The sequence below is a fragment of the Pipistrellus kuhlii genome, unplaced genomic scaffold (assembly GCF_014108245.1).
Source record: "Pipistrellus kuhlii isolate mPipKuh1 unplaced genomic scaffold, mPipKuh1.p scaffold_m20_p_9, whole genome shotgun sequence".
In the NCBI taxonomy this organism is placed as follows: Eukaryota; Metazoa; Chordata; class Mammalia; order Chiroptera; family Vespertilionidae; genus Pipistrellus; species Pipistrellus kuhlii.
The window spans coordinates 9,425,024-9,493,182 of record NW_023425595.1 but is presented as its reverse complement, the minus strand read 5'-3'; the positions used below and the strand labels follow the sequence as shown (position 1 = coordinate 9,493,182).

The window sequence follows — 68,159 nt, the reverse complement described above, 5'->3', positions numbered from 1 at the left end:
AGGAACAGTCACTGCCTTTTCAGCAAGGAAAGCACTAAGTTAGGAGTCAGAAGACAAAGGCCCTGACCTGGGTCTGCCGTTTCTGGCCTCCGGCCTTGGCAAGTGACTGTCCTCAAGGCCTCCATTTCTCATCTGTGATAAGAGCTTCAACAATGCTCTCTGATGCCCATTCTCGCTTCACCATGAGTATTGGCAGAGCAGAGGCTCCCAAACCAGGGGCCTTCAAACTTGATTTGTTGCTCCACTTATTTATGCATTGGTTGGTGGATTCTTATGTGTGCCCTGACCAGGGATTAAACCTGCCACCATGGCATATGGGAAAGATGCTCTAACCAGCTGAGCTCCCTGGCCAGGACCCAGTGTCTTGGCTTTGATCTGAACCTGCTCTGCGTCATCAGGGATAGCGTTAACTGAGAGAGAAGTTCTCCATCTGTGTGGGGGATGTGGCAAAGGGGTGTAAGCATCCCAGCTTTGGACTGGAGGATGGTTGTGGAATGTCAACAGGCCTCCCCAGAGACCCAAAGCATCCCTGCGTCACTGCACAGCTCAAGCTCAAGCAATGAGTACATCCCCAGGAAACCTAACAACACTGGGCGTATGGCCCTGCCTGAAGCAAGAACTAGGAAAGATTAGCATCTATCGAGCCTTGTGCAGGCTCCAAGAGGCGGGGTTGGCTAACTAAAAATATTAACAACTGTTTCTCAGGCTTTGGGTGATGCGGCTTTTTTTCTTCACAGATCACGATTTCCTGCTGTCCTCCTCCCAGCGGAAAATTTCAGGGTTGTGCTTTGCCAAGAACTTATTCAGATTGGGTGGGTGGCTGGCTTAATGTCAAGGGAAAGTGGGGGGACACGGGGCTGCTTCTGACATTGTGAGTACTGGGAAGCTGGAGAACGAGAGGCATTTTAGTTCTGGCTTCCTCGTTCACTGGTGAAGGGACTCAGGACAGACCAAAAAAAAAAGCCTGACCCTCTGGGAGCTCGATGGGAGTGACTACCCCAGCACTAAGCAACCCACAGGGCGGAGGCTGCCAGCTACCTGACGACCTTCCTGGGCAGGTCACTTCTGAAATGCTTCAATAGGCACTTTGTGGAGTACCTTTCTCTAGATTCTGAACAAGCTCTATAAGTGGAGCTTGGGAAACAAGTTGGTGGTGGCCTGTAAGTCCTTGACCTGCTTCTCCTAGCCAACTCTAATCTCTATCGGGCAACCCAAAGAGAAAAAAGATCCAGACACCCAGCACCTAGAAAACATAGCCTTTATGTAGAGTCTGCTAGGGAAAGACGAGTGTCAGGTGCCTGTCTCCACCTCCACCACTTCCGCCCAGGGGCTGAAGCCCACATCCTTATGGATGAGCAGCAGGCTGGGGGCGGGGCCTGGTTCCTCTGGCACCACAAAGCACTTATCCTGGCTCTCAGAAATGGTGACCTCGAAGACGTGCTGGGTTGGGGAGACATTCTGCTCGTTGCGTGTGTCCAGTACTTCTGGCTCAGTCTGTACTAAGACCACGGTGGGCTCAGCAGCAGCCGGAGGCGCAGAGGGTGGGCTGGAGGATGCCCCGGGCTGGTGGCTGAGCTGGTGCCGCTTGAGGCTTTGGGGGAGGGTGTAGCCCATGCCACAGGTGGGGCAGCGGTAGGGCTTGTCAGCCAGGTGGGACTTGAGGTGGCGCCTCAGTTTGGTGGCCAGTGTGTACGCGCGGCCACACTGGGGGCACGGGAAGGGCCTCTCTCCCGAGTGCAGGCGCTCGTGAGCACGCAGCGTGTGTGGGTCTCGGAGGGCCTTCCCACACACGGGGCACAAGTGGGCCTCCCCGGTGTGGGAGATGAGATGGCGCCTCAGTTCAGGAAGCTGGGGGAAAGCGTCAGCACAGTGCGGGCAGCGATAAGGGCGCTCCCCCGTGTGCAGTCGCAGGTGCCCGCGTAGGTTGCCCCGCTGGCGGAATGCCCGGCCACAATGTGGGCACAGGAAGGGCTTTTCCCCCGTGTGGAGTCGCATGTGGTTCCGCAGAGAGCCCTGGTTGGCCAGGGGCCGACCACATACGGGGCACGGGCATGAGGCAGAGGCAGGTGGCACCTGGTGTGTCTTATGATGCAGTCTCAGGGATGGCCGGCGGGCGAAGGCCTTGCCACACTGGTCACAAGCAAAGGGCCGGGCACCCGAATGTACCACCTGGTGCTCTCTGAGGTCTCGCCGGGTGCCGTAGGCCTTGTCACACTGTGGGCAGGGGAAGGGCCGGACCCCGCGGTGGCCCAGCATGTGGGCTTTGAAGCTCTCCTCTGAGCTGTAGCTCTTGCCACACTCCGTACAAAGGAAGGGCTTGTGGCCCGTGTGTACAAAGCCATGCTTCTTCAGGTGGCACAGTTGCAGGAACGTCTTGCCACATTCCCCACACCGGTACTGTCGCCCCCTTTTCGGGGAGCTTCCCATCGGGACAGGAGGGCTCCCCAAGTGTGCAGAGAAGCTGGGGTGCTGCTCTCCGTTCTGCTGGGCCCTGGGCTCTGAGGTCTTTGCTCCGAGTGGACACTGATCACTGGGGCTGTGTAACTTCCTGACCAGGTGAACATGCTGCTGGGTGCCACCGGCAGATGAGGAAGTGGCCTCCCTGCTCTCTAGGCCCCGCTGGGGAGCAGAGCTGCTCTGAGGTTCAGCTGGCATCTGTGTCTGGGGCGGGCCCTCCTCGTCCGTGCTCCCATCCTGAGGCAATGGACCACGTGATAGGCTCTCCTTGGAAAGCTGGTCCTGGGTTTGGGGCTTAAGCACAGCACTCACCATACTCTCCGCCTGGATGCTGGGGGGTGACTGGTACCCAAGATCTGCAAAGTAAGAGTGGAGTGATGGGGTCAATAGAGACTGTAGCAGATGGTGACAGTGGTATCACCAGGAAATTATAGAAATGTGTCTTTTCCTATTCAGCCCTGGACTCCAGTGGGAGCAATGACATTAATCGTTTCCCTGGCGCATGAGCCCATACTCCACTTATCTTCCTGTCCAGTCGCAGGTGCTTACTGGGGAAACCAGTGACCCAAACACCTGGATAATCCCTTGAGTAAGGCCATCTCAGAGTCCCCTTGTTCTGCCTCTGAGGACATGAACTTACCACGGTAAGCTGAGACCACTGCTTCCTCACCTTAGCTCATTTGAAAATAAAGCAACCAATCCCCACCCCAGATAGAAGAACCGTAATGAACTGAAAGCTGTCTTCATCAACATGATCTTACTATTCCCAGAAACCTATTCAGGAAGATAAAAATCGCAAATATTTTTAAGGTTGATTCCAAGGAAAAGACTCATCACTTCAATAAAAAGCATCAAATGACAGTTTATACCCCAAGACTCTGAACCTCTTGCCTGAAAATTCTAGCTTTCCTGTGTCCATGAATCCTGAACTACTATTATGTGATGCTCCTTAACCAATCCAAATCAAGCCCTGCTCTTATCCCACACTGAAAAAGTGACCTTAATACCAGACTTCAAATTTTCAATAAATATCCAGGCTTTGCCCTACCCCTTCAGAAAAGCTGCTAGGGCTCTGGAGTGTGCTACTTTGCCTTCTTCACCCATAAGCCCCATTTTTGTCTTATCAATAGTAGTTTGGTGATAATTTGGGAAGTGAGCATTTATTTGACACATACCTGCGCAAGGTTCTCCTGCATCCTCCCCAGGAGAGGCTGCTTCCTGCTGGACAGCAGATTCCACTTCTGTCACCTCAGCCGCAGCTGCCTCTTCTTCTAGCCCAGACTGGGTGGGACTGAGGCCCTTGGAGGGAGACCGGGGCCACAGTAGCAGCTCAAAGCCTGGCAGCACGACCCGGTACACCTGCAGGTGGAGCCTCTCACTGGTCCACACTGGGGCCACGTTTCCCTCGCCCTCCAGCCTGCCCCGCTGCACCAAACTGCAAAGCAGAGCAAGAAAGAACTCAAGAGACTCTCTTCACATGGCCCTCCCAGTAAGCCCAGTTCTTGGTCAGCCTGAGTCCTAAGGACCCCATGCCTTTGCTCACTGCAAAAGATCAGTGTGTGGGGAATGACAGCCAGCTTCCGGTTCCATCCCATGCCCCAACAGAAAGCCTCAAAAGAACAACCTGACTACATAGTATTCTCCTGTAACTTACCTGGTCCAGCCTGAACTCTGCTCACAAGCACACACGTCTCCCCACAGGCCAAGTGACACGTCCTGAAATAAACCAATACAAGTCCTTCTCCCATGTGTTTGAGGGGGCCAGAGCGGAAGAAACAACAAAAAACAAAACAGACATAAGCTCTCCTAAGATCTAAGAGAAAGGCCCTGGAAGGTTAATGGTTTCTGGGTCTGCCTATACTAGACTGTGTTGTCTGACTTTTCATTCAGCAAAATGCCGAAAAGACTGTCCCCACACCTCCCTCCCAGGGTGTGGAGAATTACTAAACTGAACACATTACTGCCTTCTAGTAGGTACCAAACAGAAAAAGTAGTAAGAGGAATAGCAACTCTCCTTTTTAGTGCTTTTTATGCAATAAAACCCTTTACCCGTGTCATTTCATTGATTGCTCCAAATAATCCTGCAGGATTGAAATAAAGGAAACAGCCATTCCTTTGTTTTACATAAATTAAATGAAACATGCTATTTAACTAACTTGTGTACTACGACTAGGATATGATCCCCTGGCTCTTTAATTCCAAGACCTTGGCTCTTGACTTTCATCAAGAGTGACGCTATTTTAATCCAGCTCTTAACAACTTTTTGCACCTCGATTCCTAAACTACGGCAGATGAGGGGAAGAGACAGTTCTGGAGGGAAGGACAAAACCATCTCTTCTCTCCGGAAATGCCCTGCTTCTTCTAACAAGCCGGAGAGCTGTCCAGAAGCTGTCTGAACCGCTCCCAAATGTTCAATGACAAAGAAGAGACACCCTAGCTCTGCATACCTTCTCCTGCCTTGGTTGCACTCCCTCGTCCTTCTGCTCCGAGACAGACTCCTCTCCCAGCGGCCCCCAGAGCACTCCTGGCTGCAGAGGCTTCCCGACACACCAGACCCCCAAGCGCTGTTTCTCCACGAGTGAGGGGCCCAGGGCTAACCCCTGGGGGAGGGTCTTTAAAGCATGGACGGCTCGGGTGGGCCAGGCCGCACAGCCTTCTGCAGAAGGGCTCCATCCTGCGCCCGGATCCCGGCGCCGCTCGGGGTCTGCAAGGAGGTAGGAAGGCAATGAGGGAGTGACCCAAGAGGTCGTGAGTTAGGCGTGGCGGGGCGAAAACCGCACGTCCGGCCTGAGGGGTCCAGAAGGGCTCCTTGGAAGCCCCTGAGAGATCTGAGAGGGTTCGGGGACTCTGAAGAAACCCTCCCGAGACTGAGAGCACCAGAGGAGGCTCCCGGGCTCCGGAGGGAAAGGGTCGGGGCAGAGAATAGACCGGAGAATGTCAAGTGTATCTAGGCCAAGGCCCAGGGTCAGCGATCTCGCAGGCCTCTCACCGAACGGCAGCCTCTCCCGCTCCAAGAGCAGCTCCGCCGCCGCCTCCATCCCCGGGCAGAAAAGAAAACCCTTCCACCGGAAGTGAGCATCGCCTTCTCAGCTCCTCCCGGAAACAGCTATGCATTGCCCAATTTACTCTCAGGAAAGCATCGTACACGTCGGACTTCATTGGTGCACAGCACCGGGAGTGTGGCAGCACTGGTGAAGCACAACCCAGTCGGAAAACAATCCGCTTTAGGGCTCCGGGGGCCGCCGGAGGCTCGAGTGCCAGAGAAAGAGGAACGAATCGCCCCAGCCGCCTCCTTCTGGGAGGGAGGCTTCGGACAGTGATGCTGTCCTGATCCCCGGCGGGCGCGGACCGGAAGTGGGCTCCGCGGAAGGCCAAGTTTGGCCCGGGGACGGGTCGGAAGTGGGCTGGAGGTGTGGCGGAAGTGGCTGGGGAGCAAGGAGCCCGGGAGGAGGCGGTTCCCGTTTTTTGCAGCGGAGCCGGATGTTTGCCGAGCTCTGACAGGCGTGGCAAAAGGAGCGGAGCCCGACCGACCGCGGTGAGCTGATGGGCGCGGGTCTCCCCGGGCGGTGATGGGGGAAGGGAAGGGCCTGGCCTGGCTGTCTGAAGGGCTGCGATCCCGACGGGGAGGATCCGAGGAAGGGAGGAGGGTGCAGTGGGACCTGGGGGCCTGGCCTTCCTGCTGCGGGGATTCTGCCCCGCTCACGGGTCTGCAGAGAGAGGACTGGGCTTCCTTCGCTGCCTTCCTCCTGCCCTCCCTAGTGCAGAGTCCGGCTCAGATTGCTGTTTTCGAGCCAGCCCATGGGAGGGAAAGGCTCCCTGCTCCGATCCCGCGAAACGCGAAGAGAAAGAAATTTGGGGGAAGTGTTTCACCCTGCCACCTATTAGGCCTGGCGTTCATCTCTGTTTCATAATCGGTGCACCCAATCCGGATTTTGTAAACCATGGGGCTCTATGCAAACGTGAATGTACTGGAAAGCCTTGCTGATGTAGGATTTGCGTTTTCACAGTTTGGAGCTTCTAGGAAGACGATCCTAAGGCCAGAGAAAGCGATTTTAAGTTGTTACCTCTGTTCTTTTCGGAGGAGATTAGGGGAGAGGCCTTGTTTTGTGGTGTTTGTTTGTTTTTGTTTTGTGGAACTTCTCTCAACCTTGAGAATCGCATGAATGAAGTACAGTCACTTAGGGAAACATTGAGGGATTGACCTGCACAATGAGACCACCTTAGACAGATGTGGATTAAAACCTTGACTCTGTTGTGTGACTGTTGGCATTTGCTTCGTTTCCTGGAGCTCACTGTCCTCACACTGAAAATGGGCCCAGTGGTACAATGCCTCTTAGATGCTGTTGTAAAGTTAATAGATAATTTGTGTCCAGTTCATGGTGCCATACGGCCCTCAACAAATGTTGCTTCCCTTCTCCACTTAGGAGGTGAATTAATTCAATATGTCATTCAACAAATGACTGAGTAGCTACCTGTGGCAGGTGTAATTCTTAATAGGTCAGAGTTCTTAAACAGAGATTCTTAGAAGGCATGCGAACCACTTAAAATTTCATAGATTTCATGCAAGTGCTGATTTGTCTTAGGGGGAAAGACCACAACTTGTGTCAGAATTTCAGAGGTTCATATGAACCAGGTGGTCACGGTTCTACTCCTGGTCAGGGCACATGCCTGGGTTGCAGGCTCCATGCCTAGTGTGGGACATGCAGGAGACAGCCGATCAACAATTTTCTCTCATCATGCATGTTTCTATCTCTCTCTCCCTCTCCTTTTTTCTCTGAAATCGATTTAAAAAGATATTTTAAATAAATAAATAATCCTGAGAGGTCCAGACTTCCCAAAGCTTAAAACCTCTAGGTAAAAACTGCCTAAACTGCCAAAAGTGAGTCCTGAGATTTTATAAAGGTAGATTTTTACCTACCGAGAAGGGAAAACGTAACCTCCAAGTGAGGAGTATTTTGCAGAGTGGAGCGGGGCTTGTAGGTGCCTGGAGTCTTAGGCAGCCAGGATACTTCGCTTCCACTAAATGTTAGAATTTCCCCTCATTAGCTTTGCTCTCCCTCCCTCTGAGTGGGAGCTAAACTTCCAGGCTCACAGGGAGCAACAACTGTGGGTTGGAGGGTGGTGAGAGAGGCCAGTTGGGAGGTGGGAACAACTGTGACTAGTTATTCTGGAAGAGGAGGTTATGGGGGAGCAGGGGTCAGGTCTAGGAAAACGGACAAAATAGAGGAGTTACTGGAAAAGAGGTGGACTTCCAGTTCTCCTTTTAAACTTTAGAGGATGACCGCCTCCCTCACACATACTTCAGCTACCAGCTGTTCCTTCTAATCCTGTTGTTCACTTCAGCACAGTATTTTAGGACCCTGAAGAATTATATTTGTGGAAGGAGCCTTCACTTGTACAGATGAGGACATTTAGGACCAGACAGGAAAAGGACTGCCCAAGCATCTTTGCAACTCATTGGTTTAGGCAGGACTGTGATCCAGTTCTCCCAAACACCTCATCCCCTGCCTTTTTCATTGCATGAAGCACCCACTGTGTGCAGAAAGACTTCTCTGGGTGGCTGTGGGCAGAGCTGAAGGGCCACTTGGTGCCGGGGCAATGACAGAAAGAAGGGAAGGAGAGAAGGCTCAAGACTGGAGAGGGTTACTTTGAGCTGCATTCTGTCCCTAATATCCAGCTGTGGGGTGAGAGGGCCTTGGCACAGCCTCCTGGTTGAATGTAGGGAGGAGTATGTAGATGAATCAGGGGATGAATACTCAAGACTAAGGTTTGCCTGCCTTAGAAGGTTGAAGGGGACTAGGGAATCCGGAGTGAGGGGCACAGCAGCACTCCCTGGGAAAAACGCATTCCCAAACAGGAGAGAGTCTTCTTTTATGTTCTTGGGAAGGGACTTACATTTGGCGGTATCAGCAGTAGTGAATAAGGGTAGCAAAAGAGACCTAAAGAGAAGAGGAAAAAGGTGGGGGGACGGGGTTTATTGTTTTTTGGCTGCTCAGCTTTGGCTCAGGAGTTCGAAACAGCTTTTGCCACTGAATCGGGATAGTTGCCCTGGTAACAGGATGGTTGTTGCTAGTTACACAGAACCAGTTTACCATCCAGAGTCCTTGGCTGTGACTTGTACGGGAGGTTGTCATGCCACCTCCGAGTCCAGAGTGTTCAGGGTCTGAATCCCCGGTGGCAATTCTCTCTTCCTTCCTGTCTGTTCCTGGGTCTCGTCTGCACTCCTTATCTGCCCTGATGGTTCTCTGACCATATATGTCATTTTTTAGACTCCAGGAATGCAGCAAGCTTAGAGCAGCCTCTCTGAGGCTAGACTGACTGGGTTGAATTGAAATTGCACTCCTTGCCCATGTGGTGAGCTTGTGATGAGAGAGGGGTGTGCTTCCCGTCAGGGCTGAGGGCAGAAAGTGCTGCCTCCAGGCTGCGTGCGTGCGGTCACTTCCTTACAGCCAAACCCCAGACCCGAGCAAGCCCGGTTTCCGAATGGCTCTTCTTCCCTGTCTGCTCTAGCTGCTGTTCTCTTTCTCACCTCTTGTATCTCAGCATTCTGATGTCATGAACTTCCCCCTTTCCCATCTGTGCCCTCCAGCCCTTGGGACAGGCTGTTGACCTTAGCCATCTCGAAGTTAGCGCCTGGAGCTCCCGCAGATTAGAGTGGGCTTGGGAGCCTCCAGGAACCTGCTATGAGTGGCAGGCAGATTCCATCCTCTGCTCCTGGCTCCCTGGGCAGACCCAGCAGAGGCCTATTTTCTGGGTCCCTGTGGTCTTTGGCCACCTCCTCTTCCCCAACTCAGAGGTCAGAGATAGAGTAGCCAGGGGTTTGGAGCACCCATACGCTCCTTAGATTTTTATACCATCTCTGCCCATCACTGCTAGGGTCCGGAAGCATTCTGTGCTCCATGACCCCTTAGGAGAGGGGCTCGGACCTCTGCCCCCTGCAGCTGGGACTATAGGACTGAACCAGCGGGGCAGTAGGCAGTGCAGAGCCTGGCACGATTCTTCCCCATCCAGCTGGAGGACCTGAAGGCAGGCACTGAGCTGTGCCATCCTCTGCCCAGCTGCCTTTTCTGGCAACATGTCAGAAAACTGTGGCGCCAGAAGGACCAGGAACTACATGGAACTCTTGGCAAGGATGAGAAGTGTTCAGGGACAGGGACAAGGGAGCTTAGGGGAGGAAAGAATGGGGTAGGACGCCCTAACCGATTTAACTCAGTGGATAGAGCGTCGGCCTGCGGACTGAAGGGTCCCAGGTTCGGTTCCAGTCAAGGGCAGGTGCAGGAGGCAGCTAGCTGATTGATGTTTCTCTCTCATCGATGTTTCTAACTCTCTATCCCTCTCCCTTCCTCTCTGTAAACAATCAATAAAATAAAAAATAAAAACAACAGGGAAGGAGGCTAGCTATAGCAATTGCAGGTATAAAGAGAGTGTTGCTGACCCTCTTTACACCTGTAACTGCCTTCTCCCAGGTTTCTCTTCAGGTTCTGTGGGGTGAGGCTGTCGGGACAGGCTCAGCTATGGACCCACTTTCAGAACTGCAGGATGACCTGACCTTGGATGACACCAGCCAGGCTCTGAACCAGCTGAAGCTAGCCTCCATTGATGAGAAGAACTGGCCTTCGGATGAAATGCCCGACTTTCCCAAGTCAGGTGGGCACCACTGGATCTCGGGCATCTACAGGCACCTTAGATGGGGAGACACCTTCCTACTGGCGGGAGATTCTGGGAGGGCAGATGGGGGCAAGCTGACCAACCCCAGGGTGGGGCTAGGAGCACAAGCCTTCCTGGGGAGAGGGCCCAAGAGCACGGGTCTCAGGGTGAACACTGGGCCAGCCCCCCAGGCTCTCCCCTCACTTTGCCATATTCTTCAGATGACTCCAAAAGCAGCTCCCCGGAGCCTGTCACACACCTGAAGTGGGATGACCCTTACTATGACATTGCCCGGCACCAGATTGTGGAGGTGGCAGGTAAGCACACCCAATTTTGCATCTTTTTCCTCATAGCCTGCAGCCCCTTACACTACAGGGTAATGCCAATTCTGTGGTCTGACCCCTGACCCTGGATCTCCTGAGCATCATTCTTTAAACTCACTGACTTGATTGTGGTGGCCACTTGGTCTGTTCCCCTGCAACCACTTCCTAAACTGTGACCCCACTGTCTCCACTGGCGGATGGTGTGTAGGAGGCAGTGTGGCCTAGTGGCTTTGAAGTTTGAAAGCCCTGGTTTGATTTCTAGCTTTGCTCTCTGAACTCATTTCTTCCTGGCAGCGTTTGTTGAGAGAATTGCAATAGTGAATGTATGCCGGGGCCTAGCCCAGAGTACATAGTTAGCCCTGAATAAGTGGTCATTTACCTCCCTTTCCTTTGCCCTCATGCCAGCTTTTCTACTCCCTCAGTGACTGGAGAGCAGGCAGGTGCCAGTTCTTCCTACCTCGAAGGAAATCAGAAGTTGGGCCACATGACCCCGCAGCATCAGGTTCCCAGCAGCTGTCTTACCCTATTAGAATGGGTGCAGAGTATCCCCCAGTCTGGCCCCCATGTGCTCCCACCCTCCTGTTCATAATGCAGTACCCAGAAGCCTGGGACAAGAGAGGCAGGGCCAGGAGAGGCAGCAGGGATGTCGATGCCCTGGTTTCTGCCCTCAGGGTCCTACTGCTAAATAGAGGAAATTAATTCCAAGATTCTTTATCTTTTCCCTAATGGTTGTTGGTCCTCAGTGAGGCCAGGCAGCTATAAGCAAGAGTGACAGCTGGCCCTGCTCTGAGTCACTGGAATGGGCAGGGGAGCAGGGGCACATGGTCTCTGGACCCAGTGTCAGGCAGTGCGGTCTGGCTGTGGGGACTGAAGGCATCTGGCCTCTCCTCAGTGCTGGGCTCGGAGGTCATCCCTAATGTCAAAGGTATTCCCATGACATCTGTGTTCCTGGACCCCGCCCAGGTCTGGGTTGGGGGACTTGGCTACGGCCTCTCTCACCCCAACAAAAGCAGGGTGAGAGTTCTTTCCTGATCTGATCCTGACCTGGACACAGGACAGACTCCTGAAAGTTCAGAACTGTCTTTCCTTTCTACCAGAGAGGCACCTGATTGGGGCAGGGGGGCGGGAGTAGGGGTGGGGGACTCTGCCTGATGTGAAGGAGTCTCTATCCTGACATCCTCCTGGCCTATGTGGCCAGGTCACAAGGAGAGCAGGCTGCTCCTCTCCCCAGGGGTGACCCCTGTTGCCCTGCCGGCAGAGCTGCAACATGTTTCTATTTCCCCAGGGTGTGATGAGCCTGAGGGGGCCCAGCCAGGTAGGTGTGTTCCTGGCTCTCCCTGCTTGGCGCCTCTGGGCTGTGGCCTCTGGACTGTGAATCAGGAAGGGTTCCTGGGACAGCTTAATTGCAGCCCCACTCTAGGGAGCTGGCAGTGGGCGGTGCCTGGGAGCCGGAAATAGCAAAGAATTATGGGTGGCAGCTGTGTGGCAATACATCCGGAACCTAAGGGAAAGGAGCCTCAGGGACAGCAGGGTCCACAGAGGTAGCGAGGGAGGTGGCTGGCTCTGAGCAATGGCCTGGCCTGCATGCTGGCTCCTGAAGCCTGAGCTGAGTGCTGCAGGCGCAGCGTCCCTCGGGTGGGGTTGTCCCCCGAGCCAGCCTGTGCCTCTCTGACTGCTGAGTGGAGTTTGGATTGGCACTGCCAGAGTGAGACCTGTTTGATGTGACCATGTTGACATCCTGGCGGGCCCGCTTCCTGGCATTAGAAACCAGAGAAAGAGCCCACGTTGCAATGGAGGCTGGGTTATGCCCCCGCCTCCTCTGCAGCCTCTGTTAGCGCTAGCGGCTGCTGTCATGCTCCACTGTCACATTGAACTCAGTCCACACAGGTTCTTGCCAGTGGTGTGCTGATAGAGGTGGCCCTCCTGAAAGGGGGGGGGGAAGGTTATTATTTGTACCACTTGAAATTTCTACCATGAGAGATTTCAAGCTACCAACACGATGTCAACTGGCTTGCAATATTCCTGACAGTTTAACAATATAACAGCTATATGAGCCGGCTCCAGCACTTTGCCCAGCCCCCACCTCCCACCTCTTTGGCCTGCCCTGCAGGTTGTGGGCGGGGCAGGTGGCTGGCCTGGCTGCCGGGCAGTTCCCAGAATGGCTGCTGGAGGAGCTGCTGTTGCTGATTAACACCCAGGCTGCCCTGGGAGAATTCATGATCGGTATCTGGGGAATGCAGAGGCTTCGTTCTCAGGCGGCTGGTCTTTTCCTGGTGCTTTCCACAGCTGTGTGCCTCCTGACTGAGCCCTCCCCCAGCTCCGGGAGCACTAGTGCTGCCTCAGCTCCTGTCCCTTCAGTCTCCAGGGCAGAAGTCTACTCTCTTCTCGGACCAGGAGGGGAGTCCTGGGCCTTGTTACCTATGTTCTTAGGGCAGCAGTCACCCTGCCTGCTGGCAAATGCCTGGGTCACCGAAGGACTTGGGCACGCAGGAAGGGTGGGGGCGAGACCCTCAGGTTGCCCATACCTCATTCCTCACCTGTCTGGGCGCCTTACCTCACTCCTCTCCTTTTGTCCCCCACCCCCATCCCGACTTCGCTCAGCCTTCCTTTTTTGAACATCTGCTCCGGATTGAGCCTCCTAGTCAGCACTGAGGATTCGTTGAAGGAAAATACACACTCCTTTCTACAAGGAGTGCCCAGGCCAGTGAAGTGGTTCTTCAAGCTGGTCTTTGAGAATGTGAAAAGTGTAGACCTACTGCCCTAGCGAACACATGCATGTGCTTGTCATATTTTTTCATATGACATCATGGCATTGGTGGATGCCCATCGGGGGAGCCACGGTTGAGGATCCAGTTTCCCACGTACAAGGTGCTGGGCCTGCTGAGCAATGGAGCACAGGCTCTGGCCCTTCACCCTAATTGCTGCTTAATCAGTTACTAGCTCTTCAAATTCCAAAGCCCAGTGAGCTCAGACTTTCTTTCCTGCCTAAGTCCTCAAGTCTGCCAGCCAATGAGCACTGCCTTACTGTTGGGGGCAGGCATAGGAAGAATCTCTTGGAATCCCCATGCTCCTCCCTGGGTTTTACCCCACATCCGGGACATTTCCTGTTTAGAGGGGAGTAGGCAAATGATGTCCCTCCCTTCACAGGCTCTTAGTAGGAGGCCCAGGGGTTCCTAAAGCTCTAGATTAGGGGTGTCGAACTCAATCAGAGAAGGGGCCAAAATCTAAAATCCAGCCTAAATCTCGGGCCGAATGGTTTACTGAACAGTCATAAACTGTCATTGTGATGGAAACGCAGCGGAGTGCAGTGATGACAGTGTGGTGCGGGCCACATTGCAAGGCCTGGCGGGACGGATTTGGCCCGCGGGCCTTGTGTTTGACACATGTGCTCTAGATTGTACATGAGGCTGGGCTGGCCAGTTTAATCCTATGACCCAGTCTGTTCTTCCATTTACTCTCAGATCCCATCGGAAGTGAATCACAGTATACCCCTGAGACTGCCCCTTCCCCCCTGGCCTGGAAGGAATCCAACACCAGGATCTAGGCTAGGGTATGAGAGAGCAAGTGATATCCGGTTCATCAAAATAGACCTGCTGCCAGATGAACTGCACCCTCTCCCCCTCACACAGGCTTGCAGAGGTTTCTCTGGTTTTAAGTCTGGAGAAATCCTGCCCCAGACTATGGGAAACTTACTGCCTCAAGCAGTCTGATGACCTAGAGGTCATGAACAAACCCAGAAATAGAACCATGCATACTGTGTAATTCTGACTGATGTCTTTGTGCGGACTACCAGCATTTATTGAATACCTGCCACATGCTTCGCTCTGGTCTGGCGTGAAAGATTAAAAGATGGAGCTGTCACAAACCAATAGAGGAGACAGGCACATAAACAATTATTTAGAAGAGTCAGGGCATCATGGATAATGGTTCATGTTTGGAGCCATGAAAAGGGACAGCTGAGCTGCCTAGGGGAAGGAGGAGAAGACACAGGCTTCTGGAGGAGATTATGCCTTGGATGAGTCTTAAATTAAAATTCAGAGGACTTAGCCTAGAGGAGGGGAGCAAAATTGTCCAGAGAAAGGTCCGTCCAGCATGAGAAACAGCCTACTGTGCACAAGGCTGCAAGCACTTTGTCTCAGAAGAGTGCCCAGTGTGAGCCTGGAGAGGCAGGAGCCAAGCCTGAATAATCCTGTGAGCCATTCCAAGGAATGTGGCCAGCAGGGACTAGGCCGGCTTTGCCCATATTCCAGAAGCCTCTCTCAGCCTCTCCATAGATGCTGGCCCCAGCCCTAGAGAATAGAGTCAGAGCCTTGACAATCACTTACAGCCAACTCCTGAGTGAAGTCACTGACCAAGAAGGACCATCAAGGTCATGGCTTATTAAATATGGAGAAAACCCTCAGCAAGGCCTGGGGGATCCTTAATCCTCAGAGGGAGATGGCGGACAGACTCAATGCGCTTCGTGGGTTGTGTCAGTGGTCTTTCTATTTGCCTCTGAAACAATCAGGGTGAAGCAAATGTGGCTTGGTGCTCTGAAGAAGCATGAGGGCAGAGCTGAAGGGAAGGAAGGGACCAGGTCTTGTCCCCATGGGTCTTTGCTTGGGGTTCCTGATCCATGCTGACCTGGAAGGACATCTCACTTTTGGGGAGGAAAAACATATGTCTCAGGAGCTCCCTGGTTTCATGATGGTCAGACCTTCAAATTATGACTAGTTGTGGACAAACATCCCAGACACATTACATCCAAATGAACATTTTCCCACAGCATTACAAACTCCTCTCAACTTCATGTTCTTTGGAATATCCTTAATGACAAAGGATATGATTTTTAGAAATGTCCAGGATTTAGACTCTAAATTTTAGAGGCAAGTGTGGTTAATAATTCTAATAAAATCAGAAAGTGTTGTTAGTGGGAGAAAATGAGACTACTGTTGGCCTGGCCGGGTTTCTCAGTGGTTTCTCAGCAGACTGAAGGGTCAAGGATTTGATTCTGATCAAGGACGCAATCCCTGGCCCTTGGGGCCTGTGCAGAAGGCAACCAGTCAATGTCTCACATCAATGTTTTTCTCTCTCTCTTTTCCTCTCCCATTCTCTCTAAAAATCAATGGAAAGAGTATCCTTAGGAGCGGATTAACAAAGAAAAAAGAGAGAGAGACTATTGTATAATATAATCAGGCTGATTTCCTCGGTGAGGTTTTCCAAATACACACTGCTTAAAGCGGATGCCTCTGAAATAAGTGTGACTTTGAAGGTGGCTCCTTGGCAAGACAGTTGCTTTGAGACAGGGTGTGATATAAATTAGCCATTCCTAATTGTACAATTTGGTGGTATTTAGTAGTCACAATCTTGTGTATCTCCATCTCCATGTACTCCAGAATTTCAACCATGCCCACACAAGCCCCGTACTCATAATCAAGTCAGTCTCTGTTCTTGCCCCCTCCCAATCATGACAACCACTAATTTGCTCTCTATAGATTTACTTATTCTAGATAACTCATAAATGGAATCATATAGTGTGTAGCTCTTGGTGACTGGCTTCTCTCACTTAGCATATGTTTTCAAGGTTCATTCACAGTGTAGCATGCATCAGTACTTCATTCCTTTTTATAGCTGACCAGTATTCCATTGCATGGACATACCACCTTTTCTTTACCGATTCAATCTGTTGATGGACATTTGGCTTGATTCCACCAGGTGTGATTTTTTTTTTTTTGAAAGTCATGTTATTTCGTTATACCCAGCCCAGTATCCCTGAGAGCAACCTGTCCCTCTTCCCTCAGCGACACCCCCTCCAGTGCAGGCACCTGCCCACAGTGCATCTGCATGGCCCTCTCTGGCCGCTGTCTTAAATGGTACCGGTCTCCAGGCCTGGCACCTGTCAGCCCTCAGCCTGCTCCTCTTGGTTCATCTTTCACCCACCATGCTCTATCTTCTCCAATCTAGGAGATGACAAGTATGGGCGGAAGATCATTGTGTTTAGTGCCTGCCGAATGCCTCCCAGCCACCAGCTGGACCACAGCAAGCTCTTGGGGTGAGTACCTGTATGGAAGGTGATGGGACCTGTGCCCAGATCCCCAGCGTGGCCTGGTGTTGTTTTCCTTACTATCCCTCCCTGTGTGGGGTGCCAGGCCACCTCCCCCCTGCCTCCCTCTTCTCCTGAAGAGGAAGAAGAGGGAGGAGTCAGACCTGGTTTTTAGTCCTGGGAAGTGTGACCTTGGCAAGTGTCTTCATCTTTTTAAGTCTCTTTTTCTTCACTTTTCCTAGGGAATATTCATACAGCCCTCCTTTCTTGCAGGAGCGGGATACTGTGTGTGAAAATGATTGGAAAAGTAAAATCCTGTCCAAATGTGAGGGCTAATCTGGTTATCTCCAATGTGGTTGTAGTTCCCCATGTATATGCATAAGTAGTGCTGTTATTTGGTGCCATTGGCGTCTGTACCTGCCTGGATACTGTTGCCTTTATGTATAAAACAGCTCTGGTTAGTCTGAAATCTCCTGATGCAAGGCAGGAGGCTGATTGAAAGTGGGAGTTTGAATGTGGCGGCCGCGGGGAGGTTCCTGCCGGGACTCCGGGAGCTGTGTCTGCTGGCACCAGGCACAGCCATGAAGAAGCAGGAAAGATATCTGCTTCCGTGGAGCTCACGGTTCTATTGAAAATGGGCAATTCCAGAATTGATCGGCCATACCATTGTCACTGTAGTACTGCCTGCTTCATTGCCCTGGTTCAGCTTCCTTCTCAACTGGTTCGTTACGGAGCCAGTGGCAACGGGGGGCGTTTCCACTCGCTCTGTGTGCGTTTAGTGTGGTTTTAGCTGGGGGGGGGGGGGGGGGGGGAACGACTGAGGCTGCAGAAGCCACAGTGAAAGTCAGCCTACGCTGCAGTGCCATTGAGGAGCCAGGGGCAGCTTACATCATCCTTAGAACCAGAGCGTTTATTTTCCTTCTTCGAACAAAAAATGTGTTTGCTGTAGTTTTACCATATAAGGTATTTTAAAAACATGAAAAAAATAACAGAGAGTTTGACAAGCCCTGTCCCAATAAACATTCATTACTGAGCCACAGCTGCCAGCCCGGGGCCCACAGCATGGGCGGGACTCCACGGAGGAAGAGCCCTACTGCGCTCCTGATGCTCCTCAGTGTGTGTTCAGCTACCATCTTGCACTTCTTTTTTTTTCTTTTTAATATAATTTTATTGATTTCAGAAAGGAAGGGAGAGGGAGAGAGAGATAGAAACATCAATGATGGAAGAGAATCATTAATCAGCTGCCTCTTGCATGCCCCCTACTGGGGATCGAGTCCACAACCATGATACATGTCCTTGACCGGAATCAAACCTGGGACCTTTCAGTCCTACGACCAAGCCTCTATCCACTGAGCCAAACCGGTTAGGGCCATGTTGCACTTCTTCCTGACGAGTTGAAAGTGCTCCCTGAAATTGGAAATGTCTTCACTGCCCATATCAACTCCTTGCAGTTCTGAATGGTTCTGGGTATGGTGAGGGGTCAGGATAGTCCAGGGGTACAGTAGCTGAAGGGGAAGGGCTTGAGTGCTGAGTCTCTAGCCCCAGTGAGCCACGGCCAGACCCTAGTCTCCAGCCCTGTGTGCCATCTTCCTCTCTGGCCTCCTGAACTCTTCCTTCCACCAGCTCCTCAGTCAGGCAGGCAGAGCCTGGTCCAGGCCCACCACGTGGCCCAGCCAAGAGTAGGCCAAGGAGCTCAGCCTGAAGGTGACTGAGTCATGGATCCCTCCACCCGCCCCACCCCTAGTTTTATCACATCTGACAGGCAGTTGAGAGACTCTTGGCCAGATAATAGTCCGAATGGGAGGAAGTCAGAGGATGGGGATGGGAAAGCACCTGGTTTTCAGGAGAGAGAGAGCCTGGTGAGTGAGGCGGCACCCACTCTGGGGCTTTCCCTGGCTTCAGGAAGCCCTCTGCCATCCTGATAGCAGATCTCCCCTCCCCCACCTGACCTGGTCACAGTCCCTCTGGGAGCAGAGAGGCACGTCCATCAAGGATCAGGCCTGTCCTCTCACCCAGGTCTGGGGGTTGAAGCAGAAAGAGCCTGCGGCTGGATGCAGAAGCCCGATTAGACTTCCTCTCTGCCTCTTCCTAGCTGTGTACTTGGGGGTGGGTGTCTTCTGAGCCCCATAGAATAAGAAGTGTGCCCACCTCACAGGGCTGTTGTGGGCATTGGGTAAAATTCATACATTAAATGCTATTGTATCCATTTTTAAAGAAAAATATGCACAACTATATAAAAAAGTTGCCCATAAACCTCATCACCCAGAGAGAAAACCACTGTTAATATTTTAGTGCATTTGCTTCCTATTTTTGCCTATAACATATACAAGGCTCTATAATCGGTTTTGTATCTTATGTAATGCTTTTATCTTTTGAGCATTAAACATTCATCAAAGACATCCGTTAAAAGTTTTTATTGACATATGATATGTATACAGAAAAGTGAACCAATTATGTGTACCACCTGATAAATTTGGAAAAACTGAACCCACCCGTGTCAGCCCCACCCACCAACCTCCCTTCGCTCTTCCAGTCACCACCATAAAGAGCTACCACTGTTCAAACATCTCACTTCACAGATTGGTTTTGTCTGCGGGAGCAGCCTGTGAGGTATTCTATTTATAGACGTCCTGTGATTTTTTTTAACCGATTCTCTGTTGTTGCATAGCTAGCTTGCTGCTCATTTGTTGCTGTTTTTCCATTATAAAACGGGCTACAATGAATAGCCTTCTACAAAAATGTTTCTGTTCATCTCTGCTTCTCTTTTCTTTTTTAAAATATATTTTCTTGATTTTTTTTACAGAGAGGAAGGAGAGAGATAGTTAGAAACATCAATGAGAGAGAAACATCGACCAGCTGCCTCCTGCATACCCCACCAGGGATGTGCCCGCAACCAATGTACATGCCCTTGACTGGAATCAAACCTGGGACCTTTCAGTCCGCAGACCGACACTCTATCCACTGAGCCAAACCGGTTTCGGCATCTGCTTCTTTTCTTAGGGTCAAAGGGTAGGAACATTTTATAGCTTCTGATAGATACCATTTTATTGCCCTCCTAGAGGTAATAAAATCCATCAAAGGATGAGTGTATTTTCAATATAAGTATTGCTATTTTTAGTTGCAAAGTGCCATATTTTATCCCTGACTGGTTTGGCTCAGTGGATAGAGTGTCGGCCTGCGAACTGAAGTGTCCCAGGTTCGATTCCAGACAAGGGCGTGTACCATGGTTGCAGGCCACATCCCCAGCAGATGTGCAGGAGGCAGCTGATCGATGTCTCTCTCTCATCAATGTTTCTAACTCTATCCCTCTCCCTTCCTCTCTGTAAAATATCAATAAAATATATTTTAAATGCCATATTTTTATGTATCTAAGGGGTAAAGTATTATGTAATAATAGTGATTGGAATCAGAGTAACAATTCATCCCTAGCTACTTCACATGCCTGCCTGTGCTGGCAGAGCCTAGCACCCATGGACCATTGTGTTTCCTGCCTCCCAGCCTCTAGTAGTGATCCTGCTGAGGCCTGGGACTGGCCAACCAGAAAGAGTGCATTCCACTGGATTCCTTCATTTCTGGATTCCTTGGTCATTTTCTTTATACTTCTCCACCTTAGGGGGGCTCCACACTACGTGTGTTTCTTTGGAGTAGTAGGTATGCTATGAGCATAGGGAGCCTGCGATGTGGCTATTTGGTCCACGAAAAGCCCAGTGATTGGAGGGAGCAGGGAAGGGGATCCCCTCTCAGAGGCAGTGTGTCACAGCCTGTGCTGAGGATTCAAGTAGAAGCGGAAAGCTGCACTGTGGTCCAGAACACAGGCTTGCCCTAGCTCAGTGGTCAGCAAACTGAGGCTCGCGAGCCACATGCGGCTCTTTGGCCCCTTGAGTGTTCTGATGCCACTTCTTCAAAATAGACTCGCCCAGGCCGAAACCCTACTTCTGCTCATGGGTCACGAAGTTTCAGTCGCACTGTAGGTGGGCACCTAAACGTGGAATTTTGTGGAAGAGCCACACTCAAGGGGTCCAAGAGCCGCAGTTTGCCGACCACTGCCCTAGTTGGTTTGGCTCAGCAGGCAGAGCATTGGCCTGTGGACTGAGGGTCCCTGGTACAATTCCAGTCAAGGGCACATGCCTGGGGTGCAGGCTTGATCCCTAGTAGGGTGCATGCAGGAGGCAGCTGATCAATGATTCTTTCTCATCATTGATGTTTCTCTCTCTCTCTCTCCTTCTCCCTTCCTGTCTGAAACCAATAAAAATTAACTTAAAAAAAAAAGAATGCAGGCCAAAACTGGTTTGGCTCAGTGGATAGAGGGTCACCCTGTGGACTGAGGGTCCCAGGTTCGATTCCAGTCAGGGGCATGTGCCTTGGTTGCCAAGCACCCCAGTGGGGGTGTGTGTGTGTGTGTGTGTGTGTGTGTGTGTGCAAGAGGCGGCTGATTGATGATTCTCTCTCATCTATGTTTCTGACTCTCTGTCCCTCTCTCTTCCTCTCTGTAAAAAATCAATAAAATATAAATTTTTAAAAAAGAAAAAAATTTGCAGGTTTTGGAGTTAGATAATTTGCCTGCAGGCTGCAGCATAAACTGTGTGATCTTGGGTATGCCCTTGACCTCTCTAAGCCTCATTGCCCTCACCTGTAAGAAGGAGATACTATCAGCATTGATTGTTTTAAGGAAGGCATGAGATAATAAGTGCTTGGCAGATGCTAAAAGCTTAATATTGATAAATAGTGAGTATCATTATTGATTTGACAATCCTGGGAGGGAAATGTTATTCCCATGTTCACTGCTATTATGTGAGAGAGCTCCAGTTAGAGTCTTGGTCTCCAGACTTTTGGTCAGTGCTCAAAACTGAGAGCTGTTGTTATTATTGCCCCGCCCAGCCCCAGCCCTACCCCAACCCCTCCACCCTAGCATGGCAACTGCTTATGCAGCCAGATGGACAGTGCGGGGCAAAGGGTCGTGGGGAGGGAGTTTGATATTAGCAGATTCCATGGCACCAGGTTCTGGCTTAAGGGGCCCCACCTGTGTACAGGGCGGGCCTGAGCAGGTCTTTTCGCTTGAAGGTACCTGAAGCACACCCTGGACCAGTACGTGGAGAGTGACTACACACTGCTGTACCTGCACCACGGCCTGACCAGCGACAACAAGCCCTCCTTCAGCTGGCTCCGCGATGCCTACCGGGAGTTTGACCGAAAGTGGGTTGGGGCCCAGGGGTGGGGTCCAGGGCCTGGAGCAGGTGGCTCTGGGCTTGGGCAGGAGCTTGTTCCATGCCGGGGGAAGTCAGGTGCTCACACCTGGGTACATGCAAAGAATCTGAAGTTGGAACAGCCTGAGCTCAAATCCGTTTCTCTACCTACTCGTTCTGTGACCTTTCATGTTACTTAATCTCTCTGAGCCTCCTTTTCCTAATCTGTAAAATGGGGCAGCAATGATACTTTGCAAGCTCGCTATAAGGAGTGAAATCAGAAGATGTACATTAAAAACATACTCTGTGTCTCCCCCGCCACGCCCACTCCTGAATTCCCACTCTGCCTCCACAGGTACAAGAAGAACATCAAGGCCCTGTACATCGTGCACCCCACCATGTTCATCAAGACCCTGCTCATCCTCTTCAAGCCCTTCATTAGGTGAGCAGGCCGAGGGCGGGGTGGTGGTCTCCCCGTGCTTCCCCCTGAACTCTGAAGCAGATGCCAGAGGAGGCCAAGCATCGTGGGGACACAGCGTTTGGGGCTGGGCCTCAGTCTGGACTGGCTGTGCTGCTGAGGGGACAGTGGAGGCCTGCCGGAGCCAGTGCTCTCCCCAACCCATGCCCTTTCCTCCCTCGGCAGCTTCAAGTTTGGGCAGAAGATCTTCTATGTGAATTACCTGAGTGAGCTGAGCGAGCACGTGAAGCTGGAGCAACTAGGGATCCCTCGCCAAGTGCTCAAGTGAGGCCGGGCAGGGACTGTGTGTGCCCCCTGGATGGCATCTGTGTACATGTGTGTCATGTTTGTGGGGTGGGATGTGCCAGCCAAGGGGAGAGGAAGCCTTGAGAATCCCAGGATAATTAGAGGAAGCAAATGTAATGACTGAGAGACAGCACATGAGGAGAGAGAGTATGGGTTCAGATTCTGTTTCTGTTACTTAAAGTGACTGGATTTATCTATTTTTATTGATTTCAGAGAGAAAGGGAGAGGGAGCAATATAGAAACAGCAATGAGAGAGTATCATTGATTGGCTGCCTCCTGCATGGACCCCACTAGGGATTGAGCCTGCAAGCTGGGCATGTGCTCTGACTGGGAATCGAACAGTGACCTCCTAGTTCATAGGTTGCCGCTCAACCATTGAGCCATGCCGTCTGGGCCGGGTCAGATCTCTCTAAAGTCTTCACTTTCTCCTGTGTAAAGCTGGGTGGTTGTGTGGATCAAATGAACTAGCCCATGTAAAAGGGCTCAGGAAGTGCCTGACAAATGGGGGTTATCGTAGTGACCACAGAGCCAGGCAGAGGGCCTGACTGTCCCATCTGCTCCCCAGGTATGATGACTTCCTGAAGTCCACACAGAAGAGCCCTGCAACAGCCCCCAAGCCCATGCCCCCTCGGCCCCCGCTGCCCAACCAGCAGTTTGGGGTCTCCCTGCAGCAGTGAGTATGGGAACGGGGGCACCTGGCACCTGGAGCCCAGGACAGGCTGAAGACCTTGCTCACTGCCCTTGTGCCCTCAGCCTCCAGGAGAAGAACCCAGAGCAGGAGCCCATTCCTCTCGTGGTCCGCGAGACTATTGCTCACCTGCAGGCCAACGGTGAGTGCCAGGGCCCACCTGCCCCTACGACCTGCTCAGGGACCCCCAGCCCCTTCAGGAAGCTGGCAGACAGGGCTGGGAGTTCCCATGTGCACCAGCCCTTGCACTGACTGACTGGAACCCCAAGACCGAATGGTGGGGAGTTACATTTACCCCAGAACTCTGAGACTCACCAGGCCCCCCGTTTCCCAGCTCTCACCACGGAAGGGATTTTCCGGAGGTCTGCCAACACCCAAGTAGTACGAGAGGTACAGCAGAAGTACAACATGGGTGAGTGGCCCTGGGGTGTCGAGCTCACGTGTGGGCGCTGGGGTGGAGGGTGGAGGAGTTGTGGGCAGGTGTGTGACTGTTAGGGGCTTCTCTGCCTTTTGCCTTTCACTGCCCTATAAACAAGGGTCCCAGGTTCTGTTTCTGTCAAAGGTTCGAGAGCCACATGCTGCTCTTTGGCTCCTTGAGTGTGGCTCTTCCTCAAAATACCAAGGCCTGGGCAAGTCCATTTTGAAGAAGTGGCGTTAGAAGAAGTTTAAGTTTGAAAAATCTGGCTCTCAAAAGAAATTTCAGTCGTCGTACTGTTGGTATTTGGCTCTGTTGACTAATGAGTTTGCCGACCACTGTCCTATGGCATCTGCTAAGATAACATGATGCCACTCCCACGTGGCTGTTCCAGGCCTGCTCCCTCATGGGTCAGGCTCTGGGTCCTGGGTTCAGGGTCATTTGGAGACAAGGAATGACTGTGGTATGTGCTGGGGGTCCCACTCCACCCAAATGCATCCCCTTGTCATAAAGGAAGAGGTGAAGACAGTGCTAGAGGCTCTCCGGGAGGACCCTGAGGGCGGTCGGGCAGTGGGGCCTCCTGGGCCTCCGGATGGGCTGCTGGCCTCCCGGCTCCGCCCAGCTCCCCTCACCCTCCTCCCCACCCACCTTTAGGGCTGCCTGTGGACTTCGATCAGTACAACGACTTGCACCTGCCAGCGGTCATCCTCAAGACCTTCCTCCGGGAGCTTCCTGAGCCCCTGCTCACCTTTGACCTCTACCCTCACGTGGTGGGCTTCCTCAGTGAGTGCTCTCTCCCACTCCAGGTCTGAGCTGCTTCTGCTGGGTCTGTGCTGGACTCGGAGCAGGCGCGTTTGGTTGGGGTCTCCCCTCTAGTCTCGTGTGAGGGCTTCCTGAGCCAGCCAGCCTTGGGCCCCTGTAACCCCGGCCCCCATTCTTCATAGACATTGACGAGAGCCAGAGAGTGGAGGTGACGCTGCAGGTTCTTCAGACGTTGCCCGAGGAGAACTACCAGGTGCTTCGTTTCCTTACTGCCTTCCTGGTGCAGGTGAGTCTGCCTCTCGCCTGAAGGGAGGAGGGAGGAGCACGGGCCCCTGCTGCTCTGGTAGCTGGTTGTAGGGCATGGGAGCTGGGTCTGTGGCCCTGCTGCAGCCCTCTGACTTCCCTCCACAGGTTTCCGCTCAGTGTGACCAAAACAAGATGACCAACACTAACCTGGCTGTCGTCTTTGGCCCTAACCTGCTGTGGGCCAAGGATGCTGCCATCACTCTCAAGGCCATTAATCCCATCAACACCTTTACCAAGTTCCTCCTGGACCATCAAGGGGAGTTGTTCCCTACCCCTGACTCCTAGGGGCTCTGAGCCCAGCCCCTGCCCACCAGCCCCCTTCTCTGATAGCCCTTCCTCTGGGAGCCCATTCGGACTCTTCCTCCTGGCATCAGCATTAGAGGAGCCGAGGGCTCCTGCCCAGGAAGGGGTCATGAGGCCCGAGGAGAAAGAAGCTGGAGCCAGCCCACTGGACAGCTCCTCCTCCCCTTCTTTCCAGTCCACCTCGCCGGCCCTGGAGGCCTTGCTGTTACCATGAGACATTCTGTCCGCCTTATACTTCTGCCTCCTTGTGTCCCTGGTTCCTGTGGGGCTGTGCAGAGCTGGCCCTGGCTCTTCCAGTGGGAGGACTGGCTCCAGCAATCCTTTCCTCCTTTCTCCTGCCTCTTTGCCTGACAACTGCAGATGCCAAAATCACGGTCAGCTGGGACGGTAGCTGGGCTGGCCCGCCCCCTCCTGATTGCCGGGGAATGAAAGGCTGAGCTGGCTTAGGCAGGCCCTCTGAGGCTCCCCTCTGTCTGGGTGAAGGCCTGGGTACAAGCCCCTTGCTCTGTCCTCCCCTCAGCATGGGTACTTCCACAGCTAAGGAATTCAGCCTGGAACCTGCTTTCTGTTTCTGCCTTCTCTTTCACACATCCTGGTCAGCTCTTCCCAAGTGGTACTGCCCCCAGAATGTTCTAACCCCCTGCTTCTGCCTGGACGCAGCTTGGATAACATGGCTGAGTTCTAGCATCCATTTGAGACAGACAGTACCCCCACCCTGAGAGACCCCCGGTGCCTAAGCAGGGGAGCAGGCTCCGCCTCTGTGCCTTGTCTAAGGACAGACTAGGCCAAAGGCTCTTGCAGTCGTGTGTGTTGTGGAGTCACACTGGTCTCTGTGGTGTCTCCTTCCTCCTCCTGGGCAGAGATTTTGCTAGTTAGTTCTAGCAACCTTCCCCAGGCAGTAGGGGTCCCAGGACCCTGTTGTCTTTCAGACAACCTGGACTCCAGTGATGATGGCCGTCCTGCATTCCAACTGTCCTTTAGAATTACACTCCTTCATGGAGAACACTGAGAATCCACCCCCACCCCTCCGCAGTCTTTTTGATTTCTGGCAGTAGGGAAAATCCTGAACAGTGACCCTGTCCCCACAGCCATGGCCAGAGCCTAGAGCCTGTATGATGGGGGTCCTCACTGACCAGCCCAATTCCTTTTGGCTGCTCTCCCAGGGCACTGGTGTGTCAGGATCCTGGTACCTGGCTGGCTGCTGGTTCTGTTAGTGTCTCTAGCCTGGGCACAGGCCTCAGCTTTCTGCCCTACTTTGTGTGTCAGGTGTTCTCAGGCCCTTTTCCTGGGAGCCTACGGATCTATTTGGTCTTTCCCTTCCCCTACCCGACTGGTTAGTAGGGACTGGGGGAAGGGCTTGTACTGTGAATCAAGTGTACACATTCACACTTTATGAATTCCTTGGCATCAATCATGTATTTCACCTCTGCACTTTTTGTATTTCAATAAAAATGGAGATGGAAACTGCCCATCTGACTATTAAAGAAGTGGACATGGAGTTTCTGAACTGGGTGGGAAGCGTGTGGCAGCAGAAGAGTAGATGGGGCCTCAGGAAGTCCCGCCCAGTCCATCTGGTCCCCTTCCTCCTCTGGTTCACTTGTGGTGGGTATGAGGCCAGCTTTCTGGGTTTGAGTCCGTCTTCCAGGCTGAGAATTGTGAACAGTCACCTTCCAGTGTCAGCACCTGCAGCATTCCAACTAGCCACCATGTGAGTAACCTCTGACTGAGGACTCTTCTGTCCCCTATATGGTGTGGGCTTTGGTGGACAACAGCCTGGGTTTTAGACTTAGGGTTTGAATCTTCATTCTATCACTTGCCACAGCTCTCACTGGTGATAGTTGTAAAATTGGCCCCACAACTGAGACCATTCCTTCATCTGAGGACCAGAAATAATGTGTGCAGTACAGTGCCCCGTAGTAACTAAATGACCATCATTTCCCAGTGAACAAGGCGCCACTCCCAACCTGTGCAGCAGCTGGGACTGTAGCCCTCACCGGACCACCCCCCTCTCCCCTCAGAGCCTCGCTTCCACCTGCCATGTACTTACATGGAGTCATGGGAGGGCCCTGTTTTCCTTTCCTCTTGAGGTTTTGCTTTGCTTTAGAGGTTAAGATGGTAACATTTATGCGTATTTTACTGCAATTTTCTAAAAAGTGGTTTGTTACTACGAGGGCAGGCCAGAATTTCCCTTGGCACAGTGGTCAAGGTCATGTTCCAACAGTTAGCTGTTTGCCTGCCAGTAGCAATCAGGAGGCGGTGCAGCCTCAGCTGGGCCTGTTCTGTTTACTCGTCATTGCTGGCTTGGGCTGGGGGAGCTGGGCCAGAGCTGCAAGATCAAGCCACATTGTCAGGATTGGTGGTTATAAACACTGGCACTGAGCTCCAGGAAGCTAGTCCTATTGCACACCGTGGCCCTTGTCCAGGTAACTGAACAGAAGGCACAGGCAGCCGAAACCGGTTTGGCTCAGTGGTAGAGCGTCGGTCTGCGGACTGCAAGGTCCCGGGTTCGATTCCGGTCAAGGGCATGTACCTTGGTTGCGGGCACATCCCCGGTAGGGGGTGTGCAAGAGGCAGCTGGTCGATGTTTCTCTCTCATCGACGTTTCTAGCTCTTTATCTCTCTCCCTTCCTCTCTGTAGAAAAATCAATAAAATATATTAAAAAAAAAAAAAGAAGGCACAGGTAGCCTTTCTCAATGGCTCTCCTCCGCTCTGAGCTGGGTGACTGTTTACAACACAGGGGATGTGACCCAGGGCAATGAGGAGGGGAGCAGGAGACGGAGAGAGCTGTTTACTTGGGTTGGGCTCCTGGCAAGGTCTCTGCTGAATGACTCAAAAGCCGGTTTACCTCTGCCTTAGCAACAACAGGTCTCGGGATGGATTGTAGGGATATGCTTTAAAGGGGTAGGACAAGATTTTCAGACCTAGGGACACCGAACACTTTGCTTTTGGGGGCTCCCAATGGAAGGTCAGGTCACCAGGGAAAGTCCGCCATGTCTAACCCAGGGTTTTGCCATCTCTATCCTGATTGGCTGCATGGTCAGGCACCATGGTTCGTGTTGTGTGCAGTTTACAAACAAGCAAGGGCTCCCCCAGCCTATTACAGTGGGAAGGCCCCATTCTTTTCAGCCCCTGGTTTGGGCTGCAATTAGGATTTTCTAACTAGCCCTTTTCTGTCCTGGGGCCTGCCTTCAGTCTGAAAGGCTTTGGAGGCAACCCAGGCAGCAGTTGCCAAGGTCTGTCAGGCAGTTGGTGTCTTGCCACTAGAACTACGTCTGCCTCTGGGACACTGGCTCCACTCCAGCTCCCTTCTGGGAGGCAGGAGGGCCGCCTGGCCAGGGCTTAGATGCCTGCTGCATTAGTCTCCAGGGGGCCAGACAGGAATAATCCCCAAAGAGTTCCTCCCAGTGCCCTGGGCAGCTCCACAAACTGGCATGGGACCTCGACTCCCTGCTCCTCATCCAACCCCTTCAGTCTGGTTCACTCACCCACATCCCCGCACCAACCCCCGCACACTGATCAGCAAACAGACCCCAGGCAGCTTGGGGAGCCCCACACCCCCTGCTGGCTTCTACTAGAAACATGAGAGACTGACTGTTGTCTTTCCCTTCTAGCCAGAAGCCAGCCATTGCCTCCAGGCCAGGCTGCATGGTGAACGATGTATGCAGGGGGAATAGAGCTGATGAGACTGGCCTACATTTTATGGAGATTCTACTGTGGATGTGCTTAATTAATATGCACATCTCACTCAATACTCACATAAAAGCCCTGAAATGGGAACATTACAACTCAGGAAAAGGAGACTCTAAGACTTTCCTGACCAGCCCAAGCTTGTACAGCTAGCTGATTGGTGGCCACATGCCCAGAGTCAAAACAGCTGTGACCGAGAAGCCTCTCTGAGCGTTACATGGCACCATTCTTCCCCTCCTGTGGAGCCTGTGGTTGACCGTGGCCTGCACAGAAGTGGGAGGCAGTGGGGCTAGGATTTTAAACAACTTGCAGTATAAGAAGCTGTAAAGTACAGAAAAAATTTTATTGGAAATCTCTTGAATACATTTTAAAGTATAACTCAGTATTTCCAAATAAGGTAGCTGGAGGAGGGGAGGGACTCTGCCCCCTGGAGACACATGACTGGTCCCAGCCCCAACCCCTGTGCTGCAGAAGTCAGTCTAGGCTCATACTTTCATTGTACAGGGCGGAGGGGCAAGGGCCAGCCTTGACCATTGCTTTGCTCCTCCCTGGCTCAGCCTCCATGGCCTCTCACTGATGGGGACCTGAAGAAAGGTTGCTGCCTGCACAGGCCAACAATTAGCACATCAAGGCCAAAGGCTTTGACTCAGTCTGTGCACTCAGGACCTTCCACACTTGGCCTCAAAAGGGCAGTGGCTGAGACACTGGGGCGGGTTGGGGAGGAAGGCAAGAGATAGCTTGCAATGGGCCTCCACCCTTCTCAGCACTGGGCCGTGAGGACAATCCACTGGGCTGTGGATTGGTTTAGCAGGCCCTGGGTGTGCTCTGGCCCAAGTCGGACACCACTGCTGGGAGCATTTCTTTGTGGCAGAGAACACAGGCGCAGGGGCAGGGCTCAGCCTCACAGAGACAGCGTCAGAGCCCACTCGAGCCCTCAGATCAGCTTTGTCGGTGAGAACAGTATCACATGCATTTACTACAAGCACCTGAGGGCCATGTGCTCCAGCTGCTGCCCATGAACACCCCTGGTGGGTCAGGAGGAAAGGGGCAGCCTAGGTTTCCACGGCCAAGACTACCAGTTAGGCTGGGAGAGGGACAGCCTAGGGTGAGGCCAGGCACTTGACCTGCCCAAGTAATAATACCTGAAGGGGTAAGTCAACCATGTGCCAGCTTTAGTAACTCAGCCAGGAACCAGGAAACCTCAGGGCGGGGAACAGACCATGGGATTAAAGGAGGGGGGTGGCCAGGCCCAGGTGAAAGGAGGAAAAGGGCCCCTAACGCAGCCCTGAGAAACAGAAGCAAGTGCCCAGGAGGGGCTGTCTGGACTTCCCCAGCCCACCACGTGATGCCCTCGGGCACAGCTCCTGGGGTCACCACATACAGCGCACACGGCTTCCTCGGCTGCCAGAACAGGCCAGTCTCTGAAGGCGCCGTGAGGGATCCCAGGCTCTCACCGGGAACATGTAGGCGTCCAAGGCAAAGCCTGTTGTCAGTGCAAATGCAGCAAGTCTGGGAAGTGTGCTGCCCTCACCAGCCCTGTTCTTGGCTCCCCCCTTCTGTATGTGGGAAGGAAGACCCCCAGGGCAGCACCCTGGAATCTGGGGAACCTCCACAGGAACAGGCCCCGCCCCAGGAAGAGGCCTTTCGCCTTCCCCAAGAGAAAACGTCTAACCTCAAACATAATTCTCTATAAAATATCTGACTTCTCTGAAAGTAATAAATATTTACCATATACCATATTCTATAACCAAGGAGCAGCAACAGGGGAGGGAAGGGAAGAGAACTGCTGTGACTCCAACCCTAGAGACACAGGATTTGGTTTCCATGGAGCTGAGGAGCTGAGCACAGGCAGCCGCCAGGGCTGCTCAGACCCTCTGCTCGGGGTGGCACAACCTTCCAGGGTGGGAATGGCTGACTTGCGAGTTCTCATCTTGGGCAGGCCTGTCATATTGCCAAAAGTGCAGGGGCAGAGGGAGGGAGAGAGGGAGATACCAGAACCAAAGGAGACACAGAGCCTGAGGAGCCCTTCCTTCTTCCAGCACTGCCTCCTTCCCCTCTCTGCCTCCACGCCAATCTCTGGGCCACCAGCTGGAATGTCAAATGGTTGGTGGTAACGGCGACAGGCTAGGGCCAGTTACAGGAGAACGAGGGGCCGCCTTTGTGAACAGAAGCAGCAGGCCCTGCAAGGGCCCTTTTGTCACAGAGAGTCTCCCCATCTCCAAGGCCAGAGGCTGAGTCTTCGTACATGCTCTAACAGGGCCTGACCACTGCCATGAAATCTCCAGGAGGGGCAAGAGCAGGGACTTCGGGGTCCCCATGGGGGAAACCAGCCTCCCCTCCACCTGGCTCGAAGCAGGACGAGGAATGGGAACAGCTGATGAACGGGAGGCTCTCTGTCTCCTGGGACCACAAAAAGGGGAGGCTGCTGGAACTCGAGGACACCAGCTTTTACTGCAGAGTTTCCACAAAGGCATCAAACTCTCGGACATTCTTCTCGTGCACAGCCAGCTTCTCTGGTAGCGAGTCCTGCGCCAGAAGGGGAGAGAAGAGCTGCTCATTCAGGGGGGCCTTGAAGAGAGAGCCAGTCACCCTGGGCTGAGGAAGGGGGCATAGTGCAGCAGTGCTGGGCCAGGCGAGCAGGATTCGGGGCAACAGAGCAGGCAGCGAACAAAGGGCTTCAGGGTTCTGTGGGCCTTGGGAGGGGGGTTGTCACAACAGCCTAGGGAATCAAGGTGACCCCACACTTAGTATAGAAAAGGACCACACCACCCCTAGGATGACAGAAATTAAACATGAAATATCTTTGGCACAGATTAGACTGATACTAGAATTGGACAGTAGGTTTACAGTGCTCAAAATTAAGAAAGATTTACTAAAGGTTTTTCACACGCTGTGCAGGACATCAAAATACCCTGGGACACATGAACAAGACAGTCCCACCACACTCCCAACAGACTCGGACTCAGCAGGCTGCGGTGAGACCTAGGCACCTGCATCTTGACACCAGCAGAGGAGGGGTGGGTTAGAGAGGGTTGAAAGAGAATAAAATGAAAATAGAGCCAAGAGGAGTTAAATTTAACTGTCTGAAGGTATCAACTATTTAAAAACAAAACAAAAAAACTGACCCTAATCCCGTGGTCTATCTCCATTGAAGAATTTGCATGCGAAGAGTTTAAATGATTACAGATTTCCGGACCAGTACCAGGTACCTGGAAGAGGTGGGACAATCTCCTACCTCAGAATTTATAAAGTGGCCCAGACACACGGACAGCCCGAGAGCTTTGGAAGGACTGGCTGCAACACCACTTTGAGAGTCTTCCCGGACAGGTCCTATCCTCCCACCACATTTCAAGTGTGGGCACGGGTTCCACTGGCTAAAATCAGAAGCCAGACTCTCTAGGATCAAGGCTTTGTTTTGCAAGCTCAATCTGGCTGTGAGCAAGTCATTTGGTCACAGTGTCAGTTTTCTCATCTGTAAAATGAGATAAGACAACCTACCTCTCAGGTTGCTGAAGAATGGTATAAGGCACTTACAGAAATGCTTGGCACCTAGAAAGCCTTGATAAATGTTAATAATAATTACATTATAACTGCATTGTTATTACTATGTTTTTCTTTACCGCAAAACAAGGGCAGCAATTCCTAGATTCCTATTCTAGAGTCACCCCTGTAATTTCAATGTTGGAGAAGATATCCCACTTCAGGCAGAGGGACCCTGACAGCTCGTGGCACTGGACACCCAAAGCTTGTGGCTGTCCAGGGCACCCCCCGGCAAGGCAGGATACAGAATCCCTAAGTCAGATGTGGTAATGACATTATCAGGACATCTGGCTAAACAGAAGCACTGTTAACTGAGGAATGGCTAAGGAGAGAGCAAGAGCACCAATGCTCAGGACCTTAGGATTCTTCTGCCCTGTTCACCTGGCATCTGCCTGGCAAGCTGAACAGCTGAAGGTGAGAGCTGTTGGAGCAGCTTGGCTCAGTGGCATCAGCAAGAAAACACCAAGCGCGAACAGGAGTGAGTAAGAAATGCTGAGCCCCTGCAAAGCGAGGAAGTGCGTGCAAGCAAATTCAAGATAATGACTGCCGGGCATAATGCAAATCTCAAGTGCAATCAAAAGAAGATAATGAAGAAAAAAAAAGAAGATAATGTCTAACAGTCTCTTTCCTATCGCAGGGAAGATGGGAGGTGTGGGAGAGGGGGTAATAACAGGAAGAAACGTTCAGGTCTGTGGAGCAGAAATGATGTCAAGGGGGAAGGAAGGTCAGAGGATGAAATGGGGACAGGGAAGGGGTTTCCATACCAAGTCCTCAGCCATGGACTGTGCCCCAATATCGATGGAGAGGCTGCTCAGCTGAGGGGGGTTCTGAAATTCACGATAGAAGGTCCCCAAGTCCATCGGAAGAATGTCATCTTTAGAAAATGCCGGTTTCTTAAAAAAAATAAAACCAGACTCAATTTAGCTTACCATGGGCCATAGAGGAAAATCAGAGATGAACAACCCTCTTTCCTCCCAGTAAATTATCAAAGAGAAGCCTGATCCAGGTTTATCTTAGAGGGAGAAGTCCCACAACTTATCTCTTCTGGACAGCTAACTTCCAATCCTGCTACCTTTCCCCTTCCCCGGTTAGGGCTATGTCACCTTCCATTCAATTCCTTTCCTCAGCACAGGGCTATCCATTCAGGCATGAGTAGAACCTACTGGGAAATCTCCATGGAGAGCTGAATTGCATGATGTCAAACAAAGACATGGCACAAAATGCCTTCTTGTTCTTTGGCCTCCTAACGTCCTCAAGCAGGCTATGTGTATTCCCACATACACTGCCCGGTGGGGTCCCATCTGCTCCCTGTGAAGGAGGTCCCCTTAGAGTGCAAAGGATGCCTCTGGGTTCGTTTCCCCTTTGGCAGCAAAGGTCAAGGAAGGTGAAGGCAACTTACGAAGTCAATCATGACGAAGTCATCATGGGTGTTGCCACTGCTGCCACCGCTGGAGCCATCAGAGTGCAGGCTGCCCTGGAGAGGAGACTCAGTGTCTGGGGAATCTGGAGGATTCACCTGGTTCAGGATAAAGCAGAGGAAGGGGCTGGTTCTGTGCACTGGGGGAAAGTAACTCTGAACAATGGAGGGTTGTGTAAGAGCAATGCTGGCTCAGGCAGGGCTGACGGTCTGGGAACGGTGGTGTGCCCAGGAAGGACAAGGATTCCCATACCATCTCACTGGAAACTTTAGACTCACCATGGGATCAGCATCCTCCAGTTCTAAATTCTTGGGAGCAAACATGGCAAAGGGTATGTCCAAACTCGTCAATGTCACCTGAAAAGACACCGGAGAAAGTATTAGTGCCGCCCCTCACCCAGCTTCCATGTTTCCCTACAAGCTGCCAGAAGCCTGGAGGCCTGCAGGTTGGCACCAGGTTGACGGCACTACCCCTCAGGCTCGTGTTGGAAATCCTCCAATTTCCACCACCTCCCATCACAGGCCCACAGCATAAGCAGGGGTTAGGGCTTCCCAAAACCTCAGGACGTCAGCTTTGGAAGTTTGACCCACAGTAACTCAGTGATAACTGTTCAATAACAGAGCCAAAAAGGAACCTCCTACTGAGTTGGCTGAGATGTTAAAGACAGAGATAGAATATCGGGGACTAGTTTTAGTTATCCTATATAATAAAAGGCTAATATGCAAATTGACAGAGCCACGGATTACTGGTAGCTGTGATGTGCACTGACCACCAGGGGGCAAACGCTCAATGCAGCTGTCCCCTGGTAGTCTGTGCGCTCCCACAGGAGGAGAGCCACTCAGCCAGAAGCCAGGCTCACTGCAGGCAAATGCAGCGGCCAGCAGTGGTGGTGGAAGCCTCTCTCGCCTCCACAGCAGCACTAAGGATATCTGACTAATAGCTTAGGCCTGCTCCCCAAGGGCTCCCAGACTGTGAGAGGGCGCAGGCAGGGCTGAGGGACCCGCGCTTTCCCCTCCCCCTAGCGCCCGTCCCTCTCCCCCGTGAGTTCATGTATTTCGAGAACCAGACCTCTAGTAAGAAATAAAATAAGAAATATTAAGCAAGCTCTGTTAACTGTGATTGTTTTGTTCTGATTAAAGAAAGCACATTTTAATCTGGTTGGAGTTGTATGCCCAGGGACTGGGAGTTGACCTTGTCCCAGGGAGTCAACTCTGGAATGCAGTCCATTCTCATTCAAGAACTGCCTATTATCATGAAAAGATTAACAACCTTGTTGCCCAAACAACTAGTCCCGCCCCAGCTAGTTTTGCCTATTTCCCCACACTGGTCATACCCTTGCACACTCACTCTTTTTCCTTTTGCCCATAATAATCTTTGTCCCACCCAATATAACCCAACTGACTTAAGGGGGGGTGAGGGGAGGCAGAGCAGATTTTCATCAATCACCTGCTGCTCCCCAATACCGTTAGCATTACTGGAATAAATGCTCATGTATAATTCAACCCTGTCTCCACTTAACTGATGCAAGTAGTGACAGGCATCTAGGAACAATGGTTGTCCAGTTTCAGAGACAGATACTTCAGTGCAGTGTTTGTACTAAATGGTGTCCAGCCTCCCTCTCTATGGGAGGCTTAAAAGTTCACAGAACAATATGTTGTAGGAAGTTTTAGATGGACAGTGAGCAGAGGAGGGATGATAAGCCAAGTTCAGAAGGTCATAAGAGTGGAAAACCCCAGGTACCTAGCAAAGGACAATCAAATGTAGGGGAGGACCCTTACCCCCAAGGTGACTTTTCCTCCCCTAGCACATCGCTGTTCTGGTCTGGTCTAGTCTGGAGGTTTGGACCCCCTGACCTTTCCTCCCTAGAGATAATATCTAGGCCTCAGCTGTTTATCAGCTCAGGGTTCAGATAAGCAACAAAACCAGCCACAGAGGAAGGGGGATCAGCATCACTGAATAATGACACCCGCCCCTGCCCAGTGTGGCTCAATGGTAGAGCACCAACCTATGAACCAGGAGGTCACCGTTAAAGATTCCTGGTCAGGGCACATGCCTGGGTAGTGGGCTTGATCCCCAGCAGGAAGCATGCAAGAGGCAGCCAATCAATGATTCTCTCTCATCATTTGATATTTCTCTCCCTCTCCCTTCCTCTCTAAAGTCAATAAAATATATTAAAAAAAAATAAATAAATAAAAATAAAAAGCCCCCTTACCTTGGTCAGGACCACAACCCTTAATGGACACACCTGGAAAGTTACTGAATATTCCACTGAGATCTTCCCCTGGGACCTCCCCTAAAATCTCCACCCTTACAACTCCTAGGACTGAAGGAACTTGGTGCACAGCCACTAGGGCCTTTCCCTTTCTCCTCAGCCCCCCACGCACCTTACCGTTAGCTTCCTCACTCCCAAGCTCCAAGGGCCCTTCCTTTATCTCCATAATTTGTTTCCTAAGCCCATTTCTACTAAGAACTATTTTCTACCTCTGCAATTTACCCAATAAATGTTCTCCTATAGTTTGGGGTCTTGGCTCTTAAGTCTCTCCTAGCCAGAATCCAAGTACCAAGGTTACTGAACCCAGGTTTGGTCTGACATCATCAGTCAAGACAACTGGAGCCGTTCCTACCACCTCCAACAAACAGTCCTTCACTTCTGGGGGGTCTCACAGGTTACTTACACCCTTCACAAAAACTCACGCACACACACACACATTCCAAACACAATGTCAGTGGCTGCACAAATCCCAAGTTAAGAGACCCGCTTGAGACCCTCACTCAGACATGGCTCACAGGTGCCAATGGAAGAAAAATCACCTGATTGATGGGTTTGTTGACAAAAGCCCCCACTTTTCGAGCAAAGATGGTCTCCAAGACATCATGGGGAGAGGCCCGTCCCTCACTACTGTTCGACACGGTTTCAGTGTCCTCGCTGGAAAAGAAATGTAATGTTGGTACTCATTCTTAGTTCCCCATGTTCGCCCTCTGTGGGCTGCAGCCTCGGGGGAGGGAGACACACACACACACACACACACACACACACACACACACGGACACAGCACTGTGTGGTCTGGCCGCTGCCGCTGTCACCCTGTCCTCTAATGAGAGCAGAGGCACACAACTAAAACTATGCATATGTGAACAAAATTCAGTGTTACAATCAAGTAAAGCTCCTATGAAATACCAGTAAGCTTCAGTCACCATGCATGCAGCAATCACACATATAGGCAAGCAGCTCCCCCAAATTGTAATTTAAATATTAATTACAGAGACAGACTCAAGATTTTAGCTGCTTTTCATCTCATTTTTGTTTTGCTTAGTTATCTAAAAATGCAATAAGATGGTATAGTACAACGTTGAAATTTAAACCTTAACACACAAGGAACGTTATTCCAAGTCAAGAGTCCCAAATTTAACTGTCTATAGAGCCAGAGCTTTTTAACCCATGACCAATGGCTGGGGCTGGGATCCTCTGTGCTCTTTATCCCGCCCTTTCCTCACATCCCTAAACATCCCTCTGGTCAAGGACACATTCAGTATCGCTGTTCCCACTGACCCCTCTGCGGCCCTCCAGTCCAACGCTCGGTCCTGGAGGAGAGGGCGCTCCAAGCTGAGAAACAAGGGCCCATGTTGTGGCTGCCAGACCGGCAGCCGCAGCCCTGCGAGCAGCAGAGGCTCGGAAAGCTCTTTGGCCAAAAGCAGGGGCTCAAGGTGGGGCGAGGGCTGTAAACTCCAAGTGGCCTCGGCTCTAGCCAACAGGAGGTCTTGGGAAAGGCCTGTGCTCTGCATTTAAGAACCTCCTGTACAGGATCCTGTCTGTAATCCCAGGAGTCGAGGCTCAAAAACTAGAGTGTAAAAGGACTAATAGGATCGTCCTTTGGTTATCTATCAGGCGGAGGGATAGAAAATGGAAATTTGGGAAGTCAGGAATGAAAGTAATCATTTTTTTCCTGATGGATAGTGCAAAAATTTGACCTTCCCAAACAATTCCCTTCCCACCATTCCACCAATGGAATGAGAAAAACAAAACAAAACCCAGGAATTTCTATTATCCAGAAGTTCATTTAGGATGTGGCAGGGCAATCAACGTCATTACCTCTGGGGACTTCCAGTCAAGGGAGGGCAGGTCACATCTAGACAGCCCCATCTTCCCTCGGGAGAGCCCCGCGTGTCATGGAAAGAGTGAGCAGGACTGAAGTCCGAGGAGCCCAGCGGGACTCATGCCAGCCACCCTGCAAGCTAACTGCTCTGAGGCAAATTACTTAATTCTTCTGAAATCCTCTCCTCTTGTCAGAAAAGGTAACAGTGGTGGGATTATGAAAACTTCCATTTCCTACCTAACCAATGTATCATTTAAATTTCATAGAATGTATCAACTGCTGCAACTGAAAAAAAGACAAAATATTTTTTAAAAATAGTGAGAAAAAATAGTTTTCTAATATAAAATAGTTTTCTCCATGAAGCACTCACACAGCAGAAAAAGACCACCATCACAGATGCCACCATGGCTCAGATTCACAGTAAACACCCTGTCTGGTCCTCAGGAAACAATGAAGACCGAATCCAGGAAAATAAATCTTGGGTAAAAGAAAAACATCTGGAAACCCCCCTCACTGGATGAAGGTGGTAAGAGCCAAGCCCCTGCTGTTTACTGTTAGTGGTGAAGCCTGGCCAGCTTCCTTCCATACCAGCAGCAATATAAGATTCTAATCGGGAACTTAAAGAAATGCATACTTGGGGCCCAGGAACCAAGCCTGAGCCAATGCTGAAAGCCACTTTCTACCAATAACAAATAAGCGCGTTTCAGAGAAGACCCGCCCCTCCCTGGCCTGAGCATCAGCAGAGCCTAGACAGGAACTCACCTGCTAGGTGTGGCAGCACAGTGGGCCCCATCAGAGGGGGTGTAGGTTGCCAATCTCTCCTGATCAGCCTGGGCACCATGGGCAGGCTGGTTGGGAGCAAGAGGTACCCCACCTTCCTTCCCTGGAACCATGAGCTTTAGGGGAAAATGAAAAAAAATAAAAATAAAATAGTGAATTGTGGCGGCCACGACCCCATGGCCTACCAGGATAGTATCTGTGTCTGAGTTTCTCCATCACCAATGCTGCCATCTACTGAGCAGGAAACCTTGCCTCTCTACCCTCCCTGGGACTCAGTTAAAGGGACACATGCACGGCATTGACTACAGAAGGAAAAGGAAAGAGGGGAAAGCTCTTCTTTTTGTTCTGAAGTTTAAGAGGCCCCTTCCTCTCAGAGTCACATTAGTTCTCCAAAGTCACAGGAGAGCTTTGCCTCCAAACACTTAAAAGAATGAAACTGGTATCTCAAGAGGCCCCTCAACTGCCCCGGGCAGGGAGGCAGCAGGGGAACTCCCGGGTCTGCCCCATCTTTAAAGATACCTGATGAGGATGTGTGGTGTTTAAGCCAGCTGCGAACACTACTGGATAAGCCAGGTCAGCTGATCCAACGCCCAGGGCAGCAGGCTGATAGGAAAGGCGAGAGCTTGAGAGCTAAGCAAGAGAAAAACAAAGAAGGGCAGAGGAAAAGAGGAGGAAAAAACAGGCAATCCTGGAGTATGACTAATGATCAAGATCAGAAGAAAGGGAAGGAATGGATCCCAGCCTACATCCTCGGGATACGAGCGGCCTGATGTAATGGTTAAGGACAGACCAGGACATTTCTTTTTAGATGAAAAAAAACAACCAGACTTGTTTGCAGTGAACTGAGGTTCCAAGCTCTGTGTCCTTACAAAGGCCTCCATGACTCCTGCCACACCCTTTTCTCAGCTCCCGGTTTCTGTGTCCAGCCCAGCAGGTCTGTGGAGCACAAGCTGGGGCAGAACTTGGAGCCAAAGTCATCAGTTTTTCTCAGGTCATTCTATTTTCTCCTTCGTCCTTGGGGTCCCTTCGGAACAGAAGGCGTCTCTCTAATCACACCCTCCCTCACCTCTGGGCATGGGAGGGTTCCTATTTTTGTTGAAAAAGAAAGAATACCGCTCTTGGATTGTTTATTTGGAAAGAAGATATAAATAACTCCATGTAGTTTTCACATCATTGGGAGGGGCAACTGAAAAAACTCTATTTTGGGCTGCTCTTGCTATGGTTATGTCCTGTTAAAAATCAATTACCAAGCCTCAAAATAACCCATAGAACACTTGGGGACATTTAAGTAGCGATATCCTGTACTTTATTTACAGTTTTTAAATAAAAAGATGCCATCTAATTTATCCCCTTCTTCCCAGTGGACTCACTTGATGGGAAAAGGCCAGTCCTGCCATGGGGACCCTCAGGGTATCCGTCACCACAGGAGTAGGGGTCTGAAAATGTGCCTTTGTAACAGTAAACACACACTGTGCACAGATACAAACAGAGACAGGAGAAACAAGAGAAGAAAAAAGAAAAGGGACTTGAGAAAAGAAGTGAAAAAACTTGAAAGGGGCAGTAGCAACAGAGGCTAAAATGCACAATGGAGGTCAGGCGTGTAGCGGGGCGAGCGCTGCATGACTGTCTTCCCAAAGGAAGCGTCTGAGATGTGTATCCCAGGGCGCTCCACTGCATGCGTGTCTCCCTGCTGAGCAGGTGGAAAACACAGCTGAGTCGCCGAAACCGGTTTGGCTCAATGGATAGAGCGTCGGCTTGGGGACTGAAGGGTCCTGAGTTTGATTCCGGTCAAGGGCATGTACCTTGGTTGCGGGCACATCCCCAGTAGGGGGTGTGCAAGAGGCAGCTGATCGAGGACTCTCTCTCATCGATGTCTCTAACTCTCTATCTCTCTCCCTTTCTCTCTGCACAAAATCAATAAAATATGTTAATAAAAAAAAAAAAAAAGAAAGAAAGAAAACACAGCTGAGTCGAGCTGGAATGACTTGGCAAAACAGAGATCCCTGAACCAAGTGTTAGTCTGTCTTTAGTCAAGAGGATGGGAGGATGTTAGAGAACGGCCGCCAATAGGAAGGGCCCAAGAGCAGCCAAAAGGTGTTCTCAGGGTGAATGAGGAAACAGGTTAAAAATGGTAGAATGACTTTTTCTGGGGACTCAGAATCTTCAGAGACAGGTTTAAAAAGTTGACCTTTGGGAGAAAATAAAAAGTTGACCTTTGTTGACTGGAACTTTAAAATACCCAGGTACCCAGCAGCACTTTCCAATATCAATCATTCCAGGGAAGATGAGTTAGAGTGCAGATGTAGGCATAGAGCTGAGTGTGTGTGTGTGTGTGTGTGTGTGTGTGTATGTATTCTTATTCTTATTTTTGTGTTTTGCTTTTCCATCTTTAATAAGTCTCACCAACTACCTAATTAATGCTTAGAATTGAAAGTAGGACCTTAAGTCACAATAGCAGGTTCAGGATCACAACAGTTAACTATTTCTTGACTAAAATGACAACATGATCCTTATTATGTTGGTGAAACAAACATACATTAACATGCATTTATTGGACTCTAGCAAAAGCTCAAATAGAAGTTGTTGAACAACTATGCAATTCCCTAAGTTAAACCAAGGAAGACAGTATTTACAGGAATGAGGAAACCTGATGGCAAATGATTTCTCTCTCTCTCTCTCTCTCTGTTCAAAATGAATATTTCTACACCAAATTGTACCAACCTTGATTAGAGGTATTCAGGGATAGGAATAGGACTCAAGCATGGAGTGCGCAGTATGGATAAGATCTTGATGTGATCTACTTTTAAACTGTGACAAGACACAACAGGCAACTGATACTACGGAAAAAGATAGGTTCTCCCTACTCAGGTCAACAAACTTTTATACAAACATCCCGTGCAGAAAAGATTTAACTTCCCTTTATTTTCGGAGCTGGGTGAAATTCCCTCTTTATCACACAGACAAACTGATTTGTTCAGGCCCAGCTTCACCATCCCTCATATCTCCCAAGTCACAACTTGATTGTTTATGAATGTATCACTTATAAAACAAAACTTCAAAGAACATTAAACTTGACATATTCACACTTCATTATCTAAAGCACATGTGTCAAACACAAGGCCCGCGGGCCAAATCCGTCCCGCCAGGCCTTGCAATGTGGCCCGCACCGCGCTGTCATCACTGCACTCCGCTGCGTTTCCATCACAATGACAGTTTATGACTGTTCAGTAAACCATTCGGCCCGCGATTTAGGCTGGATTTTAGATTTTGGCCCCTTCTCTGATTGAGTTCGACACCCCTAGTCTAGAGGAAACTGTCTAATGTGAAAGTCAAATGATACGGAATAGAGATGCTGGGCAGACAAAGCAGGGATCTGCAGGCAATGCATGAAGCAGAAAATGAAAGACTTGGGATGGAAGGAAAGAAATGTGCCCTGAAATTCAGCCAGCTGGCAAAAAGGATTCCTTAGCGGAAACAGAGGAGTCCACACAGGTGCTTCCTCTTGGGAATCTGAGAACACTGTTTCGAGCTTTTGTTTTATTGAAATTCAGTTTGTCACTGAAGATGGACTCAAGTGGAAAAGTAAATGGTTAAAAATGTTCAGATAGAAAATGCAGATAGGCAAAAATCTGTGTCAACTATTAAGAAAAACTGCACTGCCAGGCTGGTGTGACTCAGTGGTTGAGCACTGACCCATGAACCAGGATGTTACAGTTCAATTCCCAGTCAGGGTGCATGCTTGGGTTGCCGGCTGGTACCCAATATGGGGCGTGCAGGAGAGGCAGCTGATCAATGATGCTCTCTTATATTGGTGTTTCTTTCCCTCGCCCTCCCTCTCTCTGAACTCAATAAAACATTTTATAAATTTAAAAAATTAAAAGAAAAAGTATACTGCTCATTTCTAACTGGCAAAATGCTAAAATATGCTAAATAATTACTGGCTCCCTCTGTGCTTCGTCCGTTACTGGGAACCGTATTTACCAAGTGAGAAGTAGCTCCAAATGAACAAGGGGAGGTTAGAGCATCTCTCTGGCATGAGGATGCATAGGGAATTCTGTGACCGATTTCTCCAGGGGATTTTAAGATGTCCCTGGAAGGGAAGGTTACATGTACTATGGGTTAAGGATGGTTACTGCAATATTACCTGCTGGATAAGAAGGCTCTTCTTCACCGTTTAAAAAAACCCCTTGAAACAATCACCACCACCACCACCAAAACATCTCTCAATTTTGACACCATTTCCTTAGGCCCATATGGGCCAAATAACTACCACCACCCCAGAACCTGTTCCCCCTACCTGGGATGGAGGTGAGGTGGAGAAAGAGGTGGTACACACTTCTTGAGAATCTTCCACAGAAGGATACGTTACTCCAGTGTCCTCACCAGTGGTTCTATAGTGAGGGGAAAGGAAATCATGCATGTTATGGGGATGGCAGTCGATTTTAGAAAGGACACAAAGAGATGCAAGTTTGTTTTTGGCAGAGTTCATAAGAGTTCAACAAGAGAGCTCTGCTAAGTCCTTCATAATTTCAAACCAAACCATCCAGGTTACTTTATATTTTTATTATTTTTTAACATATATTTTTATTACTATCAGAGAGGAAGAGAAGAGAGAAATATAGAAACATCAATGATGAGAGAGAATCCTGATCAGCTGCTTCCTGCACGCCCCACACTGGGGATTAAGCCTTCAACCCAGGAATGTGCCCTGACCAGGAATCAAACCTTGACTTTTTGGTTCATAGGTCAATGCTCAACCACTGAGCCATGCCAGCCAGGCCCATATAGGTAGCTTTACAATAAGACTCTCTTTAACTCTAAATTGGGAAAACAGAAATAATGGTGATCCGTGGATTCTGTAATGTCCTTCACACACATTAAATTAGTTTTTGTACCTAACTTACTTTCCAGAGAACAGCATCTAGAGGTTGACAATGAATTTTTTTTTGTAACCCAAACATCTTACTTGACATGTCATTTGAGAATATCTGCTTAAACCTGGCCAGTATTGGGATCAAAGAACTGTCAGCAACAGACTTCAGTAAAACAAAAGTCTAGACTCCAAAGACAAACTTACCCAATTTCAGAAATCCTTCACATAAAGACAGTATCCTTTCCTGATACTCATCTATCCCAACCTCTAGAGAATTCTAGAACTGTTTTCTGGGAACTGAAGATATTTGATTCTCATAAATAACTGAATTGTGCCAACGATAACCTGAAAATCATTTGATTTGCAAAAGACATTCCACAAATTACTGCCACTCTTGTCTCTAAGTCAAATCACTACTGTCAAGATTCAACATGTCCAAGAATTTTGTGAGACATTCTGTATACCCCAAGTTTGGGTGTACCTTATAGGCAGCAGCAAAAAAGGAAGCTAGCCATTCCATTTCTCTCCATGTAGTGTCTCCATCAGTGCCCCAGGCCCATCAGTGAGTGCTAACAAAGGTGCCCTGTGTACCTGTGCCAGATGGATGCTTCTGCTAGCTGCAGTATGGGAAAGTGCCTTTCACATTCCTCACCTGTAATTGCAGGGGTGCATGGGCGAGGAGCTGGGATAGGGACGGTCCACAAAGTGATCAATGATAATCCCCATGATAGGTGGGGTCCTCTCAAATTGCCTGTAACGCAATATGCAGATTGCAGTACTTGTTAGAATGCCTTGCCAGCTCCTTGAAGTCCTCAGAGGGCCCCTCACCTAATATCGATTAGCAGGAACCACCAGACCCTTAATTACAGCATCCCAAAATATAAACCACCATCTCCACATTGTTGATTCTGGGACACACAATAAGATTTTCCAGTGAAACTGGGCTCTCTCTTGATTTCATTCTTCAGAAGGGAACTGATTTCAGCAATGGCAAAGCTGAACAGCAGGCTTAGCTATGGAGTTCGGGCGAAAGAAACATTAATATTTTTGAAAGAGTTCTTTTGGAGTCCAATGCTCTTTCCTCACCTTGTGGACATGAATGCCAAGTTAATTCTGTAAGCACAAGAAAGAGTGATGGTGCCCATAGGGGTGCCCACTGTCCCAACACGAACTGTCTGGAAACCTAGGAGAAGAGATAAATCATTAGTTTCCTCCCCAGAGAATACTGATACTGCTCCTAGTCTCTTTCCTTGAATCATTCAGCCTATACTATCTCTGGCATTATCCAAGTAGCACCCTGAGTGCCTCAATTTCAATTTTTTCTTTCAATTAATTCTATATTGATCTAATATTGGGAAGGGAAACAGCACCCTATTTTCAGAAAAAAACTACCTTTAAAGAGGTAAAACCTTGTTTAGCAAGTCCTAGCAAATCCTGCCTGGACTGACACATGCCCAACGAGACAGTAAAGGGGCATCAGGAGTTTGTCACCAACACCTGAAATGTATGAAGTAACTGCGCTCCCACTTAAGCTGCCACGCCAGAACTGAGTATGGAAACAAGCCCGGGCCTTGCTGTTTCCTGATTTTCTGTTTCATTTCCAATTTCTTAAAATTGATGCTTATCAGAAACATTTAACACGCTCATTGTAGAAAATCAGGAAATAGACAATTGTATAAGGAATAAGAAACAATACTGAGTTGTTGGAACTTTGGGAAAATTATTCATTCTCTAGTGGCACGTGGAACCACATACCTGTCTTTTCCTTGCTTGTATCATACATATTAAAATCATAAGCTGCATATTATTACAGGCAGCACTAAAGCCTATCTCTTAAGTCAGGAGAGCTCTTAACACTACAAATATTTTTCAACCTTAATACATACCTTCTCCTAAGCCATTCAGCTGAACTTCACCAAAGTATATCCTGCAAGGAAGAAAGAAAAATATGTTACCAGATTCTTTATTCTAATAGCCTTTAAAGCAAGCACCTAGAAACAAAATAAAACAAACTTTTAGTTTCTTACCTACAAGAACACCTTTCCTAATGGAGCAATAATGCTACTACTTAATTAATCTGCAGGCCACGGGGGTGTATATGGTGAGAGGACTGGTTAAAAAATTAGAAAAATAGCCTTGGCTGGCATGGCACATATTGGCCCACACACCAAAGGGTTGTGGGTTCAATTCCTAGTCAAGGTCACGTACCTGGGTTGCAGGTTTGACCCCAGTCACAGTGCATGTGGGAAACAATCAATGTGTGTCTCTTATATCAATGATTCATATTCTCTCTCTCTCCCTCTCTCTCTCTCTCTCTCTCTCTGTCCCCCCCTCTCTTTTTGCCCCCCCCCTCCACTCTCTCTAAAAAAAAAAAAATCAATGGAAAAAATATCCTCAGGTAAGGATTAACAAAAGAGAGAGAAAAAGAACAATTAAGTGGCAGCTGATATATATAAGTTTTTTCTTCCCTTTCTCTCCTACCTGGAAAAGTAAACATGGGAGGGTGCTAGATTAATGCTAAAAAGTTATAATTGACTTAATAACTATTCTCAGGCACTATATTGTTGCAACAGAACTAGTTAAGTCTCTAATCATTAGTCTTTCCATCCTGCTATCCTAATTCTTTTCAAACCAGTTCTATACATGTAAGCCAAAGGCTAAAAACCAATGGTTGGTCATTAATATGAAAAAAAGTCTTGTCCTAACCGATTTGGCTTAGTGGATAGAGCATTGGCTTACGAACTCAAGAGTTCCAGGTTTGATTCCAGTCAAGGACATGTACCTTGGTTGCAGGCAAATCTCCAGTAGGGGGTGTGCAAGAGGCAGCTAATTGATGTTTCTCTCTCAGCAATGTTTCTAACTCTCTCTCCCTCTCCCTTCCTCTCTGTAAAAAATCAATGAAATATATTTAAAAAGAAAAATAAATAAAAAGAAAAAAGGGCCGAAACTGGTTTGGCTCAGTGGAAGAGCATCGGTCTGCGGACTGAAGGGTCCCAGGTTCGATTCCGGTCAAGGGCATGTACGTTGGCTGCGGGCACGTCCCCTGTGGGGGGTGTGCAAGAGGCAGCTGGTCAATGTTTCTCTCTCATCGATGTTTCTAGCTCTCTATCTCTCTCCCTTCCTCTCTGTAAAATATCAATAAAATATATTTTTTTTAAAAAGAAAAAGAAAAAAGGTCTTGGATGATTTGGGACTCCTGGCTTTCTATGCTCTGCTCTCACTTTCCTACATATCCTCTACACCACCACTGTGGTCCATCAGACAATGTGATATAGTTCATATCTCGCCCCCATTTCTATGCCTTGCATCTGTTGTAGTCCCCACTTGGAACAATTACCTCCCTCACTTCTATCTGCTGAAATTCTCTCTGCCTCAAGGTCTAGCTTGAAGGCCATTTCCTCCATGAAGCCAGTCTTATATCTCTCTGCCAGAACAAATGTTCCCTCTCTATGTTCTGCCAGTACTTTTTTCCTGAGACTGCTATGCAGTTTTCAAGTCCTGCTTTTTATTAAATCACGATGTACTCATAATGTACTAAACTGTTTTCCCCATTAGATTAGAAACAGTCATAGTGCAGGGCCTCTGTATAGTTCTTCCTTGGACCCAGGCAATGCTTACATTAAAAAAGCACTCAGCCCTAGGAGGTTTGGCTCAGTGGATAAAGCGTCGGCCTGGAAATGGAAAGAACCCAGGTTCGATTCCAGTCAAGGGCACATGTGTGGGTTGCAGGCTCAATCCCCCGTAGGAGGCAGCCAATCAATGATTCACTCTCATCATTGATGTTTATATCTTTTTTCTCCTCCCTTCCTCTCTGAAATCAATAAAATTATATTGTCAAAAATTAAAATTTTAAAAATTGAATTAGGAAAAAAAGTTTTATTTTAATTCTAGAATATAGAAGGCTAGAATTTGCTCAGGATAGACTGTGTTTTTATGTGTGTTGTTTTTATAAAATGTTGTTACTGATGTTATTTTTTTTTTTAAATATATTTTATTGATTTTTTACAGAGAGTAAGGGAGAAGGATAGAAAGCTAGAAACATCAATGAGAGAGAAACATCGACCAGCTGCCTCCTGCACACCCCCCACCGGGGATGTGCCCGCAACTAAGGTACATGCTCTTGACCGGAATCAAACCTGGGACCCTTCAGTCCACAGACCAATGCTCCATCCACTGAGCCAAACAGGTTTTGGCTGTTATTGATTTTAGATAGAGGGAGGAGGAGGAGAGCAACATCAATGAGAGAGAAACACCAATCAGCTGCCTCCTTCACACACCCTCTTCTGGGCATGTGACCTGACCTGGAATCAAATTGGCATCCTCAATGCAATGCTCAACCAACTGAACCACACCAGCCAGGGCAGGATAGTCTATTTTTTAAAGTCTTAAACTCCTTTCCCTGCTCTGAGGTCCTGCAAGTAGAATCTCAAAATCCAATACATAGGAATCATGACTGTGCACAAACAAAAGGACAAAGAATGTGGTAGCTGAGTTCGTAAGAAAACAGTCATAGTAAAGCTATAGCATCAACTATCTAACCAACCATATACTCAAAATTTATCACAGGCCGAAACCGGTTTGGCTCAGTGGATAGAGCGTCAGTCTGCAGACTGAAAGGTCCCGGGTTCGATTCCGGTCAAGGGCATTTAACTTGGTTGCGGGCACATCTCCAGTGGGGGGTGTGCAAGAAGCAGCTGGTCGATGTTTCTCTCTTATCGATGTTTCTAACTCTCTATCTCTCTCAATTCCTCTCTGTGTAAAATCAATAAAATATATTTTAAAAAATTTGTCACAGAATATAAATAATCCCTGAATGCCCATCAGACAGACAATGTGCAAAGTGATGAGGCGGACGGTGAGTTAAGGAGTGAGCTGTTTACCTGTATAATATGACATATTCATGTCCTTGTTTCCTGGAGAGTCTATAAGCCGGTGTCACCCTCGTTATAGCCAGGAGAGACTTCAGCAGCAATGACAGTCTGTTGTACACAGTGTAGGAAATTTTTATTTCTTTATCACACCTGTGGAGCACACAGACACTATCAGCACTCTCTCTTCAACTAACATAAAACAAAGAAAAGAAATGCAATGGCTGTAGAGATATTAGTTTATGATCCATCTATTGACCAAGCTTAACTTGTTAGCATTATTCATAACTTCTGACAGAATAGAAACTGCTTTGCAGTCCAAATATACCATTCAGAGTATGACAGCCAACAGAGATGATTGCAAATTAATCACTAGAAATGTATAAAATTAATTATTAACAGATGCTCTGAAGTAAAGGTGTCATTTGTCAGTTTACCAACAGATTGTTGAAATAAGTCAATAAACCAAAGTTTCGTTTTCTCATGTACTAGACACAGGCAGATGAGCAGCAATAGGCACCCAATATTTTTTTCTAGCTTTGAAGCAGTTATCTTTCTAAAAAAATAAAGCAATACAATTAAAAATAGTACCCCAGCCAGTGTGGCTTAATGGTTGAGCACTGAAACAGGAGGTAACAGTTTGATTTCCGGTCAGGGCACATGCCCCGGTTGTGGGCTCAATCCCCAGTAGGTGGTGTGCAATAGACAACTGATCAATGATTTCCTCTCATCACTGTTGTTTCTATCTCTCTCCCCCTCTCTAAAATCAATAAAAATATATTAAAAAATAAAATCAAGACAGTAATTCAATGTTGCAATTACCGGTATATTAATGAAGATGTAATCACAATTTCAATGTACCCTCTGATGAGCTGCTTACTTCTACACATCTGTTTGGTACTAAAATTTTGGACTAGAACCAGGCACTCGCTTTCTATTTTTACTAAAAAAATCCCATACTACATATTTTTATTATAAGAAATTTTCTCTTGATATGTTGCTATTTCCTCTATTTTTCTATATGTATAACCTTCTTGAAAAGTGAAACTTCAGGCAGGAGGTAAGCTAATCTGCCTTGAAAGAAAAAAATACAGAAGGGGAATAACATGCATTCCCAATCTATGACCAACCCTGTATAAGAAGGAGTAGAGAGGGGAAAGCTTATTGGATGTCTGCCACACAGAAAACAGACAAAATAGAGTAGTCATGTTACGAGAGCTCCCTCAGGATTTAATCAGAGAACTATCTGTACTCTGGGAAAACAACCAACCCTTTCAGCTTTCTTTCTGCTCCTTTCCCTGTGATGTCTGAGTCTCTCTGGACTAATGCTCCCGCTGAAGGTCATCTCTGTGCTAGGGCTGGAAGCCAAGCATGAGCATTATAGCAAAGCTCTACTGGTTTTGTTAAGTGACAGAACACCCTCCATGACTGATAACTAAGCCCAGTTTTTCACATGATGTCATCCGCTTTATCCTCAGCTACCACACCAAGAAACCTAAGATGGAGAACTTACTTTTCATTCATTTCAAGACACCAAATTTCTAGTTCCATGGAATCACCCTATAGTTGGGACAAATGAAAGATATTTCAATTTTATTTGATTTTTAAAAGCTATCTTCTTTTTCTTATTACAAAGCACTATATAGTCACTATAAAACATACTAGAGTGAAATCAGACCATATATACTATTTTTATCACCTATTTTATTAATAAAAACAACAGAATTATACTTATTAAAATTTTGCATTATTTTAAATAGTGGCATAGTATTTTAAAAGATGACCATCATTTTATCCAATCAGTCCCCCCATATTTGGACATACAGGTTGTTTCTAATTTTTTACTACTACAAACAACATTATGATAAATAGCTTTGAGAATAAAACTTTGCACATACATTGAATTTATTTCTTAAGGCAAATTTCTAGAAGTAGAATACTAGAAAAAAAGTATTCATGCTTTAAAGACATTTGCTATGTATATTCAAATTGTTCTTCAATAAGGCCAACACTTCCCATGAATGGAGACTTTCCCTCCAATTCTACAGAGGTATTTTCAGGTGACACCTACAACTAAGGATATCTAACAGGCTCCTTACTTAAATCTTGTTTAGCTATCTGATGTCTTTAGCCAAACTGTTCAGTCTCTCTTTGTGTTACTCTGAACAGATTTAGCCTTACTGAGTAGGTAAGAAAAAGAAAAGACTAAAGCCAGAATCCCTCAACCCTGTAACACACACTCCTATGAGTCACTTAGTGAGAAGGATAGTCACATAAGTAACCTTTTTACTAATCTGTTAGAAGAGGGCATTCTTTTATGTTTGAGAGTAAGTGTGGGTTACTTTGTGGAATAGAGAACTGTATTTGATCTAGATCAAAGTTAAATATGTGCCCTTGATATACATCCTTTTCATTATACTGTCATTTCTAAATTATGCAATAGCCCTAACCGGTTTGGCTCAGTGGATAGAGCATTGGCCTGTGGACTCAAGGGTCCCGGGTTCGATTCCAGTTAAGGGCATGTACAACAAGGGATGGATAATAAGAAGTATCCAAAATAAGTTGATGTGGTTTCTCAGAATAGTTTACAGTCAGATTTCACGATATCTCGGAGAGGAAATAATTATTCAAGGGATTTCTTTTGAACTCCCAATGAATCACTAAAAAAAAAAAATTATGGTGTACTAAACTGGCAATTCAATAGAGAACAGGAAGTTTTGTTTTATTTGTTTCTAAAGTTTTCATAATTTAAGTAAATATTCATTCAACAAAGTTCATTGATAGCTTTCAATATACTGTCCCAGGCACTGTATTAGGCACAGAGATGAATATTTATTTCTTTATATGCTGCCTCATTTCAGAAAGAATTTGAAGAACTACAAAAATAAATAAGATGTGGCATAGCTGCTGAACTCCAGAATAAAAGTGTAAAATATGAATAGGAAGATGTAATAATTGCCTACTATGTCATGTTAGCCTCTTTACAAATAAGGATTAAATGAAAATATTGTAGCCCTGCAACACTGGGAAGTGTTGTATTAGTTAGGTGGTGGTGGTGGGGATAGGGTTAAGTTATTTGGCCAAAGTCACTCAGCTGAGACCTGAATTTGGGTCTGTGTAGCTCCAACCTCTTATCTCTTTTTCATTATACCATGAAGCCTCATAATCTTGTAGTGGAAATAGATTAATATACACCTAAGTAACAATACCTGCCTCAATCCTAATGTGGAATAAGGTAAGCAAAACAAACCAAAAAAACAAGCAAATCACAATATAGCAAGTTCTACTCCAGAAATGAATACAAACAAAGTACATGGGAAGTCTAAAACTGTTACCTCTCCCTCTAGTAGGGGAAGATTTTCTAGAGCAAGTGAGTCTTGAGGATAAGTGGAAACGTCATATATGGGTGATATATACAAAGATTCGGGTGATGAGCCTATATTCCAGGTGGTTGGAAGAAAAAAGTACAAAAAAACATGACCTCCTCAGAGAATGATGAGAGAAGTTGAAAGAGGGAAGGTGCAGGAATCCGGCTGAGTTAGAACCAGAATGTGAAGAGATTTGAGTGTCAGGTTAAGACCCATCCTAGCCACAGCCTTACCTCAGAAGTCTTGAGTGAGATCTCCACACACATAGATCTCCCGATGGCGGGCAGCTGCCCTGCCAGAGCCTTCTTTGCTTCATGTGTAACCTCTGGGATGTCTTTGATTGCTAAATTGAACTGGAAAACAAAAAGGACTTTTCACTCACAGAAAGCATTATAGAAACATAAAGCAGACAGACTGTACGTTGGGTAATGAAGGCACTGCTTTGACTGGTTAAGAACACTCATTCACTTTTTCTTTCCCCATAGAGGTATCCTGCATAAAAGCTCCAAAGCTCACTAAAACCGGTTTGGCTCAGTGAATAGAGCATCAGCCTGCAGACTGAAGGGTCCCGGGTTCAATTCTGGTCAAAGGCATGTACCTTGGTTATGGGCGCATCCCCAATGGGAGGTGTGCGGGGGGGCAACTGGTCGATGTTTCTCTCTCATCGATGTTTCTAACTCTCTGTCCCTCTCTCTTCCTCTCTATAAAAAAATCAATAAAATATATTAAAAAAAGAAAGAAAGAAAAGCTCCAAAGCTCAACTTGAAACTGCTAACAACCTAGGACAAAAATTAGTAACAAGATATTTTTGTTTTTTAAAAACTAAGCTTTTCACCTAAAGCAGCAGAAAGCCAAGAACCAAATCCAGGACTAACATTCAATGAAAAACATACTTTCCAAGTGAATGAATCAAATGGAATTAGATATTTTAATGTTATGCTTTAGTAATACTATAAACAGTATCCCTTATTACTGCACTGGGATTCCTTGTAACAAACACCGCAGTATACCCCTTAGCAAAGAATAGAAATTTTACCCAATCTGAACCCGTTGGGGATGAAGATGAACGAGTACAAATCTTCTCGCCAAGTCGAGCCTGGACAATCACTTGAACAGTCTAAAAAAAAACAAAAAACAAATACAAAAAAAAAAAAAAATCTATGATGAAAAATCTTAAATTGGTTTGCTTCCCAATCAGGATTAAAATCCTTACAAAGCAGGTTTTAAAAGATGCCAATAATTATAACTATATTTAGAAACTCAAAATATTCAAGAACAGATAGAAAAAACACTATACAAAAAGGATACTGTAAATATTCCCAAAGACACAGTGTCAACCAATTAGAGGAATTAGTTGGAGACTTAGAACCTGCGATGTTCTCACATAGCAGAAGGAAGTTGCACATGGAGGCTCTGACTTTCATAAAGAAACAGTAGGTGTAAATATTCATTGCCATACACTTATGTAATCCTAGTAGATTTAAACCAAGGATTCCACAATTATTCCTATCTTTGGCCCATATGGCAAAAGTCTTCCAACTAATTTTACAACCATAATCTATTGCGTGAATTATTCTTACATGGCAATGTTTGAGAGGAAGGAGTGGAAATAATTTTTAGATTTAGAAAAAAAGAACTTCTAAAGCATTCAAAATTCAGTTTTAATTCCTCATTTACCAGAATGGAACAATTAATGAAAGATGTTTCAGTTTTGTGATGTTTAGGGAAAGATGCCCAAAAGGCTATCCATTCCGGTCCACAGTCTTTGTTCCCACCCCAAGGGAACATACTGTGCCAATAACCTGGTATAATAGTTTGACATTTCTGCAAACAGGCTTGCAAAAAAAAAAAAATTTTTTTTAACAAGTAGCTGTGGAAAATTGGAAGCTACTTTTTAGTTACACCCCCAGTACCACCCCCAAACTTCACAGTTTAGTTTACAACAGATAGAGTATCCATCAGAATGGGTAAGCTGCAAGCTGTTATGCTGTGTTTCCAAAAAGGGAAAAGCACGGAAGTTATTTCCAACAGTTCTAGGCTCAAGAGAATGGATATTACCTTGAGGGCAAAAAATTTAATGAACTTGTCCAGGTCCTTTCTGTCTTGGGAATTGATATCAGTTTCCATTGCCTATGGGAATCTAAAACAGAAAAAATGCTTAAAATGTGACTATATCTTTTAAAAGGGATAGCTACATCAAAGCACACAGAGATAGTATTACGAGCTGTATGACTAGTCATGTACGAAAGAGAAAAAATTCCCCTCTAACTAAAGAGCCAAAGTGAAAAAAATATTATGATAATATCTTTTGAGGAAAATAAATTCTATACAAAGAACTAAATCTAAAGACCTAAAAAATGAATGAGGATAAGACATTTTATCCGAATCTGAATCTTTGAGCTTTAAATATAATGTATTAAAAAATGTCTTATGCCGAAACCGGTTTGGCTCAATGGATAGAGCGTTGGCTTGGGGACTGAAGGGTCCCAGGTTCGATTCCGGTCAAGGGCATGTAGCTTGGTTGCAGGCATATCTCCAGTAGGGGGTGTGCAAGAGGCAGCTGATCGATGACTCTCTCTCATCGATGTTTCTAGCGCTCTATCTCTTTCCCTTTCTCTCTGTACAAAATCAATAAAATATATATATTTTAAAAAAATGTCTTATTATCCAGCATATTAAGAACGAAATTTTATAAAAACTTTGTTAAAGCATAAAATTAATTTACATTCCTTCAAAAGGCCACTAAATCAGTTTAACTTTAGGGAGGTTTATGAACTTTTTTTTGAGAGCCCGATGGCAAGATAAGCCCTTTCTCAAAAAAAAAAAAAAAAAAAAGTACATATATGGGAACATTTGCAAAGGGTTCATGGATTTCTTGAAGCAGGTCATAACACCCTCAGGTTGAACAGACTTAAATGGAGCTGCCATGAGGAAGAAAGCATTTAGCGAGAGAAGAACATGTACAAAGAGGTTTAAAGCAACAGAGATCAAATGGCTTTAGAATGATAAAGTATCCCAGTTTTTCAGAGGATTGTGTATGGATGAGGAAGTAGTATGACTGGTTGGGGCCAGACCGTGAGAGTCTTAAATGCAATGTCAGAGCTTGATCTGTACTTAGTAGGCTTTTGAAGAGAGGAAATAACAGAGTAGTAGTATCGTCTGAATGGTGCTTTAGAAACACAGCTTTGCTGACATATTGTATAATAGCTTTGAATATGAAAAGCAGGAAAACCAATTAGGTTCTTGGCAATAATTCAGACTGTGGGCAAGGCTAACTAACACTTTAGTTACAATGATTTGGAAACAGTATAGATGGGAGATATTGTAACACATTAAGGGCCCAGCCTGTTTTGTCTTCTGCTCGGAAGTATAGTGTCAGTTACCTGTGACTGATGGGCGATTAACATGTTAAAGGATTTAAGGACTGACTACAAAAACAGGGTTTCAATTAACAAACAAAAACAGGGAAGCCAGAGGAAAGCTGTTTTTTTTTTTAATATTTTTTTAAAAATATATTTTTATTGATTTCAGAGAGGAAGGGAGAGGGAGAGAGAAACATCAATGATGAGAGAGAATCATTGATCAGCCACCTCCTGCATGCCCCCTACTAGGGATGGAGTCCACAGTCCAATCATGTGCCTTTGACTGGAATTGAACCTGGGAACTTTCAGTCTGCAGGTGAACACTCTATCCACTGAGCCAAACTGGCTGGGGGGGAAAGCTGATTTTAAAGGAAAGGTATAGACAACAGGAGAGTTGAAATAGGAAGTAATGAGTACAAGTATATATATAAAAGCCATAATCCACTGTTCTTTACTGAGGTATAACTTACATGCAATGAAATGCAAAACTCTTAGACAGCTCAATAAATACTTTTATTTGTATAAACTCTTATAACTGCAATCAGATCAAGCTGTCTCCTATATGCCTCCCATTGGAGATCAAGCATGTGCTCTGATCGTGAATCAAACCATGACCTCCTAGTTCATAGGTCAATGCTCAATTACAGAGCTATGCTAGTCAGGCTAATGTTTACTCCGGTGCATAGACTCCTGCACATTGAAAGAAAATTAATTAGAAGGTGGTCAGCGGGTCTGGACTAAGCGAGAAGGCCCAGACATGTCCTGGAGCCAACCTCCTGTGGTTCTTCCCCCATCAGCTGCACCTAGGGCAGTGCTGTGGCTTGAAGGGTGTCTGCAGAGTGAGCAGGGTCCCTCTGGCAGGTGGAGTCCCTCGGCCTGGCCTGTGGGGATCCTGCCAAAACCAGCTCTCTGACATCCCTCAAAGGGTCCCAGATTGCGAGAGGGTAGTTTTCTTCTCTGGTGATGCACCCCAGAATCAGGCTCCTTCCTCTCTGGTTCCAGGGTGTGTCACATAAGAACCGCTGCTACCAAGTCACCACAGCTCAACAGCTCCTGCATTGAGAGTCTGCCCGCTGGTGGTCAGTGTGCATCATACCTACCAGCCAGCGGGACGGTTGCTTAGCCTTTTATATATACCGTTTCCCAGAAAATAAGACAGTGTCTTATATTAATTTTTTCTCCCAAAGATGTGCTAGGTCTTATTTTCAGGGGATGTCTTTTCTTTCCATGCGCTAGGTCTTATTTTCGGAGGATGTCTTATTTTCGGGGAAACACGGTAGATAGATATCTGGCACATATTAAAATAAACTTGCCATTCATGGAGATAAACCCAAATAACCAAATTCCAACAGATCACAGACATTAGAAATTAGAAACATATTAATAGTTATCAGACTCAGACTCTAAATTACTACCCCTAATATATTCAATTACATAAAGCATAAACTTAAGAATTTAATGGAGAACTAGGAAGCATAGAAGGAACCAAACAGAAATTCTAAAACTAAAAACACTAAATGAAGAGTCAAAGGTTGAATCTAACAGATTAGACCAGCAGAAGATACAATATTGAAAGAGCCGGAAGATAATATATTCAGAATAATGTACAGAGTGGCAAAAGGTTAGGAAATAGAGACCAAGCATAAAAGAAACACAAAACAAATACTATACACCTTTGGGATACTTTTGAGAGAAAAAAGGACAGTATTTAAAGTATTAAATCATCCGCTGAAACCGGTTTGGCTCAGTGGATAGTGTCGGCCTGCGGACTGAAGGGTCCCGGGTTCGATTCCGGTCAAGGACATGTACCTTGGTTGCGGGCACATCCCAAGTAGGGGGTGTGCAAGAGGCAGCTGATGGATGATTCTCTCTCATCAATGTTTCTAACTCTCTATCCCTCTCTTCCTCTCTGTAAAAAATCAATAAAATATATTAAAAATAAATAAATAATTAAATCATCCCATGGCATCGAGTGTAAAATGAGACATGAAGGTACCTCATGAGGACACAGTGAGGTCTAACATGTGTAATGAGAATCCCAAAAGAAGAAAAGAAAGGATAGAGGAGAAGCAAAATTAGAAAAATATATAGCTGAGAATTTTCATGTAGAGGGGGGAAAAAAAAAGGAGATAAGTATGGCCTGGCCACATTACTAGGGAGTCTTGAAAGTGAGCAATAGAGAATCTAATAGTACCTTAGAAGGGAGTCAATGTAGATTATTCTATAAGTAGATTTAGGGACATTTATCTGAATATAGAGGAGAAATTAAATAAGGAGACTAAAAGCAGAGCAACCAGTGAGAAAGCTATTTTAGTAATCCTACCATTATTAAAATCATATGGGATTATTTACACACTGGATGTGTAAGTTAAGGTGACAAATCAAAAAATGAAGGGAAGAGTAAATAATTTCAAAGAAACCACTGAATGATTTGGCAGGAGATTATATAATGTCTATATTTTCTAATTTTTAACTATATTTTTTAATGTTTTGGATTCAGGCATTAGAAAGCTCAATATTATGTCCTAGTCCATTTGGCTCGGTGGAAAAAGCATCTGACTGAAGGGCACATGCCAGGTCGTAGGCTCGATCTCCAGTATGGAGTGTGCAGGAAGCAGCCGATCAATGATTCTCATCATGGATGCTTCTATCTCTCCCTCTCTATTCCTCTCTGAAATCAATAAAAATGTATTTTAAAAATAAATAACTAAAAAGCTCAATATTGTACATTTGAAACCGTTAACAAATAGTTAAATTCAAGTGCAAACTGAAAAAAATAGTCATTTCCCCACTTCAGGCATCAGAGTTATTATTAAATTACAAAGATCCTTTATTCCATTTAGAAAGTTCTTTGTAGACAAATGAGAAACACCAAAGTTTAAAAACTGAAATCATCTTCATACCTAAAAGAGTTACAGAGAAAATTTAAAAGTAAAGAAATAAGCAGATATACTCAGTTAAAAAAAAAAAAAAAAAAAAAAAAAAAGAGGAAGAGGAAAGAAAAAGGACAAAAAGAAAGCAGAAGTATTTATAACGGAATTCCAGGTCAAAAGTTATGAAATGAGATTAAAAGGGACACTGAGTAGTGATAATCTCTGAAAAAGGTAACAGCTATAAATTTTTGTTTTTGTTTTGTTAATCCTTATCCCAGGATATCTTTTCCACAGATTATTTTAAAATAGTGGAAGGGAGGGAAGGGAAGGGAGAGAGAGGAGAGGAGAAGTGAGGGAGGCAGTTAGGGAGGGAGGGAAAGGAGGGGAGAGGGAGGGAAGGAGAGAGAGACAAAGCACATCAATTGGTTGGCTCCCACATGTACCCTGAACAGGGAACCCTGAACTGGGAACCCTGACCAGGGCCAGGAATCAAACTTGGAACCAGGTACATGCCCTTCACTGAGAATCTTAATCCTGTAGAGAGCTCCAGGGCAAGCACGTGAGCATTTCTTTAATTATCGTTGGCTGAATCCAGTGGTGTAGGTAGAGCCACCTCCTGGAAACACACCTTGCCAGAGGTGGTAGTGTTGTCAGCTTGGACCTTCACCACAGGTGCCAGGGGGTGGGTTTCCTTATCTAAATCCAGCCAAGCACCAGGGATAAATACAACTCTGGCCCACCTTTAGTAAAACTTCCTGGTTTTTGCTGTATAAAACAAGAAACTAAGTTGAATAATAAAAGGTCATAACAGTGAGGAATTTTTTTTTATTTTTTATTTCATTTTTTTTTAATATATTTTATTGATTCCCCCCCATCCATACCCTCCCTCCCCAGAGTAACAGTGAGGAATTTAAGTGTACTCTTCATTCTCTGTGATCTAAGCAGCTCTCCAAACACAGTTATGAATGTAATTATTCATCTCTTCTGTGATAAAGTAAAAACTATTTTTAAAGTAAATAAATATTTAAAAACAAAGTTTTAGGGACTTCTAGGCATTCCTAAGATTAAAAAACTTTTTTCCAGAAGGTGCAATAAATTCTACAGTGGGTACTTTTTCAAAATAGTAAAGAATAGTCTTGAAAAATCACTTATATAGTAACACTTTAGTCTTTGGAAGCTCAAAAGATAATGTCTTAGGCTATTTTTTGCATTTAAGGTATAGACACCCTGCTGAGTCATCATGGAAAATATAAGCTAATGCAGTTGGGTGAATGGGAGCAGGAAAGATAATAAGGAAAAAGATTTATTGCCCCCACTTCAATTCAGTACAACTCCAGTACTATGGTAGGATCCCTCTGTGTCCAACTGATTTAGTCCCTAAATAAAATATTATAATTTGGAGTGTTTAATAGTTGAAGACTTGCAGTTTTTGCTTCAATTTTAATAACCACTCTTGAGGACAAAAAAAAATGCAAGTACTCAATAATTATTGTTAGGTGTAAGTAGAGTAATGGAAAACACAGTGATTTGCAAATTTTATGAAATGTAAATCTCAAAAGTTGCCCAGTCTCCTTAATTTTATACCCAAAGGCATACAATTTGGGAACAGTGAATAAATTTACATGTGTTTTACTATACAAATCAATATATGTGACACTTGCTCCAGCACTTATTCATCATCCATTGTGTACTGAAAATATTAACTCAGGATTCCATTCTACAAACGTTTATAAGACTTCTGCTCTTATAAATGCTTGTGGAAAAGGAAGTTGAAGACAAAAAAATTGTAATGTAGTTGGAGCCACACTACCCACACATGAAAAGAACTCTCATAAAACAACACATGAAAATCTGGACGTTAGCTTAGTGTAAGGGAAGGACCTATTGTTTCTTACTACTGCACATCTCCCATTAAAGGTGTTCAATAAGATTCTACCATCTTAGGAGATGAGTTTTAAACTAAAAATAAGAAAACAGGTACTTTTTTTTCTTTAATATTCATTCATTCGCATTCCTTCTCCTGATCTCTCTCCCTTTTTCCTCTTTCTAGAGGTAGGATGCCCAGGAGAGGAAGAAACACTGAAAATGAAATGCTACGCTGAACTGACCAGGAAAACTGAAAACTGGCTGAGAAAGTGAAAACGGAGATGAGTTAGTGATGAACCCAGGAAGGTGCTTAGCACTTACCCAGCGATTTATTTAATGAGAATGGATCGCAGGTTTCCTCAGGTCGTTCCACTGCCAGTAAGAAGATAGTCGTGAACCTTGGGTCCCTTTTTTCACTAGTCAACAGTCACCCTCACCTACACGCGGAGTACATATTTGGCACTCAGCAAATCTTGATTGAATGAAAATCTAACCAAATTCACATTGGTACCCAACCCCGGAGTTATGGGCCCAAAATTATCTCCAAAACCCTTTAGGACTTAACCCAAGGAACTGAGAAAGTATAGATGAAAGCTCTGGGACCTTTGTCAAGACTGGTAACGATCAAAGGGCAATGTAGCCCAACCCGACTTCCCAGAGAACGCTCAGGGGACTGAACTGTGGGTGGTCAGTTTCAGCTTCCCAAGGAGGCCCCCCCCCCGACACGCCGCAGATCCATAGCTTCCCACCCGGGGGCGCTGACAGGTCTGGGGGTATGCCCTCCAAAGTTAGTACCTGCAAAGCTGCAACACAAAGAGTGGCTCTGGGCTCTCATTACGGAGGCAGGGGCCTGGGGCCGGCCAGCTGCGCCTCCCGGCCGAGGGTTCTGCGCTCCGGACCAGTAGTGACAGCCCGGGTCGCAGACAGTTCACCCCTCAGCAGGCTCGTGGATCGAAGACCCCCAGGTATTCTCTCTCAAGACTGAGCGAGTCGTCGCCCACACGTCGACCGGAGCTCTTGAAGTCTCATCACAACTCAAGCGATCACTCCTGCTTTAAGTCCTTCGGCCGGCCGCTTCCCGGCGCCGCCATCGTTAGTGTTTGTTTTCATCTGCTTCGGTGATCGCGGGGGGAGGAAGAGGGCTACGGGGGAAATACAGCCGCCTAACTTCAGCCGCACTTTCGCTACACAGGAACGCCCTAGTTAATCTCTTTCCTCTTCGAAATTCACATAAAAATGTATTTTTTTTCCATATGCCTTGATGGCCAATATTTCCTGGCGTCTCAGAAGAAAATAAAAGCGTGAAGAACGGGGTCTGTGAAAGAGCTAGAACATGTGGGCCGCGTGAGGAATGTGCGCGGCCGAATCGCAAGTCACTGCGGCAGGGACCGGCGAGGACGCGGCGTGGGGCGGACGCTGACGCAGAGGGGGCGGGGCCTGTGCTGAGCAGCGTGGCGGATTGTGCGCGACTGCCGGTTCCGGGGGAGGGCGGAACCAGGCTGGGTGGGCGGGGAATGTGGCTGGTCACCTGGCCGCCTCCGAGAGGTGGGTGACGGACTTTTAGCTGACTTTTGAATAGCCGACGGACTTTTAGCTCACTTTGGGTAGCCGCCGCACTCAGGTTTACAGAATATTCCTTTTCCGTCTTTAAGGCGCCTCTTAAAAGCGGCGCTAGTCGACTCCCAGCCCTAGCTCTCTCAGCGTCTTCTTTCGCACATTGCTTCTAACTTGTTGGTTCCTCTCTATTTCCTAGCCCCTCGGCCTCAGGCCTCACGATTGTTAGAGCGCATAACCCACCTCCATCAGCCAGGGTCGTGAGTGGTTTTCCTTCCCTCCTCCCCCCTCTTTCTCCCTTGTTAGACCGGTTTGAGCACTCCTCCCTCCCCCCCCCCCCCCCCCCCATCCAGTACTTTATCAGGGGGAGCCAGAGAGCTTTGGGTAAAGAAAACCGCCGCCGTGACTAATCCCTTGCCCTTAAGTCAACTCCTTCGTGGCCTGTATCGTTAGGAGCAGACCTCTTTTACCTCGTGGATAATTATGCCATCACCTCCATTAATCTTTGGCTCTTCTCAGTTCAAATGCCAGGGAGAAAATAAGCCACCATGTCATGAAGCCATAAGTTAGTGGAGAAAAACCTAGAGATACAAGTATAGCACCTTTTGCTTGAACAACATAGAAATTTATAGAAGAGGAATTATTGTAACCTTAGAATCACTTTAAAGTCTTTGGTGGTTTCTAATGTGTTTTGTGTGTTTTTTTTCTTTTGACCTTTACAGAGAGAAGATTATAAATGCCAGAGCCATTTAACTGATGGTTAGCTGTTGAATTCTGACACTTCTTTTAAATACCTTCCTGCACCAAGGTCCTAACTGGGAAGAATTCGGGAAAAATAGCAGTGGAAAAGAGATCAACACATGTACCATGGCTATACCTATAACAGTGCTTGATTGCGACCTCTTACTGTATGGCCGAGGTCACCGGACATTGGACCGTTTTAAGTTGGATGATGTGACCGATGACTACTTGATGTCCATGTATGGGTTTCCGCGACAGTTTATTTATTATTTGGTGGAGCTCTTGGGAGCGAGTCTTTCTAGACCTACTCAGAGATCCAGGGCTATTAGCCCAGAGACACAGATCCTCGCAGCACTGGGTTTCTATACGTCAGGCTCCTTCCAAACTCGGATGGGAGATGCTATAGGAATCAGCCAGGCATCTATGAGTCGATGTGTTGCCAACGTCACCGAAGCGCTTGTGGAAAGAGCCTCGCAGTTCATTCGCTTTCCAGCTGGCGAAGCCTCCATCCAGGCTCTGAAGGATGAATTCTATGGGTTGGCTGCGATGCCAGGGGTAATAGGAGTGGTTGACTGTATCCATGTGGCAATCAAGGCACCAAATGCTGAAGACCTCTCCTACGTGAACCGCAAAGGTCTGCATTCTTTAAACTGCCTGATGGTTTGTGACATCAGAGGCGCACTAATGGCTGTGGAAACAAACTGGCCAGGCAGCCTGCAGGACTGTGCTGTGCTGCAGCAGTCTTCTCTCAGTAGCCGGTTCGAAGCTGGCATGCACAAAGAGAGCTGGCTGCTTGGTAAGTTTGCAGGTGGAAATGCTTAATTCTGTAGCCACAGGATTTTGTAGCAGAGTAAATGAAATACGGGAGTCTCTGATCTGTCCTTTTTTTGAGACCTCAGCTAAAAACTCTTTGTATTGATTTCAGTGAAGAAGGGTGTGGGAGAAAGAGATTGAAACATCAATGATGAGAGAGTATCGTTGATCAGCTCGGCTGCCTCCTACAAGCCCCACACTGAGGATCAAGCCTACAAGCCGGGCATGTGCCCTGACCTGGAATCAAACCATGACCTCCTGGTTCATATGGCAACACTAAGCAACACCAACTAGGTTACATAAGTTTCTTAAGTAGAGTATTTAGTAGGAGGGGGTTCAATTAAATTAGATTGTACTTAGGACAAATAGGAAAAAGGGCAGCCAAATATAAAATTTGAAAATTTTTGTGGGATTTCAAATATTTAAAGTTAATCTAGTACACCTAAAACTAATACAATCAATGTATGTCAATTATATCTCAACTAGAGGCCCGGTGCATGACATTCGTGCATGTGGGGAGGGGGGTCGCTCAGCCCGGCCTGCACCCTTTAGTAGTCCGGGAAGTAGGCCTAAGCCTCAGTTGGATATCCTTAGTGCTGCCTCGAAGGTGGAAGAGGCTCTGGCCACCTCCCCTGCACTCACCAGTGTCAGCCCAGCCTTTGGCTGAGCAATACTCAGGAAGAAGCTCCTGCAGAGAGCGTCTGCCCCCTGGTGGTCAGTGTGCATCATAGTGACCGGTCATTCCACCATTTGGTCAATTTGCATATAACCCTTTTATTACATAGGATTATATAGGATAACATTTTTTAAAAATATATTTTTATTGATTTTTACAGAGAGGAAGAGAGAGCTAGAAATATCGATGAGAGAGAAACATCGACCAGCTGCCTCCTGCACACCCCCTTACTGGGGATGTGCCCGCAACCAATGTACATGCCCTTGACCAGAATCGAACTCGGGACCCTTCAGTCCGCAGGCCGACGCCCTATCCACTGAGCCAAACAGGTTTCAGCTAGGATAACATTTTTTTCATTACAAAAATATTTTATTTTTAAAAACTATTTGATTAATAACACACACATAGAGACATCAATTTGTTGTTCTACTTATTCATGCATTCATCGGTTGATTCTTGTACATGCCCTGACCATGGAACCTACAACCTGGGGGTACCTGGATGATGCTCTGACCAGCTGAGCTACCTGACCAGAGTATAAAAAGTATTTTTAAAAGCAAAGATAATCCAGTTCTTAGGAATGTAAGCTCCTAAAATGTAAGCTGCTATATGTTTTGGAACAGTGCCTAGTATTCTCTATAACTATTTACTGAAATTAATGGTGAGTCAGGACAACAATTAGGCAAGTTGGTACAGCGAGGGCCTGTTTGTCTCAGATTTCTAAGTGGTTGTGCTTCTGTGAGACATTTCATCTGCCAGATGTAATGAGTCAGGACAATTAAACATTATAGAAACATTGTACTGTTGTGTTAGGACATTGCATCCCAGTTTTTGTTTTATTTTTAGCACTTCCCAAGATCATTTGATAGGTTACCTAAGGGAAATGCTTCCTATACATTATTTTAATTGACTTCTGATTTTATTTCTTCATCACTGTTATTATTTGCATCATCAGATTTATGCTCTACTTGTTAATATGAAGTTCTACAAGTTCCCCTGTTACAAAGAAATGTAGGAAGGCAGGACATCTAAGTTCTGGTCTCTACCACAGACGCTGGAACTTTTATTCTTAGCAGAATGAATTATAATAAATTACTCTGGAATCCCTAGGTAATACATTCAGACCTGACATTTTAGTGGTAAAATTTAGAAAATTTTTCACAAATGTTTTGAGATTTTGTGGCAGAATTCTCTTGATCTCTCTGGCGTGTTAGCCCTTTAGAGATTTTGAAGGTTTGTTTGTGATAGTTTTTACTAACTTTTTATTACCAGGAATTTTATTTCCTCCAGTGCTTTCACCTCCTTCCTACATTTTTTTCAGATTTGGCTTTTTTTTAGCTATCAGCCTTTTTCTCTGTTTTTTGTTTGTTTGTTTGTTTTTAAGTTTTATTGATTTTTTTACAGAGAAGAAGAGAGAGGGATAGAGAGTTAGAAACCTCTATGAGAGAGAAACATTGATCAGCTGCCTCCTGCACACCCTTTACTGGGGATGTGCCCGCAACCAAGGTACATGCCCTTGACCGGAATTGAACCTGGGACCCTTCGGTTCGCAGGCCGACGCTCTATCCACTGAGCCAAACCAGTTAGGGCATCTCTGTTGGTTTTAACCAAGGATATTCCCAGCTAAGTAAGATTCGTGCCAAGCTGAAACCGGTTTGGCTCAGTGGTAGAGCGTCGGTCTGCGGACTGAAAGATCACAGGTTCGATTCCAGTCAAGGGCATGTACATTGGTTGCGGACACATCCCCGGTGGGGGTGTGTAGGAGGCAGCTGGTCAATGTTTCTCTCTCATCGACGTTTGCTCTCTATCTCTCTCCCTTCCTCTCTGTAAAGAATCAATAAAATATATATATTTTTAAATAAAGTAGTTAAAAAAAAAAAAAAAGATTTGTGTTTATCTGCTTGTGACTCTGGCATGCCTTCTCTTTACCAGAGCATTTTCCTCTTGGTTTTTCTGTTGTCCATTGGCTCCAGAGGCTGTTGTCCATTCTCTGTATATGTTCCTGGATTTTCCTTTTTGTTTGTATTTCAACTATGATCATTTATGATTTATTTGGGCCTTCCCCACAGGTGACAGTTCCTTTTTTCTCCGTACCTGGCTTATGACACCACTTCACATTCATGAAACTCCAGCTGAATATCGCTATAATGTGGCCCATTCTGCAACTCACAGTGTGATTGAAAAGACTTTCCGAACCCTCTGCTCCCGATTCCGCTGCCTGGATGGGTCCAAGGGGGCTCTACAGTACTCACCAGAGAAGTCCAGCCACATCATCTTGGCTTGTTGTGTCCTCCACAACATCTCCTTGGAGCATGGAATGGATATTTGGTCTTCTCCGATGACAGGACCCATGGAACAACCGCCTGAGGAAGAGTATGAGCACATGGAGTCCCTGGACCTAGAGGCTGACCGGATCCGTCAGGAGCTGATATTCACTCATTTTAGCTAATGTGAAGGGGGGGGGGGGGGGGACTTCCCAGAAGGAGCTATGACAAACTTTCTCCCTCACCAGCCTCTACACAGTACCATCATCTAGCATGACTAAGTGTGGACACTTGTCACGAATTGACATTTAATCTGTGTGTTTTTTAGAAGAGTTGTGGCTATACCAGAACATTTTGATTCATTTGTATTTCTATTAATATTAACTAAGAAACTAGGACAACACTTCCCTACTATGCATTGAACTCCAGGTTGAGCCTCAGTTACTTGACAGCTCATGGTTGCAGACATTTATGATTGTGCCTACAACCTCAAAGCAAAGGAGAAAATGGCATCTAGCCAGAACACTTTCTTTCTGTTTCAATTATCTGGAGATTTCAAATGAAAACAATATTTATTTTTCCTGAATTATTTGGGTGGCATTTTAACTTTTCTACTTTGCTGCCTAGATAGGCATAATTTGAGGCAAGTGTAAAAAGTACTATAGCCGGCTGGTGTGGCTCAGTGGTTGAGCATCAATCCACGAACTAGGAAGTTAACAGTTGCATTCTGGTCAGGGCACATGCCCAGGCTGTGGGCTCCATTTTCAGTAGGAAGTGTGCAGGAAGCAGCCAATCAATGATTCTCATCATTGATGTTACTATCTCTTCCTCTTCCTCTCTCTCTAAAATAATAAAAACACTTTTTAAAGTAACTTTAAGTTTGAGAATGGTCTTCTGACAGGTAAATGTCTACTAGTAATCTGAGTTTGCATACTTGTATATTTAAGAAGATGTTAAGAAATAAGAAAAACAAAAATAGCCGAAACCGATTTGGCTCAGTAAATAGAGCATCGGTCTGCAGACTGAACGGTCCCAGGTTCAATTCCAGTCAAGGGCATGTACATTGGTTGCGGGCACATCCCCGGTAGGGGGTGTGCAGGAGGCAGCTGATCGATGTTTCTCTTTCATCGACCTTTCTAGTTCTGTATCCCTCTCCCTTCCTCTCTGTAAAAAAAATCAATAAAATATATTTTAAAAAAGAAAAAAGAAAGAAAAGAAAAGAAAAACCAACAGCCCAGTTGGCATGGTTCAATGGCTGAGCATTGACCTGTGAACCAGGAGATCACAGTTTGCGGTTCTCTCTCATCATTGATGTTTCTATCTCTCCCTCTCTCTTCCTCTATAAAAGCAATAAAAATGTATTTCAAGCCAAAACCAATCTGGCTCAGTGGATAGAGCGTCGGCCTGCAGACTGAAAGGTCCCGGGCTTGATTCTGGTCAAGGGCGTGTACCTGGGTTGTGGGCACATCCTCAGTAGGAGGTGAGCAGGAGGCAGCTGGTCGATGATTCTCTCTCATTGATGTTTCTAACTATCCCTCTCCTTTCCTCTCTGTAAAAAATCAATAAAATGTTTTTTAAATGTATTTAAAAACAAATCAAGAAAGATGTTAGGGACAGTCTGAAACCTCTATCTTTAGTCTTTCTTCAGTGATTGGACTGTTACTCGGACCTAGGTACTAGGGGGAACATCTGGATTGCAATCTCCTTTTTCCAACCCTGAGTAGGAGTTAGAGGTTGAATGGGTTTAAGAACCTAATCTACTTAAGGAAGACAAGTCATATATAAATAAAATATTGGGTAGTAAGCTTATATATATATTTTTTAACATTTTTTATTGATTTCAGAGAGGAAGGGAGAGAGAGAGAAACATCAATGATGAGAGAGAATCATTGATTGGCTGCTTCCTACATGGCCCCACAATGGAGATTGAGCCCACAATCTGGGCACATGCCCTGATCAGGAATCGAACTGGTGACCTCTTGGTTCCTGGGTTGACCCTCAACTGCTGAGCTACACCCAGCTGGGCGTAAGCATATACTTTACAGCAGATCTGAACACCCTGATAAATTGATGGATAGCTCTAGCCAAACAGTTTTGTCAGTGGATAGAGCCTTGGCCTTCAGAGCAAAAGGTCCCAGTTTTGATCCCAGTCAAGAGTATGTATGTACCTTGGTTGCAGACTCTTCCCCAGCCCTGACCCTGGTCAAGACTTGTGCAGGAGGCAACCAAGGAATGTCTCACATTGACATTTCTCTCTCTCCACTCTCCCTAAAAATCAATGAAAAAAATATCCTGAGGGGAGGATTAACAAAAAAGGAAACAAACTAATGAACAGAAGACTCACTCAGATTTTGACAGCTCACATCACAGATCAATCACATTTCTTACGATTGTGATATTAGAATGTCTGTTTGACCATTCAGCTTTGAAATTCCTTATACCAAAGGAAGATTTAAGGAAGGCATATGAAAGCATTAAAAAGAAGAGGTAAAAAGAATATATAATTTGACTT

At 47.1% G+C, this 68,159-nt stretch overlaps 4 protein-coding genes across 28 annotated transcripts; 2 read left to right on the top strand and 2 right to left on the bottom strand.

The window, feature by feature from the left end:
- Positions 1-1,240: 1,240 nt before the first annotated feature.
- Positions 1,241-5,817, bottom strand: ZNF408 (zinc finger protein 408). The gene is made up of 5 exons (XM_036426909.2): positions 5,447-5,817; positions 4,905-5,161; positions 4,112-4,173; positions 3,633-3,892; positions 1,241-2,813 (listed from the first exon to the last, which is right to left on the bottom strand). Exons 1-5 carry the CDS (start codon positions 5,493-5,495, stop codon positions 1,291-1,293), a joined length of 2,151 nt encoding a protein of 716 aa, XP_036282802.1. The 5' UTR covers positions 5,496-5,817; the 3' UTR covers positions 1,241-1,290.
- Positions 5,818-5,851: 34 nt separating this feature from the next.
- ARHGAP1 (Rho GTPase activating protein 1) lies at positions 5,852-26,353 on the top strand. 5 transcript variants are annotated; one of them, XM_036426942.2, is made up of 15 exons: positions 5,852-5,992; positions 9,924-10,104; positions 10,326-10,421; positions 11,713-11,742; positions 16,371-16,458; positions 21,511-21,642; positions 21,988-22,074; positions 22,276-22,374; positions 22,961-23,068; positions 23,149-23,225; positions 23,418-23,495; positions 24,153-24,281; positions 24,443-24,546; positions 24,672-24,921; positions 24,959-26,353. In XM_036426942.2, exons 2-14 carry the CDS (start codon positions 9,972-9,974, stop codon positions 24,849-24,851), a joined length of 1,341 nt encoding a protein of 446 aa, XP_036282835.1. In that variant the 5' UTR covers positions 5,852-5,992; positions 9,924-9,971; the 3' UTR covers positions 24,852-24,921; positions 24,959-26,353. The 5 variants fall into 5 exon arrangements, with proteins under 5 accessions (XP_036282835.1, XP_045433392.1, XP_045433393.1 ...); XM_036426943.2 differs by lacking the exon at positions 5,852-5,992 and adding an exon at positions 8,734-8,808; XM_036426944.2 differs by lacking the exon at positions 5,852-5,992 and adding an exon at positions 8,787-8,811.
- A 4,634-nt stretch (positions 26,354-30,987) lies between these two features.
- On the bottom strand, positions 30,988-60,729 carry ATG13 (autophagy related 13). 19 transcript variants are annotated; one of them, XM_036426918.2, is made up of 19 exons: positions 60,395-60,711; positions 59,921-60,036; positions 53,557-53,638; positions 52,535-52,615; positions 51,732-51,851; positions 49,644-49,690; positions 48,143-48,283; positions 45,149-45,189; positions 44,349-44,445; positions 43,915-44,013; positions 42,687-42,780; positions 39,760-39,858; positions 38,909-39,019; positions 38,372-38,505; positions 36,327-36,441; positions 33,794-33,871; positions 33,497-33,571; positions 32,862-32,990; positions 30,988-31,083 (listed from the first exon to the last, which is right to left on the bottom strand). In XM_036426918.2, the coding sequence occupies exons 3-19, from the start codon at positions 53,623-53,625 to the stop codon at positions 31,006-31,008; spliced, it is 1,608 nt and encodes a 535-aa protein (XP_036282811.1). In that variant the 5' UTR covers positions 53,626-53,638; positions 59,921-60,036; positions 60,395-60,711; the 3' UTR covers positions 30,988-31,005. The 19 variants fall into 19 exon arrangements, with proteins under 19 accessions (XP_036282811.1, XP_036282805.1, XP_036282809.1 ...); XM_036426912.2 differs by having other exon boundaries at positions 33,497-33,613; positions 60,395-60,709; XM_036426916.2 differs by having other exon boundaries at positions 33,497-33,613; positions 38,909-38,992; positions 60,395-60,709.
- A 107-nt stretch (positions 60,730-60,836) lies between these two features.
- On the top strand, positions 60,837-66,035 carry HARBI1 (harbinger transposase derived 1). Of its 3 annotated transcripts, none has more exons than XM_036426945.1 (3): positions 60,837-61,144; positions 61,876-62,690; positions 65,453-66,035. In XM_036426945.1, exons 2-3 carry the CDS (start codon positions 62,021-62,023, stop codon positions 65,830-65,832), a joined length of 1,050 nt encoding a protein of 349 aa, XP_036282838.1. In that variant the 5' UTR covers positions 60,837-61,144; positions 61,876-62,020; the 3' UTR covers positions 65,833-66,035. The 3 variants fall into 3 exon arrangements, with proteins under 3 accessions (XP_036282838.1, XP_045433394.1, XP_036282839.1); XM_045577438.1 differs by having other exon boundaries at positions 61,126-61,220; XM_036426946.2 differs by lacking the exon at positions 60,837-61,144 and adding an exon at positions 61,253-61,413.
- The last annotated feature ends 2,124 nt before the right edge of the window (positions 66,036-68,159 follow it).

What these genes read in the sequence shown, in the direction of transcription:
- ZNF408 (XM_036426909.2), bottom strand. Translation starts at nt 5,495, where the DNA reads ATGGAGGCGGCGGCGGAGCTGCTCTTGGAGCGGGAGAGGCTGCCGTTC. An exon ending in CAGAGTTCAGGCTGGACCAG is followed by an intron (nt 3,893 to 4,111) that starts GTAAGTTACAGG and finishes TCTGCTTTGCAG; the next exon opens with TTTGGTGCAGCGGGGCAGGC. An exon ending in TGCAGGAGAACCTTGCGCAG is followed by an intron (nt 2,814 to 3,632) that starts GTATGTGTCAAA and finishes CTTACTTTGCAG; the next exon opens with ATCTTGGGTACCAGTCACCC.
- ARHGAP1 (XM_036426942.2), top strand. Translation starts at nt 9,972, where the DNA reads ATGGACCCACTTTCAGAACTGCAGGATGACCTGACCTTGGATGACACC. An exon ending in ATCCCTCGCCAAGTGCTCAA is followed by an intron (nt 22,375 to 22,960) that starts GTGAGGCCGGGC and finishes TCTGCTCCCCAG; the next exon opens with GTATGATGACTTCCTGAAGT. An exon ending in TCACGTGGTGGGCTTCCTCA is followed by an intron (nt 24,282 to 24,442) that starts GTGAGTGCTCTC and finishes CATTCTTCATAG; the next exon opens with ACATTGACGAGAGCCAGAGA.
- ATG13 (XM_036426912.2), bottom strand. Translation starts at nt 53,625, where the DNA reads ATGGAAACTGATATCAATTCCCAAGACAGAAAGGACCTGGACAAGTTC. An exon ending in CCACCTCACCTCCATCCCAG is followed by an intron (nt 39,859 to 42,686) that starts GTAGGGGGAACA and finishes ATCTGTGCACAG; the next exon opens with TGTGTGTTTACTGTTACAAA. An exon ending in TGTGCTGCCACACCTAGCAG is followed by an intron (nt 36,442 to 38,371) that starts GTGAGTTCCTGT and finishes TTTCTTTTCCAG; the next exon opens with CGAGGACACTGAAACCGTGT.
- HARBI1 (XM_036426945.1), top strand. Translation starts at nt 62,021, where the DNA reads ATGGCTATACCTATAACAGTGCTTGATTGCGACCTCTTACTGTATGGC. An exon ending in CAAAGAGAGCTGGCTGCTTG is followed by an intron (nt 62,691 to 65,452) that starts GTAAGTTTGCAG and finishes CCTTCCCCACAG; the next exon opens with GTGACAGTTCCTTTTTTCTC.